The 70,143-nt window shown below is 43.4% G+C and overlaps 2 protein-coding genes and 1 long non-coding RNA gene across 6 annotated transcripts; 1 reads left to right on the top strand and 2 right to left on the bottom strand.

Annotated features, from left to right (window-relative positions):
- Nucleotides 1–13,108: 13,108 nt before the first annotated feature.
- Nucleotides 13,109–31,530, bottom strand: LOC113876271 (bile salt sulfotransferase-like). 2 transcript variants are annotated; one of them, XM_027515312.1, is made up of 7 exons: nt 31,281–31,530; nt 30,021–30,098; nt 21,862–22,070; nt 20,683–20,809; nt 17,445–17,539; nt 15,124–15,301; nt 13,109–13,541 (listed from the first exon to the last, which is right to left on the bottom strand). In XM_027515312.1, exons 1-7 carry the CDS (start codon nt 31,414–31,416, stop codon nt 13,429–13,431), a joined length of 936 nt encoding a protein of 311 aa, XP_027371113.1. In that variant the 5' UTR covers nt 31,417–31,530; the 3' UTR covers nt 13,109–13,428. The 2 variants fall into 2 exon arrangements, with proteins under 2 accessions (XP_027371113.1, XP_027371114.1); XM_027515313.1 differs by lacking the exon at nt 30,021–30,098 and having other exon boundaries at nt 31,281–31,526.
- LOC113876274 lies at nt 27,813–39,898 on the top strand. 2 transcript variants are annotated; one of them, XR_003506449.1, is made up of 3 exons: nt 27,813–27,904; nt 35,078–35,253; nt 39,784–39,898. It is a non-coding gene; the product is annotated as an uncharacterized LOC113876274 (long non-coding RNA). The 2 variants fall into 2 exon arrangements; XR_003506450.1 differs by lacking the exon at nt 39,784–39,898 and adding an exon at nt 35,761–36,086.
- On the bottom strand, nt 34,866–63,340 carry LOC113876272 (bile salt sulfotransferase-like). Of its 2 annotated transcripts, none has more exons than XM_027515315.1 (6): nt 63,136–63,340; nt 48,986–49,194; nt 48,337–48,463; nt 45,702–45,796; nt 36,381–36,558; nt 34,866–35,178 (listed from the first exon to the last, which is right to left on the bottom strand). In XM_027515315.1, the coding sequence occupies exons 1-6, from the start codon at nt 63,224–63,226 to the stop codon at nt 35,063–35,065; spliced, it is 816 nt and encodes a 271-aa protein (XP_027371116.1). In that variant the 5' UTR covers nt 63,227–63,340; the 3' UTR covers nt 34,866–35,062. The 2 variants fall into 2 exon arrangements, with proteins under 2 accessions (XP_027371116.1, XP_027371115.1); XM_027515314.1 differs by lacking the exon at nt 63,136–63,340 and adding an exon at nt 52,208–52,868.
- Nucleotides 63,341–70,143: the final 6,803 nt, after the last annotated feature.

Below are 70,143 nucleotides of genomic sequence, written 5' to 3'. Positions count from 1 at the left end.
CCTCCCTCTTCCACCTTCCATCCTTGCCACCTTCCCTTCCATCCCTTCTCCCATTCTGGTCACTTTCAGTTTCCCACCATTTCTCTTCTGTCTCTTGTCTTTTCTCTCTCTTTTTTCCCCACTCCCCTTTTTCCTTCTTGACTGTCAAATCTCAGACTCCAAGGTCCACATTTGTTTTTGCTGGTTTTTAACTTGTTCTTTCTTTCCTCTTCTTCTCTTATCCTTAGCCTTTCTGTTTCTCCAACTCCAGGTCTTCAATCTCTGCTAATGCCCCTCTCATTCGCTGGATCCTGGGTTAAAATGTGTGTGTGTATTTAACAGAGAGCTAATGCGGTCAGACAGACTTGCTGTTTGAGCCTGGCTCAGCCACGTCTGGTCCTATGACCTTGGGCAATCCGTTCCTCCCAACTTCAGTTTCCCCCTCGGTAACGTGAGACGTTGAGGAGACCCACCTCGAGAGAATTAAATGATGTCATTTTGTTAAGTATTTGGCCCTGAGGTCTGGTCCACGGTAAGAGCCCAATAAGTGTTTATTTGTATAGTAAAATGAATATCACATAAAAGTGACCATTATTATCATTTTAAAGTGTGCAACTCAACGGTATTAAACACATTCACAGAAGAAACAAGACATAAAAGGCTCTATATCAAATGAATCCCTTTATGTGAAATATTCAGAAGAGGCAAATCCCTGGAAATGGAAAACAGATTTTTGTTTGCTGGGGGGAGGGGACATTGGGAAGGAACTGCTTAATGGGTAAGAGAGTTTCTCTCTGGGTTGATGGAAAAGTTCTGGAATTAGATAGGATACAGCAATTCCACTCCTTAGTCTATTGTGAAAGTCGCTCAGTCATGTCCGACTTTTTGTGACCCCATGGACTGTAGCCCGCCAGGCTCCTCTGTCCATGGGATTGTCCAGGCCAGAACACTGGAGTGGGTAGCAGTTCCCTTCTCCAGGGGATCTTTCTAACCCAGAGATCAAACTCAGGTCTCCTGCACTGCAGGTGGATTTTTTGCCATCTGAACCACTAGGGAAGCCCAAGAATCCTGGAGTGGGTAGCAGTTCCCTTCTCCAGGGGATATTCCCGATCCAGGAATCAAACTGGGGTCTCCTGCATGGCAGGCGGATTCTTTATGAGCTGAGCCAAGAATTGAAAACAGGTGTTCAAAAAGGTGTGCTCTTGTGTTCACAGCAGCGCTATTCACAATAACCAAAAAGATGGGAATAGTCTGGATGTCTACCTTGAAGACATTATGCTAAATGTATATCTTAACCTAGCATTTCCCCTGAAGTTGTACTTGTGCCCTTCATAGCAGCTTTATTCATAATGGCCTCCACCTGGAAACGGTCCAAATGTCCATCAATAGGTGAATGGCTTAAAAAAAGCTGGTGAATCTAGAGAATGTCTTTAGCAATAGAGCGGAATGAACTCCTGGTGTGCAGATCAACTGGATGAATAACACAATAATGAGTGGAAGAAACCAGGTTCCAAGCAGTGTATATAGTATGATTCCACTTTCATGAAATTCTAGACAAGATAAAACCAGTGGCAGAAGGTGATTAGTGATTAGCAGGAGCTGGGGAATCAATAGATCATATTCACCACAAAGGGACAGAAGGGCTTCCCCTTTAAAAAGATTAAAATTTTTTTTGGCCACACCACTTGGCATGTGGGATCTTAGTTCCCCGACCAGGGATCGAACTGGTATCACCTGCTTCGGAAGCATGGAGTCTTAACCACTGGATCACCAAGGAACCCTCCCAAAGGGGCTCTTTTTTGAGGTGCTAGAAATATCCTCTCGGAGAAGGCAATGGCACCCCACTCCAGTACTCTTGCCTGGAAAATCCCATGGATGGAGGAGCCTGGAAGGCTGCAGTCCATGGGGTCCCTGAGGGTCGGACGTGACTGAAGTGACTTAGCAGCAGCAGAAACATCCTCTATCTTGACTATGGGGGTATTTCCGTGACTGTATATGATTGCCCAAACTCATCAAACTGCATGGTTAAAATGGGTGGAATTTATAGTATATGAATTATACCTCAATAAATTGGAAGGGAAAGAAAAGAAAAACTTACTCAGCAGGTACTATTTGCCAGCACTGGAGAAAGTTAGTCCTAACTCTTCACATTCTCAAAGCAATCTACCAGAGAGATGCTATTATTATCAGATAGATGCTATGATCATCTTCACTTCACAAATGAGCAAACCGAGGCAGAGGCAGGTCAGGTGACCTGCCCATGGTCCCACGACCAGGAAGAGATAAGAACTGAGATGTGCACGCCTCGTGCTGGAAGGCAGACCCTCCGGACCCTCCTGGCATTTCCCCCCTCTTCCCCAGTTTTGACCCTGCCTCTCCTTGCTTCTCTCCCACCTGTCTCTTTCTTCTTTGGTCTCAAGCTCAAGTGTTATTTCTCTCTTCCTCTCTCTCCTCACCCCCATATGTCTCCGAACGACCTCCTGCTTCTCCTGATCTCTGAGCCCCTCCCGGGCTGTTTCCTCTGTCCCTGAACAGGACTAATTTAGCAAATGCTCCAATCCTCTTATGATGGCCCAGCCTCAGCAGAATGGCAGGGGAATTAGCGGGGATTAGGTTCAGACCCATGACCCATTGGGGGAAGGGGACTTCGTGGAGACAAGTGAGTTTTAACTAAGGCAGGGCATCATCCACCCTTGTCCCTTCCATGTGAAACCATGCCTGGGACACACAATAGTAATAAAATCACAGCTGAATTCTTTTCTGGTTGTGCCAGCTGTTCATTGCCGCCAGAGGGGGCTACCCTCTCATTGCGGTGCCCAGGCTTCTCACTGCAGTGACTTCTCTCCTTGCAGAGCATGGGTTGTAGGTGTGCCATCTCAGTAGTTGTGGCCCACGGGCTTAGTTGCCCCACGGCAAGTGGGATCTTCCTGGACCAGGGATCGAAGCCGTGTCCCCTGCACTGGCAGGAGGATTCTTATCCACTGTACCACCAAGAAAGTCCACAGCTAAATTCATTATGAAGGGCTTACAGTGTGGCAGGCACTCCTGTATTTCTCCCTTATTAAATCTTCATTACAACCTCAGGAGGTAGGGGCCACCCCCATCTCCCCTATTTGATGGATCAAGAGGGGTTAAGCAACTTTCCTAAAGTGATTGGGGTTCTGTCCCAGCCATCCTGGTGGTTTCAAGTTATAGATGAAAAAACAGAGTCTGGGAGATAATGGAACGGCTCTGGGGTTGCAGAGTGTGCAAACACATTCTCTGTTTGGTGACTTCAAAGGTGACCCTTTCAGCCCTCCACAGTTTGGAGGAGGTGAAGGAGAGGGAAAGAGGTCAAGAGAGGGTGGAAACCGAGCAGAAAATGCAGAACAGAAAGCAGAGCGGAGGAGGAGATTAGGTAGGGAAAGAAGACAGATGTCAGGAGGGGAGTTCGTGCAAGGTCTTATTTCTTCTTCAAGTATGTGATAATTCAACAGTGAAGCATATGGGCCTGGAGGAGGCTTTTTTTTTTTTCTTTTAAGGAAGGTTAATTTTGTATTTCATTTAGTTAACATATATGTAATTGTATCCTGTGGACCCAACTGGGAGGAGAGAAGATACAAGATAGAGTTTGTCATGGCAGAGGAAGGGATAAAGAGAGCTGAGACCCCGGTTAATAATTACAAGCCATTGAGACTTCCCTGGTGGTCCAGTGGTCATGACTCCTCTCTCCCAATGCAGATCCCTCATGCCACACAGCGCAGCCAAATATAAAACATTTAGAATAGTGCGTAAGTGCCACAAATAAGAAAAATGTGGTTGGATTTCCCTGATCTCTCTCTTCTTCCCTTTTACTCTTTTTAAAGCAAAATTATTTGTATTATTTTTTGGCTGGGCTGGATCTTCACTGCTGCAAGCAGACTTTCTCTACTTGGGGTGGGTGAGTGGGAGCTGCTCTCTAGGTATGGTGCGCTGGCCTCTCATTGCAGGGGCTTCTCCTGTTGCAGGGCCCGGGCTCTAGGTCGTGTGGGCTCAGTAGTCGTCACGCACGGGCTTTAGCTGCATGTGGAATTTTCCCAGACCAGCGATCAAACCCGTGTCCCCTGCAGGTGGATTCTTAACCATCAGAGAAGTCCCTCCCTCTTTCTTATACATATTAATATTTTTGCATTTGTCTCTGCTCCTCATATCAGTTTGTCTTTCTAGCTCTATAACTCTCACTTTCCCTTTCTCTGTTTTCTGGGAACAATTTCAGGGCTTCTCCAAGGCTGGCACAATCTGGTGCTGGCTTACCCCTCCACCCTCCTCTTTCTGCCTTGCTGGCCCCTTCTTGCCACTAAAACAAACCAAGCTCTGGGACTGAGGCCAGGGGTAGGGACCAGGGTGGGCCAGATGGGCTGTCTCTTACAGTGTGTGCGTACTAAGCTGCTTCAGTCGTGTCCAGCTCTGTGGGACACAGTGGACTGTAGCCTGCCAGATTCCTCTGTCCGTGGGATTCTCCAGGCAAGAATACAGGAGTGGGTTGCCATTCCCTTCTCAAGGGGATCTTCCAGACCCAGGGACTGAACCTGGGTCTCCCACATGCAGGCAGATTCTTTACCATCTGCACCACCAGGGAAGTCCCTGATAGGTCCTTTCAAACAGCCTCTTACTGAGATGCCCCTAAGGTTCCCATGATGTGTTCTCCCTCATTGCAATGAGACAATTGTTTGGTTGTTTAGTCACTAAGTCCTGTCCGACTTTTTTGTGACCCCGCGGACTGTAGTCCACTAGGCTCCTCTGTCCGTGGGATTCTCCAGGCAGGAATGCTGGAGTGGGTTTCCATGCCCTCCTCCAGGGAATCTTCCCGACCCAAGGATTGAATCTGTATCTCCTGCTTGGCAGGCAGATTCTTTACCACTGAGCCACCCGAGAAGCCCAATGAGACAATCGATTTGCACAAGCAGTGGGGCTTTCTGACGGTCTTTGGCTGAGGGTGTTGACAGCAATCATCAAGTCTGTCTCAATAACCAACCTACTCTCCCCAAACATGGGAAAGCCAGATTCCCCATCCCCTCAGCTGTCTGTCCCCAGCATGAAGCTTCTTCTCAGTCTTTGCTCATCTGAACATCACAAAGTTCCATTTAATTTCCTTTCACAGGGAGAGAGCCCATGATGGGGGAGGGTGGGTGAGGGAAGGATTGGGAGTTTGAGATTAACAAATGCAAACCATTATAGATAGAATGCAAAAACAGCAAAGTCTTACTGTATAGCACAGGGAACTATATACAGAATCCTGTGATAAGCCAGAATGGAAAATGATATGAAAAATAATGTCTATATATGTATAACTGTTTTGAGTAATGGTTTTGAGTAAACTCCGGGAGTTGGTGATGGACAGGGAGGCCTGGCGTGCTGCAGTCCATGGGGTCGCAAAGAGTTGGACATGACTGAGCTACTGAACTGAACTGATGTTTAACTGAATCACTGCGCTGTATAGAAAAAATTAACGTGGCATTTTGAATCAACTACACTTCAATAAAATTTTTTAAAAACTAGGGAGAAGGCAGCCTAGAGTCATATAGACTAAGGACGTTACTAGGTTCTCTCTTGTCGACAGCAGTGCCATCAACTGTCTTGGTGACCAAGGGTTCCCAGCTGCTCCAGAAGCAGAAAAGATGTCCGGTTATGGCAGAAGGTTGCCCAACACGGAGCATAGTAAATGTTACTATGGCAGGTTGCCCCATGAGCATCAGAGAGTGATGTAAATCGAATAACAAGATCTCTTTGCTTTGTTTCATGTCATACTTGATCACTTAATTAGTTGTCATCTTGCACTGATGATAATAAAAGTCCCAGGGGATGAGCATTGTGAGCTGTGTTCTCCTCTGCCCCCAGGCCCAGGAGACCCCTGCCCCAAGTTCAGTATGATGCTTAGACCCCAGGTCTATGCAGCCTGGAAAAGCACAAAGCTAGGCTCCTAAGACCCAAGCTCCAACAGACGAACCAGATCCAGTTCATTCATCCACAGAGGGCAGGAGCCAAGCTGTATTTTTTTAAAAAATATATTTACTTATTTGGCTGCCCCAGGTCCTAGTTGTAGCATAGGGGATCTTCTATCTTTCTTGTGGCATGTGGGCCTAGTTCCCTGACCAGGGATCGAACCCGGGCCCCCTGCACTGGAAGCACAGAGTCTTAGCACCAGACCACCAGGGAAGCTCCCCCAGGGTGTCTTAATACGGAGGGTTCTTGACGGCTTCCAGGACAGGACCCACTAATTGTTTGGTCCCTAAGTCGTGTCTGACTCTTTGTGACTCCATGGGCTGCAGCACACCACACTTCTTGGTCCTTCACTATCTCCTGGAGTTTGGTCAAACTCACGTCCATTGATTCAATGATGCCATCCAACCATCTCATCCTCTGTTGCCCTCTTTTCCTCCTGCCTTCAATCTTTCCCAGCATCAGGGTCTTTTCCAGTGAGTCAGCTCTTTGCATCCACCAAAGTAGTGGAGCTTCAGCTTCAGCATCAGTCCTTCCAATGACCATTCAGGGCTAATTTCCTAAAGATTGACTGGTTTGATCTCTTTGCTGTTCCAAGGGACTCTCAAGTGTCTTCTCCAGAACAACTTGAAAGCATCAGTTCTTCCGTGCTCAGCCTTCCTTATGGTCCAACTCTCACATCTGTATACATGACTACTGGAAAAACCATGGCTTTGACTAGATGGACCTTTGTTGGCAAGGTGATGTCTCTGCTTTTTAATATGCTGTCTAGGTTTGTCATAGCTTTCTTTCCAAGGAGCAAGGGTCTTTTAATTTCGTGGCTGTAGTTACTGTCCGCAGTGATTCTGAAGCCCAAGAAGATAAAGTCTGTCACTGTTTCCACTTTTTCCTCATCTGTTTGCCAAGAAGTGATGAGACTGGATGTCACGATCCTAGTTTTATGAATGTTGAGTTTTAAGCTGGCTTTTATTATTGTGCCCACTAGTAGTTGCTCAACAATAAAAGGATTAACCAATTATTAATCACTCTCTTGCCAGGCAGGAAGGCTGAGGGTGGGGCAAGAGAGGGTGGGTTTCAGGACCCTTAGGGTGTGCCTAAGGTGGGCACAGCATAAAACCGGGATGTCTGTCCCAGGCCTGTGAGCAGAGCATCAAACTCCGACAGCAGAACAGCAGGAGGATGCAAGAACCCGAGTCCGTCATGAGTGAGTCTGGCCTCCTGGGACTTAGTGGAGTTTGGGGGTGGAATCACATTACTAGAGGAGAGGAGCAGAGAGCCTGGTCCTCGGGGGTCCCCTGTCAGGGTGGCTCCCCACTTGGTAGGGGGTGATGATAGGGGATTGGGGAGAGCACCAAGGGTCACCAAGGAGTTTGTCCTGCCTGCCTTCCCAGGGCAGGGCCCTGCATAAATACTCCACAGGCTGAGATCAAGCCCATTTCCAAGCTGTGCTCACTGAGGCCCAGAGAGGTGTAGGGATTAGGGCTGGAGGGCAGACAGCCAGGGTCTGACCAACAACCTCACTCCGGATGCCGCTGGCTTCTCCTCCCGCCCTCGGGCCTGAGTCCCACCGGCTCACCAGGGTCTGGTCCAGGGAGGGGGAGGGCGCCAGGCAGGCTGGGGGCTATTCCTGGGCTCATGGGACCCTGTTTCCCCCTTGGTCAGGCCTCACGGGGAGACCAGCGCCCCCAAACAGGCAGCGGCAGGAGCGCACGGTGTACAGCAAAGAGCAGTTGGAGGCGCTCAAAGAAGCCTTCCTGAAGAACGAGTACCCGAGTTACCAGGACCGCCTGCGCCTGGCGGCCAGGCTCCACCTGGACGAACACAGAGTGCAGGTCTGAGCCCGCCCGCCCCGGGGCCACCCCTCCGCCCTCCCAGAGCCACCGCTGGGGACCGCTAGGCCAGAGGGGCCAGGGCTGCCCCGGGTCCCGCAGCAAGCAAGGGGTCTCCCCGCTGTGAACCCAGGGCTGGACCCCTTCCGCCTCAACCCTGTGCTGTATCACCCCGCCCACCGCATGCGGCCTGCCTGACACCCCCCATCGCCCCGGGGTGTCCCGGTGCCCAGCCCTTAGGGCCTCTGACCCCGCGGACCCTCTCGGGCAGACCCCTTCCTGCCCCGTGGGCGCCCAAGCCCTGCCCCCTGCCCTCTGCACCCCTTCCCGCTGCCTCCTGAACCCCAGGAGCCTCTACTTGGGTCTGGGGGGCGGAGGGAGAGGGGAGGCGGGATTCTCAGCTGGACAGCCTCACCCCCGGAGCAGAGGCGATAGCGCGGGGCCCCTCGCCTCTCACACCCCCTTCTCCCGGTCCCCTCTGCCCACCCAGGTGTGGTTCAAGAACCGCCGGGCCCAGCGCTCCCGTCTGGAGCGACGACAGGCCCAGGGAGGATGCTGGAGGGCCGGCGATGCGCCCACGGACCCTGGAGTCCCCTGGACCCCTGCCCCCGCCCCGGAATCTGCTGCAGCAGCTGCGAACCCCAGTTACTCAGGCTGCCCGGGATTCTACAGCCGCCCTCCTCCCCCCAGCCCCGCGGGTGTGCTCCCAGCTCCCGAGCCCGGCGTCTCCAGTCATCACCCGGCCACGTGGGGCCCGGCACAGGGCGTCCACGTGTATGGCCCGGCTGCTCCAACCCCGGCCCCGGCCCCGGGCTGGCCTCAGGACCCCTACGTGCCAATCGACCGCCCAGATCCTCTTCCGCTTCCTGACTGTGCTCTGATGTTTTCATCCCAAGAGCTCTCCTCCACGACGTCTGGGTACCAAACGAGAGATAGCTTTGAGGATGAGAATGACACAGGCCCCCGGCAGTTCACGAATTTGTAGGGTCGTGGTCATCTGTCCCCACAAAGTCCTGCAGACCCCGAGGGGCCAGAGGGGATGAGGGCCTTGTGAGTCTGCACGTGGTGCCCATGGGGACGCGGGAAGGTGTGATGGCTTGGTCTTCACAGCTGGTTTACTGTCCGCAAAGGGACTGCACCTCCCTCGATCCAGCCTGGAGAGGGGGCGTTTTTGCGTGTGTCACTATGAGGCCATCTCAGGTCTCAAAGCTCTTAATGTCCCTGCCCTCGTTAGTATTTGAGGCGCACGTGGGCATTTCTGTGAATTTCCAAGTCCGAGGTGGAACTGTTGTTCACAGTGTCTGTTTCACTGTTGTGGGAACTTGTAGGACTTTCACCAGCCTCATAGGGAATTTAATTAAAATTGCCTTAAATCTTTACCTTCCCTTGATGTCTAGAGATTTTTGTTTTTGCTTGTCTCTATCCTTACCTGTAGTTTCAAATAAATGTTTGCAAAATTAAAAAAGGGAGCATTAAATCCACAAATAGTTTTGGAGCTAATTGGCATCTTTACAATACTGAGCCTTCCAATCTAGGTATATTACTTATTAATCATTCACTTGGTTGTTTACAAAAATTCTCCGCTAAGTGTTATTATTTGTGTAGGTTTGTTTCCAGTGCTTTGTCTTGTGATTACCTGATATTTTAGATGAATTAAAATTTTTATTTTAAAATCTGTGTTCTGCCTAGATGTCCATTGGCTGACGAATGGATAAGAAAGCTGTGGTACATATACACAATGGAATGAATATTACTCAGCTATTAAAAAGAATGCATTTGAATCAGTTCAAATGAGGTGGATGAAACTGGAGCCTATTATACAGAGTGAAGTAAAACAGAAACAAAAACACCAGTACAGCATATTAATGCATATATATGGAATTTAGAAAGATGGTAATGATGACCCTATATGCGAGACAGCAAAAGAGACACAGATGTAAAGAACAGACTGTTGGACTCTGTGGGAGAAGACCAGGGTGGGATGATTTGAGAGAATAGCATTGAAACATGTATATTAACATATGTGAAATAGATTGCCAGTCCAGGTTTGATGCATGAGGCAGGGTGCTCAAGGCTGGTGCACTGGGATGACCCTGAGGGATGGGATGGGGAGGGAGGTGGGAGGGAGGGTCAGGATGGGGAACACATGTACACCCATGGCTGATTCATGTGAATGTATGGCAAAACCACCACAATATTGTAAAGTAATTAGCCTCCAATTCAAATTAAAAAACTAAAAAAGTTAAAAAAAATCTGTGTTCTGTATATAAGATTCTGTGGATAGATTTATTTTGTATTTAGGGACCTAGCTCAATTGAAAAAAAAATTCGTAACAACTTATCTGGATGTTGTTTTGGGCTTGATAATTTGAAAATTCATTAAGTTCAAGGTCATTTTGTAAGCACTGTTTCCTACAGAGCTAGGGAGTGTTTGTTATCCCTTCTTTGATTTTACCAAACGCTGTAGGAATATCTCATCTCTTCTCTCTAGTCGTCTTGTCTCCATCAACCTCTTCCTTTACCGCCTCCCTGCGGCAGCCCTCCTCCTGAGTTCCCCCCACAGTCGGTCCTCTGACCCTGGCCTGGTCCCATTTAGCAAATGTTCCAATCCTCTTAAGGCCAGGCCGGCCTCAGCAGAGCAGAGAGAGAATTAGATCAGATTTGGGAGGGAGACGCTCATGTGACAGGCTCTAGGGGGAAGTGCTGGGGGACAGGGGAGGGGAAGACAGAATGCCAGGGTGTAACGAGAACCCTCTTGATTGTCCAACAGACCCTGGTGGGGATGTACACACACAACTCCCTGGAACCCCACCCCACTCAATCCCTGACATTGTAGGGGAGGGCAGGGAGGAGTCTAATCTTCTGTTTATTCCAGGAGAAGGAGCCCAGGTGGAGGAAGTCCCTGTGAGCATTCAGGGACAGAAGAAGTGGGAGATAAGATTCAGACTCACTCTGGGCATGGGGGAGGGAGGGTGGTGCTCCGAGGGATCCCCCCACCCACTTCTGAATCCAGGAATCTTTGCCACCCCCTAGCAAGCTCTCCCGGGCTCTATTCCACCTCCCTCCACAATCTCAGGCTGTGTCCTCACCATCCACGACGATGGAAGCATCTGGAATTCCCATTCAGCTCAGGAAGAAGGGAGGTGGTAACTTCCGGTTGGCAGGTCTTGAAAATTTCCCACATGACTGAGCAACTGAACTACAACAAGAGCCTCTAGCACAGCTCCACCCACCAGGGGGGCAGGCAGGAGCAAAGAGACTGCAGGCCCGCAGTCTGCAGACCAGGCCCACCCACTAGCAGGCCACATCTTTCTCCGGGGACTGCTGGGCCCAGGTCCTATCTGCTAGCAGGTCAACACAACATCGAGACACCCCAGGCCCTTCAGCTAACTGTGACAGAACTGGCCCCACCCACCACTGGCCCTACACCTGCTCTGCAACCCCTGGGCTGCCACCAGGCCCCAGGACCCAGCTCTGCCTGCCCGTAGGCTAACCCAAGTCCCAGGACCTGGCTTCACCCACAGTGAAATAGTGGAAGTGCCAGTCACTCAGTCGTGTCTGGCTCTTTCCCACTCCGTGGACTGTAGCCCACCAGGCTCCTCTGTCCATGGAATTCTCTAGGCAAGCATACCGAAGCGGGTTGCCATGTCCTTCTCCAGGGGGTCTCCCCTACCCAGGGATTGAACCCAGGTCTCCTAATTGCAGGCAGACTCTTTACCATCTGAGCCACTGGGGAAGCCCCACAGTGAAATGAAAGGAATCTAAATGGAAAGGAAGAAGTAAAACTGTCAGTGTTAGCAGAGGACATGATTCTGTACAAAGAAAATCTTAAAGGTGCCAACAAAAACCCACTAGAACTCATGAATGAATGTGGTGAAGCTGAACGATACAAAATTAACATACAGAAATCTGTTGTATTTCTATACACTAACACCAAACTATCAGAAAGAGAAATCAAGCCAACAATCCATTTACAATTGTAGCAAAAGAATAAAATATTTGGGAATAAACCTACTCAAGGAGGTAAAAAGATCTGTACTGGAGGACTTCCCTGGCTGTCTAGTGGTTGGGACTTGGTGCTTTCACTGCAGGTTTGATCCCAGTGGGGGGATCCTGCATGCTGCACAGTAAGGCCAAAAATCTAATAAAATAAAATAAAAAACTGCTGGTTCTCAAACATTAGAAGAAAAGGATATATATTGAATTTTATTAAATGATTTTTCTGCATCAGTTGATACACTTATGTGATTTTCTTACTTTAGTTTGTGGGTATGGTGAAGTATACTGATTGATTAAAAAGTTTTTTTAACTAATTTTATCTATTTTTTTTTTTGGCTGTGCGGGGTCTTTGTTGCTGCGTGGGCACTTCTCTAGTTGCCGTGTATGGGGTTCTCATTACGGTGGCTTCTCTTGCTGTGGAGCATGGCCTCTAGGGCCTGAGGGCTTCAGTAGTTGTGGCTCCCGGGCTCCGGAGCACAGGCTCAGTAGTTGCGGAGCATGGGCTTAGCTGCCCTGCGGCATGTGGGATCTTAGTTCCCAGACCAGGAATTGAACCTGTGTCCCCTGTGTCGGCAGGCGGATTTTTAACCACTGGACCACCAGGGACGTCCTCTAACAAAGTGTTAAATGCACAACCCAGTATTGTTAACTATAGGCACAACACTGTAGAGTAAGTCTCTAGACTTACTTGTGTCTTGTATGACTGAGACAGTACCTGATGAGTACAGCTGCCCATGTCCCCTCCCCCAGCCCTTGGCAACCACCATTCTGCTTTCTTTTTCTGAGTCTGACTCTTCTATGTTCCTTATGTAAGTGGAATCACGCACTATTTGTTCCTCTGTCTGACTTATTTCACTAATATGAATGCCCTTCGAGTTCATCCGTATTTCACAGACCGTCTTTCTTCTTTAAGACTCAGTAATAATATCCCTCTGTTTGTATATATCACATTTTAAAAAACCATTTATCTAACATTCTCCAAGGTTAGGCTGTACGTGAGGCTAAAGCCATGTTTTAAATCGGGAGAAATCGGCAGGGAAGATATCCAAATTAATCTGAGGGAAGATAGGTGACTAAATTATAAATCTCAGTACCTAATAATGAATGAGTTATACACTCAACACGCAGTGACCCCCAAACAGAAAATACTGAGTTGAAAGGCAAGTTGATGAATGCATTATGCAGGACGCCATTTTTCTAGGTTTAAAAAGCCTCCATAAATTCAATATATTGTTTATGGTCAAACACCACATACTAAGATAATAATGCCTGGTTGGAAATTATATACTTCAAGGTCATCATAATAGTAAATTGTAGAGATACAGGCAATGGAAAGAGAAGGCGCCTTATCTGCTTTGTAACTTTATTTCTCAGTTTTATTTAAAAATTGACATAATTGGGGGGTAATCATTATATTATTTCTTTACCACTCTATAGGAATGAAATGAAACACGATAAACATTTTTAAAAAGTCGGATGCCACAAAGGGAATTAGGGGGTACCTTGATGAATTTTAACAGTCAAGTTGTCAAATGCAGAGATTTGATCATTCAAAACACCACGATGAAATAATAGGTTTTATGCAATTACCCTCAGTCACTCACATGTATAAGGGCAGAAGAACAACTATCAATATCCATATAAGATCCGGAAGATTTAGAGCATTATTCCCACGCGAACAGCTCTTGAGGAAGGTCTGCCATCTTCTCCTGGAATAGTTTATCAAAGATTTCAGCTTGGGCCACCGTGAAGTAATTTTTCCAGTCCCCAGTCACACCTGATAAACATAAAAATAGAGACTCCGATCAGATCTAGGGTTTGGTCTCAAGACGCCACTACCCGTCTTCCTGGATCCATTGCTTTTCTTTTTAAAAGTGTATTGCTATTAAGTAGTACACGATACATTCTTACACCTTTTATTTTAAAAATTATTTATCTATTTATTTATGGCTGCGCTGGGTCACTGTGGCTCTTACTGGCTTTCTCTAGTTGCGGCAGCTGGGGGCTACTCTCCAGGTGTGCTAGGACTTCTCACTGCAGTGGCTTCTCTTGTGGATCAGGAGCTCAGAGTGCATGGACTCAGTTGTCCAAGGCATGTGGGATTGTACCCTCTGTCCCCCGCGCTAGAGGCTGATTCTTAACGCCTGAACCACCAAGGAAGCCCTGGATCTATTTCTTCTGTCTGCTTGACATGGAAATCATAGCTAATAAAGCAGAATGACCAATGGTTTGTTGCTTTTTACTGCCTGGCAGTCATACCCATTTAGACTTCTGCCTGCTTGAAACAATTTCCCTTGTTCTCTTCTCTCCCAGTGTATAATTTGTCTGCAATAATGCAATTCTATTTTCTGATATAACCGGTATTTAGCCACTTTTCGCAACCTCTATTTCTACCACCTACATCCAAGTTAACATCATTTCTCACCTGGATTATTGTATTAGAAATCTAACTGGTCTTTCTGGTTTTTAAAAAATTGTTTATTTGTGTTTATTTATTTGACTGTGCCATGTCTTAGTTGTGGCACTCGAGATCTTTGATCTTTGTTGTCACATGCAGGGTTTTTAGCTGTGGCGTTTGAAGTCTTGGTTGCAGCATGTGGGATCTAGTTGCCTGACCAGGGAAGGAACCCTGGCACCCTGCATTGGGAGATAGAGTATTGGCCACTGGACCACCACGGAAGTCCATTTCATTTCTTCCTTGCATGAATCATATCCTCGATCTATTGGAACTCTAGGATTCTGGGAAAACAGGCTCCTCCCCTCTATGCTGTATATTCTGTTCATTCATCTTGAGTTCAAGGATATGGACATGATTAATTTCTCATCACAGCAGGCTTTATAGTGTCTGATAACAAGACAGGTTCTCAGCTACGTGAAAAGTCTTTCCTCTTTCCTTTCTCCAATTGAGCTATTCTTCATACGTTTGTGTTGTTGTTGAGGATATTTCTCTATGTTCAATCACCAGCAGTAACACAAACATGAACTTTCCCAATCCTGTCCTTATTTTCTGGGTCAGTCACAGCTAGCGAGTTAGCAAGAATAGTGGATTAACCTGGTTACTGTTTGCAGAAGAGATATCTTCCGTGTTAAATTCTGAGAGAGAGAGAGTTTGAACGGCCTTGCATATAGGACTGATCACCATGCTATACCTGAAAACCTTTCTCCAAGCGCCTGCAGCCCACCTTAGTACTATAAAAAGAGACGCCCTCATAAGGGCTCACAAGAGACGTTTTCAAGTGATGAGCAATATAAGTTGATAAATTCAAACAGTCCCTACTCCCAACGGTTAGTGCCCTGTTGTAAGCATAAGAATAACTTCTACATTTTTTGATCCATTTTAAAGGCATGTTTTCTTTTACCTTTCCTCAAAAGAAGTCCATTTTCCTCTAAATACTGACCCTTCAGGAGGGAAAAATTGGACATATTGTTTTCTTTCATGACTTGGAAAGAATTGTTTTTGAGGACTGAGTTCAGTTCTTCTGGTTCTAGCTTCTTGCCCAGGAATTGGCAGATCTTCTCCACAGTGCTCCTCGTGTCCTAGAAGAAGAGAAAATCTGAGAGATTATGTGAAAGAGCAAGAACATAGAGAAGGAGATGAGGGGGAGGAGACAGCAGAAAGAGGAGAGGGAGAGGGGAGAGGAAAAGAGGAAAGAAATGTAGAGATGTGAGTAGGGATAGAGTTGGGGGTGTCCAGAGAGACTGAGAGATTGACATTGACACATAGACACTGTCGATACCAAGTAAAGACTAGGTAACCTATGAGAACCTACTGTAGGGTACAGAGGACTCCAGCCAATGCTCTGTGGTGACCTAAATGGGAAGAAAATCCCCAAAGGGGACATATGTAAACGCTTAGCTGATTCACTTTGCTGTACAGCGAGCATTGTAAAGCGAGTGTGCATGTGTGCTCAGGTGTGTCCGATTCTCTGTGACCCCATGGACTGTAGCCCGCCAGACTCCTCTGTCCACAGGATTTTCCAGGCAAGAGCCTTGCAGTGGGTTACCATTTCCTCCTCTAGGGCATCTTCCCAACTCAGGGATTGAATGTGTGTCTCCTGGGGCTTCTGCACTGGCAGGCAAATTCTTTACCACTGAGCTAAAAATTTTAAGAAATAAAGTAAACAAACAAAAAATGACTTAGAGAACAATTGGGAAAAAAAAGATGGAAGGACCATGATGGATTTCCCAGTATAGTTGAATTCAGGACACCTTAATGGTTTTCCAAAGGGACTCTTTTCCAAAGAGACTTTAGAAGGGCTTCTAGACAATTATGAGCAGGATTAGGCAGGAGAGTTTCTGGGAGAATTTGACAAAAATTTAAGGAATTGATTTCAAGCGTTGGCTATGTGCCCAAATAATGCTGTTTTTCACAACTAACATTTGAATAACACAAGAGAGCTTTACCATGTCTTCTTATTTATTATCTCAATAATTAGTTCCTGGCCCATGATGCTGGGAGGTTATAAGAAAATGGGTTTTATAACCAGAAAGTCTTTGCTTTGAATCAGAGACTTTTCTCTTAGAGCTAAAATGCTTTGATTTTTTTTCTTTATTCCGTGAGCCTTCACTATGATCTAACAAGAGAACACACAGCAGCAAAACATAAAAGAACAAAAGAACATCAAAAAAAGAAGGAAAAAGGAAAAAAGCAACACCGAACAAGCAAACAAAAATCACCCCCTCCCCCAGGAAAAAAAAAAAGAGAGAGAGAGAGAGAAAAGAAAACAATTTACTGGGGTAAATTGTTATTTACAAAAGACTCCTTGGTAAAAAGGAAATTCGTGTGGACGCCATAGAGGATTGAATAGAAGTAGCTGGAAGATGATGGAAAGTAATGTTTCTCAGATAGAAGCAAAAGCCAGTGTTTGTGTTATTTTTCTTTTCTCCAAGATACCACTAAGGGTTAAAGTTCTTCTCTCTGTGATTTCATCACCTTTATCGGTTTTGAGTTTCATATGCCCGCTTTTCCTGCCTATCACTGCTCAGTTCAGTACTTGGCCTTAGAGTAATCATACTGATTGATTTTACGACTTAAGTTTTCCCCTACCATCTGGGGTACATACTGGGATGTCATCTGGGATGTCAGACAGCTGAACACGTCTCTGGAACCCAGCTTGCTTCTACGCGTTCCCATCTTCTTTCTCAGACCCCTCTCACTACTAGGTTATCAGCAGCACCAAGGGATATACCTCTAGAAATGATAGAACCAGTGACCAGTGTGAGCACAAACCACTATACTCTGCCTCAGTAGATGGAAAAAGCCCTTTAGATATTGTTCAGTTCAGTTCAGTCACTCAATCATGTCCAACTCTTTTCGACCCCATGGACTGCAGCATGCCAGGCTTCCCTGTCCATCACCAACTCCCGGAGCTTGCTCAGACTCATGTCCATCGAGTCGGTGATGCCATCCAACCATCTCATCCTCTGTCATCCCCTTCTCCTCCTGCCTTCAATCTTTCCCAGCATCAGGGTCTTTTCCAATGAGTCAGTTCTTGAATGTTGTAAGGTGAGATGAAGAAGACGTGATGAAAGAGAGCATGGCGTTTGACCATAAGCAGGGCAATGAGGACCAGATGGCTAAGTTCTCAAGTCTAATGACCATGCACAGGCTAAAGAAGGGAGGGAAGTTAGAGGGCGTGAAGATGAGAAAGAGTCTGCTGATTATAAGAGCAATTTTTACCCATTTCATCTCTTCATAACTCAGTACCAGGAAGTTCTCCTTGTCTCTCATGGACATCCAGCCCCGAATGTGGTCGAACCACGATCCAAATGGCACTGCATACAGAAGAGGTAGGAAGAGTGAGTAGATGACACACGGAATGAAAACAGGATCCATATATATGTTCCCTCTGTGGACATAATTGCTAGCACAATGTAGGGCACATTTATGCTTGTTGTAACTAGTATCCAGTATCAGGCATTAGCCCTTTAAAAAGCCTAGGACTTCCCTGGTGGCGCAGTGGATAAGAATCGGCCTGCCAGTGCAGGGGATGAGGGTTTGATCCCTGGACCAGGAAGATTCCCCATGACCTGGAGCAACTGAGGCCACGCGCCATGACTACCAAAGCCCACACACCTAGATACCATGCTCCACAACAAAGACAAGCCACCGCAATGAGAAGCTCACACACTGCAACTAGAGAGCAGCCCCTCTCACCACAACTAAAGCCCGAGCAAAGCAATGAAGATCAAGCATAGCAAAAAATAAATAAACAAAAAATTTAGAAACCAAATAAAATAAGACAAGGCTAGTTCACTTGGTTTGTCCTGTGGTCATGTATGGATGTGAGAGTTGGACTGTGAAGTAGGCTGAGCGCCCAAGAATTGACGCTTTTGAACTGTGGTGTTGGAGAAGACTCTTGAGAGTCCCTTGGACTGCAAGGAGATCCAACCAATCCATTCTGAAGGAGATCAGCCCTGGGATTTCTTTGGAAGGAATGATGCTAAAGCTGAAACTCCAGTACTTTGGCCACCTCATGCGAAGAGTTGACTCATTGGAAAAGACTCTGATGCTGGGAAGGATTGGGGGCAGGAGGAGAAGGGGACAACAGAGGATGAGATGGCTGGATGGTATCACTGACTCGATGGACGTGAGTCTCAGTGAACTCTAGGAGTTGGTGATGGACAGGGAGGCCTGGTGTGCTGCGATTCATGGGGTTGCAAAGAGTCGGACACGACTGAGTGACTGATCTGATCTGATGTATATGAAAGCTTTTCTACTATGCTTGATAAAGGCTTGGGAAAGAACATCAAAAAAAAGGAAGAGATGGAAAAATTGGAAAACATAAACTAAATGAAATGGGATCACCGAATATGAAATAGAAAAAGTGAAACAAGCTAGATAAAAGATCAGCATAAAATCCAGTTGTTTTTAAACATGGTTGCTTATTAGAAACATATCTGGAGCTTTGGACAAAAAAGGCAAAACTTGGGCATTTGTATTTTTCAGAAAATTTCAAGATAATTCTAATATGTATCTTGATTTTAAAAAGTGATGACAGGTTTTTCTATTAAATGGTAGTTTTGGTGATATAGAATTCTATTATTTTGTTAATCAATCATGATGCAATGGTGTTAAGTGACTAATAGTTACATAATCACAATAATAAAAGATATTTATTAGTTTTTCACAATCAATAGCCAGACAAAAAGTAAAAGACAATTAAAATTGCAACCCATAATGGAAATGTGATTAACTCAACCATATAAAATAATTATGTACAATTGGGGTGGTTAAGTAGAGTGATGTGGTAAGTGGAAGTGCATATATGCACGTTTTCCTCCGATCAGTCAGTCTATATCTTTTGGTTGGTGCATTTAATCCATTTACATGTAAGTTAATTATTGATATGTATGATCCTATTACCATTTTCTTAATTGTTTCAGGTGTATTTGGTTTAGGTCTTTCCCTTCTCTTGTGTTTCCTGCCTAGAAAAGTTCCTTTAGCATTTGTTGTAAAGTTGGTTTGGTGGTGCTGAATTCTCTTAACTTTTGCTTGTCTGGAAAGCTTTTGATTTCTCCATCAAATCTGAATGAGAGTCACGTTGGGTAGAGTGTTCTTGGTAGTCAGTTCTTCCCTTTCATCACTTTAAATATATCATGCCATTCCCTTCTGGCTTGTAGAGTTTCTGTTGAGAGATCAGCTGATAAACCTGATGGGCTCTCCCTTATATGTCATTTGTCATTTTCCCTTGTTGCTTTTAATATTTGATCTTTGTCCTTAATTTTTGTCAGCTTGATTACTCTGTGTCTCAGTGGGTTCCTCTTTGGGTTTATCCTGCTGGAACTCTCTGAGCTTCCTGGACTTGGTTGACTATTTATGAAGTTTTCAGCTATTATCTCTTTAACTATTTTCTTGGGTCCTTTCTCTCTTTTTCTTCTGGGACCCCTATAATGCAAATGTTGGTGCCTTTAATGTTGTCCCAGAGGCTTCTTCGGCTGTCTTCATTTTCTTTTTTTCATTCTTTTTTCTATAGTCTGTTCCGTGGCAGTGATTTCCACCATTCTGTCCTCCAGGTCACTTATTCATTCTTCTGCCTCAGTTATTCTGCTACTGATTCCTTCCAGTGTATTGTTCCTCTCTGTTTGTGTCTTGCTCTGGTGGACAGAGCCTCTCTCAGTAAAGCTTTAATCCAATCGTCAGCTAATGGGTGGAGTTGCTGTTAGCTGCTTGGCAACCCACTCCAGTTTTCTTGCCTGGAGAATTCTATGGCCAGAGGAGCCCAGCAGGCTACAGTCCATGGGGTCGCAAAGAGTTGGACACGGCTGAGCGACTAACACTACCATGTCTGAGCCTTTCTTTCTTTTTTAAAAAAATATTTATTTGCTTGTCTGGGCTGGGTCTGGGATGTTTGATCTTCATCTTGGGAGTTGCAATTACTCAGCCCACGTGCCACAACTACTGAAGTTCGAGCACCCTAGAGCCCCAGCTCCACAACGGGAGAAGCCACTGCAATGAGAAGCCCGTGTGCTGCAATGAAGAGTAGCCCTTACTCTCAGCAACCAGAGAAAAGCCCGTGCAGCAATGAAGGCCCAATGTGGCCAAAAATACATAAAGGAATAAAGAAGATGAATCTGAAAAATGGTGAAAAGTCAGGATTATATTGTCCAGAAAGCCAATGAAAGCTGACTTTCAGAAAGTCATAGATTAGGAGAGTAGAGGAAAGAATATGAGTGCTCGGTGCTAATATTAGATCCTGAAGACTCAGAAAATAGCTAGGATAGTTTCTGATGGGGCAAAAAGGCTGGTTGAGGTTCTGCTGCTCTACAAGTCAGTATGTGGATTTAGAAAATCTGGCTTCCAGTGGTGATGGACATACTCATGGCTTGGGAAGATGTAGAGATGTCAGGTTGTGTTTAAAAGAGGTCTGATGAAAGACTCTGGCAACCCCTAGCTTTCATATTTTACATTCACTCACTGTTTCCTTGGATGAACCATTCAAAGTATTGTTCCAGTGACTGTGGTCTCTTAACAAATTTTGCACTCTTCCAGAAAAAATAACCAGACACAAACACATCTCTGGGATTTCGGACAAGGTAGATCACCTGAAAGAGAAAAATAGGATAATGAAAAATCAAGTCATTTTCTAACCTTTTTTCCCCCAACCTTCTTGATTTTCATAAAAATGGAGAAAAAGCCAAAGAATTCCCTGGTGGTCCAGTGGTTAAGATTCTGTGCTTCCACTGCAGGGGGTGTGGGTTTGATCCCTAGTCAGTGAAATAGGATCCCACCTGCTGTGTGATACAGCCAAACAAACAAACCAAAGTACCAGCTGGATATAGGAACACAGAGGGGTGAGAAAAACCACTCATGAAGGCAGAGTAACCACCCTGAATTTAGGCATTGATGTAAGCATGCTGCTTCTCAAATGAGCAACTTTCTGGTGCTTCTACATAAATGGCAGGAGGTATTTATTTAATTAAGACTGGCTAATTATTATTATTATTTTTTAGAGCAACAAAGGAGGATTATTCAGGGTATGATACAGTTATAAATCCTAGTTCGACTTTAAATGTGGTTTTCTAAGATTTTGGCATTACTGTTTCCCCTGGTCTCTGGCTTACACCTGGCTAGCATACCTACAGAATGGTCTACACATTTGTATTCCAGTATGGTTGTGTTACCATCAAATATAGACTCCCAGGTCCTACCCCATACCTACTGAATACAACTGCATTTCAATCAGATCTCCAAGAGATTCCTAGGCAAATTAAAGTTTAACAAGCATTGCTCAAGCCTATCTTTATTTTATATTTTTGTTTTTTGGCTGCACCCCATGGCATGCAGAGCTTCCCCGACCAGGGACTGAACTTGTGTCCCCTGCATTGGGGCTTTCCTGCTGGCTCAACAGTAAATAATCCATTTGCAATGTAGGAGACACAGGAGATGCAGCTTCGATCCCTGGCTTTGGAAGATCCCCCGGAGGAGGGCATGGCAACCCACTCCAGTATTCTTGCCTGGAGAATCTCAGGGACGAGGAGCCTGGTGGGTTACAGTCCATGGGGTTGAAAAGAGTTGGACATGACTTAAACAACAGAGCACCACTGGCCCACCGGGGAAGCCCTGATGAAGACTGTCTTGACCTCTGTACACTGACCTTGGCCTTGGATTTGAAGAAAGACTTGGGGAAGAGTTGGATGGGGAGGTGAGAACTGATGAGACGTGGGCCTTCCTTCTCCTTTAGTAATTCATACCCATGCTTAGTCTCTACCCAGGGGGAGCGGTCCCAAATGGGCTCAGATTGGACCCACTTGGGATCCCCCTTGGAGTAAATCAGGCAGACAGTTTCAATCAACCAGTTCGTTCCTAGATAAAGAAAGGAAAAATATGATCAATCATTTTAATCTGACTTATAAAGATTTTTATAATGTATACAGATCATAAAAGGTGCCATCTTAACCATCTTTAAATTACAGTTCAGTTGTTGTTTAGCCACTCAGTTATATCCAACTCCTTTTGCAACCCCATGGACTGTAGCACTCCAGGCTCCTCTGTCCATGGGATTTTCCAGGCAAGAATACTGGAGTGGCAGCTATTAAATAGAATGCATTTGAATCAGTTCTAGTGAGGTGGATGAAACTGGAGTCTATTATACAGAGTGAAGTAAGTTAGAAAGAAAAACACCAATACAGTATATTAACGCATATATATGGAATTTAGAAAGATGATAACGATGACCCTATATACCAGATAGCAAAAGAGACACAGATGTAAAGAACAGACTTTTGGACTCTGTGGGAGAAGGCAAGGGTGGAATGATTTGAGAGAATAGCATTGAAACATGTATATTAACATATGTGAAATAGATTGACAGTCCAGGGTTGATGCATGAGACAGGGTGCTCAGGGCTGGTGCACTGGGATGACCTAGAGGGATGGGACTGGGAGGGAGGTGGAAAGGGGGGTGCTCAGGATGGGGAACACATGTACACCCATGGCTGATTCATATGAATGCATGGCAAAACCACCACAATATTGTAAAATAATCAGCCTCCAATTAAACTAAATAAATTAATTTTAAACAATAAAGAAAAAAAAGAATACTGGAGTGGGTTGCCATTTCCTTCTCCAGGGGATCTTCTCGACCCAGGGATCATACCCACGTCTCCTGCATAGGCAGGCGGACTCTTTACCACTGAGCCACCAGGCACCCCTGTACAGCTCTGTAGGGTTAGATATATTTACATGGTTATGCAAACAATCTGCAGAACTTTTCCATCTTGCACAGCTGAACCTCTTGCCCATTAAGCAACAACTTCCTATTTTCTTCTCCTTCCTGGCAACCATTCCACTTTTTGTTTCTGATACCTCATTTAAGTGGAGTCATACATACCATGCAGAGCTTGGTGGCTCAGATGATAAAATATCTGCCTGCAATGCAGAAGACCCGGGTTTGATCCCTGGGTCGGGAAGATCCGCTGGAGAAGGGAATGGCTACAAACTACAGCATTCTTGCCTGGAGAATTCCATGGACAGAGGAGCCTGAAGGGCTAGAGTCTATGGGATCACGAAGAATCAGACACAACTGGGTGACTAAAACTTTCACTTCACTCCATACATACTATGTCTTCATAGTTTATCCGTGTTGTAGCAAGTGTCAGAGCTCCATTCCTTTCTAAGGCTGAATAATATTCTCAATATGTGGATAGTAATTTATGTTTACCCATTCATCTGTCAATGGACCTTTGGGTTGCTTCTATGCTTTGGCTATTTGCTTAAATCCTTTGAACATGTTCCCATTGCTCTTGGCCTTTGAACAGATTCCCATTGCCCTTGGCTCATCATTACCACAGCACTTCTGATGACTTCAGCCTTGCTTCTTGCCCAATCACAGTCCCTCTATGACCCCACCCCTCATAGATATATGATCCACATCCTTTCAGTTCAGTAAATTTATCAAGTTCTTTTCCAGTTCCTGATCACTATCCATGCTGATACCTTTACTGGAAAATCTCTCCTTTTTGAAAAGTTATATTTATTTATGCATTTATTTTTGGCTGGGTCTTGCTGTACTTGGGCTTTCTCCAGCTGGGGTGAGCAGGGGGCGACTCTCTAGTTGTGATGCTCGGGCTTCTCATTGCAGTGACTTCTCCTGTTGCAGAGCATGGGCTCTAGCCCAGCAGGCTATGGTGGTTGTGGCACACGGGCATAATTGCTCCACAGCATGGAGGATCTTCCTGGACCAGGGTTTGAACCCATGTCCCCTGCATTGGCAGGCAGATTGTTAACCACTGGACCATCAGGGAAGTCCTGGAAAATATCTCTTTTCATGAAATAATTTCACATTCACTCTTTTTTGAAGAAAGAAAAACATTTTATTTTCCTCCTGCTAATTCGTTCCTTTTTCTAAAAAAAAGTGATTTATTTATTGTATTATTTAAGGCTGTGCTGAGTCTTCATTGCTGCACATGGGCTTTCTTGCAGTGAGCAGGGGCTACTGAGAAGCCTTCTCATTGCAGTGGCTTCTTTTCTTGTGAAGCACAGGCTCTGGGCACATGGGCTTCAGCAGTTGTGGCTTGTGGGCCCTACAGCATGGCTCAGTAGCTGCGGTGTACAGGCTGAGTTGCACCACAGGATGTGGAATCTTCCCTGACCAGGGATCAAACAGCGAAGCCCTGCGTTCACTCTTTTTGATCTCAATTTAGATGTCATTTCTTCTACTTTGCTTTTTGGCTGAGGTAGTTATATTTTATTCCCCACCCAAGGCCTCCCACTTTATTTTATTGACTTATTGCTAACAAATTAAAGACGTATATATTTAACACCCTCAGTTCAAAAATAGTAGGGGCAACCTGGCAAGACTAAACTCTCCATTGCTCCATTATATTGTACAAATAATGCTTGTTTCTGCTAGCAGGGAGCTTATTGTCTCTTTCATATAAAGCAGAAATAGGGCATCCCTGGGGCTCAGTGGTAAAGAATCCGCCTGCCAATGCAGGAGAAATGGGTTCGATCCCTGACCCGGGAAGATCCCACAGGCAGTGGGGCAACTGCCCGTGCGCTGTAACTACTGAGCTATGAGTCACAACTACTGAAACCCTAGAACCCAGGCTCCACAACAAGAGAAGTTACCTCTAGAGAAGCCCTCACACTGCAACTAGAGAAGGCCCACAGAGCAATGAAAACGTAACACAGTCCAAAATAAACCAATAGTTGCTGAGAGCCACCATGGGAGATCCCACCCATGACAAAGGTCATGCAGAAGAGACCTGACAGGCAAAGGCGGATCAGGCCTCAAGGGACCCCCTAAATCTGCTCGAACATCTACCCCAAAACCAAAATCTGTCTACTGTTTATTATATTATGTTTTTCACCAACTCTTCTGACATTAACAGGGGGCTATCCCTGACCACCTTTCTCTGAAAAAAATCAACTTAGGACTTTAGTTAATAGACATGATAAAAATATTTCAATTCAAACCCCTCTGTTGACATTCTAGCTTGCCTGACAGGTTTATCCATATTCTTGCAATTAACACACATGATTGTTCACAACTCCCCAACCTTAAAAGACATGAGAAGCCAAAACATTCTAATAGTCCTAATAAACATAGAGTCCTTTAAGAGATAAAAAATTATTAAAATAGATAGTACTGGTAAAGGGTTTCATTGTTGAGCCAATGCTTGCTGCCAAGTTCCCATATCCCTTATCCATTGTACACCTGGGAGTACATTAGTTAACATAGTTGAAATGTAACCTTAGAATTAACCACATCAGACCTTTGAGCTAATTGGTTCTTTCTTTGTTATGACCCATTGGACCTTTGCTCTGTGAAAATGTAACTCTGTTTAACACTTTCTGAGGCTGACATAGATTACAAATATAAAAAAAAAAACCACTTCAAAAAAAATAAGTTTTCTGGTTGAACAGGCTTTATCAAAAAAAGGTCATAAAATGTCCACAGGCCTCCAAGGCCAAAAGATATTGTACACAACACTGTTTATAAAAAAGATATACAAAAAAATCCTGGTTTTGACAAAGACAAAACAGATGTAATGTTTGGGCTGACTCGGTATGACTTTGCATCTTTCATTTCCCTCTATGTACAAGTCAAGATATAAAAGTTCCTTTTAAAAATAAAGTTATGGGCCTCGCTCACCGAAGCTTGGTCTCCTGGTGTCATTCTTTTTTTCCTTTTGCCTCCTTTTCTCTCTCTGTTCTTCTTTCAGGATGACTCCTTGGAACACAGAAGCTTTATTGGCTTTCTGTGTTAATCAAAGAAGATCAAGTGTCTTTCTCTTCTCTTTATTCTTTCTCCTTTATTCTCTTATCGTTTGACCCCGGACTATCAGGTTTCAATCCATTATAAGGCCCGTGTCATCTCTCTCTCACCGACGCCATCTTTCCTGAGGGTACCCTAGGATCCTGCCGGGGCTGGACCCCGACAAGTGGTGCCCAACGAGGGGCCCCGAAGATAAGTCTCCCCATTGTTCAGTTTTTTGGGACGGCTAGGACCCCACTCAGGGTGCTGCAGACCCCTCTACATAAGATAGGTAGGGTGAGAAGGAGTGGGTAGTGGAATCTTTTCGCACTAACAGAAGTAAACAAGATAATAAATTTTCTGACATAGGTAACTCTAAAACTAAAAAACAAAAACTCTTTATACAAGTAATCTTAAAACTGTTAGACAAAAGAGGAATTAAGGTTAAGAAAACTAATGTTCAATCCTTTTTTACATTTAAACAAAAACAGTGTCCGCTGCGCCTGAGCACCCTGGCGAGCTCCCTCTGCCTCTACCCAAACCTTTAAAAATTTATTACACTTTATATGGCCCCCAAAAAAAGTCCCCACTGATACGTTTTCTTTATAAAACATGATTAGAGACGCTTTAAATCCTGCTCATAAATCTAAAGGGTAAATAATTTGAGATTATAATGCAGGACGGTTAAGATTGTACCTGTGAGTGGCCAACAAGTTTACAAAAAAAAACACAAAACCCAAAAAAGAAAAAAACAACAGTCGTAGAGGGCCACACACACACACACAAAAGAAAGAAAGAAAGAAAAGAAAGAAAGAAAAAGAAAAAAAAAGAAAAACGAAAAAGAGATTATAAGGGGGAGAGAGAGATGGGGTGAGACAGCAGGAAAAAAAAAAGAGAGAGAGAGATAGAGACTTAAAAAAAAAAAACTCTGTGAGTCCCAGAAAAAAACTAGAGAAAAACAGAAAAGACTGAAAAAAAAAGTGATATGCGGGGTGGGGGTGCTGCAAAAAAAAAAAAAAAGTGAGAGAGAGACTGAAAAAGACAAGAGATTCAAACGCCAGAGACACAGAGACAACAGGTGAGACTGGAAAAAAAGAGACAAGATAAAAAAAGATAAAAAGTTTTTTAAACAAAAAAACTTTTAAAACAGATGCGTACACAATATATAAAATGTGCTCCTTAAAAAAAAAACCCTCAGGGGTGCCTCACCCAGACTAAAAAAAAAGCAAAACGGTAACGAGACTTGACACCAATATTAACCCCTGACGTGCCAGCTACTCCAATTCCAACGGGAGTGGCTGGCCCCCTACCTGAGGACATTGTAAAATTTGTGCTGAAGCGTAGCTCGCTTTCTTTTCAAAAAATTTCGGTGGTGCCTGGTATAATAAGTTCTAATTATATTGAAAAAATTAAAGTTTTGATCTCACCGCCTACCAAAACTGTACAAATTAATAAAGGCCAAAAATTCTCACAAAATTCTCCATCAAAATACAGCTGGTTTAAGGTATAAATTTCATACCCCGGCCAGATGTGTTTGTTGCTAACTTGTGAGAGAAGATATGTTTGTATTTTTCCTCAAGACACAGATTCGCCAATTTAGATCCCGGAGCGCCGCCAGCCGCGCCCCACACCCTCCTCGCTACACCCAGCGACCTGGAGCCAAAAAAGTTTGTGCCTCGAGTGAAAACCAAAAAAAAAAAAAGCCACGCCCACAGAGTGCAGTCCAGACCAACGCGGCTCCGTCCGGCGAGAGGAGAGCGCCCCGAGCCCAGGTGGCGGCTAGCCCGAGTCCCCGACCCCTGCTCCTCCGCCCGCCATAGACGCCGCGGCCCACAGCCTGCTGCTCGCGTTCTGCCTCCGGCTGCTGGGGACACTGCTCCCCCGGGTCGACGCCTGCGGCTGCTCCCCGGTACACCCACAACAGGCGTTTTACAATACAGGTACAGTGATCAGGGCCAAAGCGGTCAATAAAAAAGAGGTAGACCTAACATAATATCTTGTAAACAATGTATCGGAGAAGGCAATGGCAACCCACTCCAGTACTCTTGCCTGGAAAATCCCATGGACGGAGGGGCCTGGTGGGCTGCAGTCCATGGGGTCGCTAGGAGTCGGACACGACTGACTGACTTCACTTTATTTTTCCACTTTCATGCATTGGAGAAGGACATGGCAACCCACTCCACTGTTCTTGCCTGGAGAATCCCAGGGACCGGGGAGCCTGTTGGGCTGCCGTCTATGGGGTCGCACAGAGTCGGACACGACTGAAGCGACTTAGCAGCAGCAGCAGCAAACAATGTATGCTCTCATCTTGTTTGACCTCTCAACATAATGTTTGCTCCTTTATAATATCACAATGTCCACCCTGTCTCATGGTGCCTGTGACTGTGATTTATTGGTATAACTATGGTCTTGCTGTGTTACAACAACTACAAGATTTAATACGATAACCAAGGTTTGTGGGCTTACTTATCTTAAAAATATCAGCTTTAATAACTACAATTACTTCTGTTACTGTGGCGACAATATCATTGACTCAACAAGTACATACTGCTCAATATGTTAATACTGTGTCTAAAAATGTCTCTTTAACACTGACAACACAAAAAATTATAAATAAAAAATTAAAAATAGAGGTAGATGCCTTAAAAAAACAATAATACATATTAATATTAAATTACAGGCTTTAAAGGTGAGATAGACACTGTCCTGTCATGCTGACTACCGGTAGATTTGTATAACACCCCTAAAAATAAACGAGACAGATTATAACTAAAAAAAAAATTAAAAACCACATTTCAGAAATATAAAATAGTTCCAATATTAGTTTAGATTTAAAAAAACTTCACAATCAGATAAAGACCATGAAACACTCCCGATTAGACTTTACTGCCACAAAAACAACAAATGGCTTTTTCCATACATTTTCTAACTTTATTAAAAAAAAAAAAATTCTGTCTACTATTTTTAGCTATGCTGCTGTGGCCATTCTAATTCTGCTTCTCATAATTATTCTTCCTTATATTGTCAAAACTCTTAAACAAAACACTCAAAAACTCACGACTAAATTACATCTGGCTGCCTTAAAAAATAAAAAAGGGGGACATGCTGAGAGCCACCACGGGAGATCCCACCCATGACAAAGGTCATGCAGAAGAGACCTGACAGGCAAAGGCGGATCAGGCCTCAAGGGACCCCCTAAATCTGCTCGAACATCTACCCCCAAACCAAAATCTATCTACTGTTTATTATATTATGCTTTTCACCACCTCTTCTGACATTAACAGGGGGCTATCCCCGACCACCTTCCTCTGAAAAAAATCAACTTAGGACTTTAGTTAATAGACATGATAAAAATATTTCAATTCAAACCCCTCTGTTGACATTCTAGCTTGCCTGACAGGTTTATCCATACTCTTGCAATTAACACACATGATTGTTCACAACTCCCCAACCTTAAAAGACATGAGAAGCCAAAACATTCTAAAAGTCCCAATAAACATAGAGTCCTTTAAGAGATAAAAAATTATTAAAATAGATAGTACTGGTAAAGGGTTTCATTGTTGAGCCAATGCTTGCTGCCAAGTTCCCATATCCCTTATCCATTGTACACCTGGGAGTACATTAGTTAACATAGTTGAAACGTAAAAAAAACAAACAACAGCCTTAGAATTAACCACATCAGACCTTTGAGCTAATTGGTTCTTTCTTTGTTATGACCTTTGCTCTGTGAAAATGTAACTCTGTTTAACACTTTCTGAGGCTGACATAGGTTACAAATACAAAAAAAACCACTTCAAAAAAAATAAGTTTTCTGGTTGAACAGGCTTTATCAAAAAAGGGTCATAAAATGTCCACAGGCCTCCAAGGCCAAAAGATATTGTACATAACACTGTTTATAAAAAAGATATACAAAAAAAAAAATCCTGGTTTTGACAAAGACAAAACAGAGGTAATGTTTGGGTTGACTCGGTATGACTTTGCATCTTTCATTTCCCTCTATGTACAAGTCAAGACATAAAAGTTCCTTTTAAAAATAAAGTTATGGGCCTCGCTCACCGAAGCTTGGTCTCCCGGTGTCATTCTTTTTTTCCTCTTCCCTCCTTTTCTCTCTCTGTTCTTCTTTCAGGATGACTCCTTGGAACACAGGAGCTTTATTGGCTTTCTGTGTTAATCAAAGATCAAGCCTCTTTCTCTTCTCTTTATTCTTTCTCCTTTATTCTCTTATCATTCGACCCCAGACTATCAGGTTTCAATCCATTATAAGACCCGTGTCATTTCTCTCTTGCTGACACCGTCTTTCCTGAGGGTACCCTAGGATCCTGCTGGGGCTGGACCCCAACATATAGTAATAATAAAAGCAAGAAGCTAAATTCTATTTTAAAAAGAATGTGAATATTTAAGGTGTTCGTGTTCATTTGTTACATGTCACATTGTGAAAAGACTACCACTATCGAGCTAATTAACTATTACATCATCTCACAGAATTACCTCCCTCCCCTACTTATTCTGGAGAAGGCAATGGCACCCCACTTCAGTACTCTTGCTTGGAAAATCCCATGGACGGAGGAGCCTGGTAGGCTGCAGTCCATGGGGTTGTGAAGAGTTGGTCGGACGCAACTGAGCGACTTCACTTTCACTTTTCACTTTCACGCATTGGAGAAGAAAATGGCAAGCCATTTCAGTGTTCTTGCCTGGAGAATCCCAGGGATGGGGGAGCCTGGTGGGCTGCTGTCTATGGGGTCGCACAGAGTTGGACATGACTGAAGCGACTTAGCAGCAGCAGCCTCCTACTTCTTCTAGGGCTTCCCTGATGGCTCAGTGGTAAAGAATCCACCTGCCAACGCAGGAGACAGAAGAGATTAGGATTCAGTCCCTGGGTCAGGAAGATCCCCTGGAGAAGGAGATGGCAGCCCTCTCCAGTATTTTTACTTGAAGAATCCCATGGACAGAGGAGCCTGGTGGGCTACAGTTCATGAGGTTCCACAATGAGGCGGACAGGACTGGGCGACTAAACAACAGCAGCCCATTTCCTCCACAGACTTCACTGTTCATCTTCTTCCACTCCTCTCTACAAACAGCTGAATCTGCCTTATGCTTCATTCCCATGGTTTCCTCCAATGCCTTTGATTACCCGCTCTGAGCACTCAGCTGACTGTGTAACTGCCTGGCTCGACCCTTTTCTCTGGGCATCAGTGGTATCAGTGCACATTTCTATTCCCCTAATGCATTGTCAGCATACAGAAAGCATTCCACCTGTCTACTGAATGAATGAGGGCCACAGTCACAGCCTGTCAGTATCTGATCCTGCTTCCTTACCTGATTTGGGGAAAGTCAGCAGTAAGACATCTTCATCTTTAATAAGAAAACTCTCCTGTACCTCTCTCAGGAGTTCAGGTGAGTAATCCACACTTGGGAAGGGTATCCCTTCAAACCACAGAAACTTTCCTGTCATGACGATGAGCTCTTTCTACCTCTCGTGAGCCTTTTAGCCGTAGTCACTATTGGACTGGGAGATCCGTTGTATAGTCAGCATGGAACAATCATTAATCTCTCCCAGGTCGTTGATGAGTGTTCCTGTCCATAAAAAGAGAGGGTCACAAGATTGATAATATTGGGCAACCGTGAAGTCATTCAGAGAACATTCTGGTGTGACCTGAGTTTGACTTCATGGGAGGGAACCAGGAGTTTGGTAACAAGATGGAGGGTGTAGACATGTGGTGGATTAAAGATGAATATTTTTAAGAATTATTTATATATTGGCTGGATTAGGTCTTCATTGCTGTGTGTGGGCTTTTTCTAGCTGCAGCAAACAGGGGTTACTCTCTTTTTGCCAAGCTGGGGGTCTAGGCAGCTGGGCTGAATATGTGGCACAGGGGTTAAGTTGTGCCATGGCATGTGGAAACTTCCCGGACCAGGTATTGAACCTGTGTCCCTTGCATTGGCAGGCAGAATCCTAACCACTGGACCACCAGGGAAGTCCTAAAAATATATATATTAAATAAGCTTTGTTATTTTTTCAACACTTTTAGATACATAGGAAAATTTTAAAGAATTCTCACAGTCCATACTTTATTCAGACTTCTTTAGTGTTTACCTAATATCCTTTCTCTGGCCCAAGATCCCACCCCAGATGCTACATTATGTTGGGTCTTCATGTCTCCTTAGGTCTCTCTTAGCTGTGACGGTTTCTCAGACTTTCCTTGTCTTTGATGACTTTGACAGTTTTGAGGATTACTGGTCAGGTATTTTGGAGAAGGTCCCTCTCTTGGGGTGCGCCCAGTGTTTTTCTCCTAATTAGACTGCGTTTCTGGGTTTTGGAGAGAAGATCATGGAGGTAAAATACTAGTACAGTCACAACATTTGAAGGGTATTTACTGTCAACATGACATCTCATTGTTGATGTTGACTTTGATCACCTGGCAGAAGTAATGTTTGTTAGATTTCCCCATGGTAAATGTACTCACCCCGTCTTTTTTTTTTTTTTTTTCTAATTTTTTTGGCCATGCGCGACTGAAGCGATTCAGCAGCAGCAGCATGGCATGTGGGATCTTAGTTCTCTGATCAGAGATTGAACCCATATCCCTTGCTTTGGAAACTCAGAGTCTTAACCACTGGACTGCCAGGGAAGTCCTTACCTTCCTTCCTTTTTATGTCAGCATATTTAAAACATGAAGTCTAGATGTGAAGGTATTAATGAGAACATATTGTGTAAACTCTTATTGAGGATCTTCTCTAAAACTATTGTCTGGCACCATTTAAATTATCAAAATGTTATTAAAAAAAAAAAAAGCTGAGGATATGTTCCAGATAGAGGAGAATGTAAACTAAATCCTGGATTGACTTCTAGACCACAGAAAATGCTATTATTTTATTATTGGGACAGTTGACCACATTTGAATACACACTGTGGATTAGATAATAGCATTGCATCAATACAAACCTCTCTGATTTCTATCATTTTTGTGTGATTATAAGTGAAATATTTTTGATCTTAGAAAATATAAAGCTTTTAAAAAATAATTGTATTTATTTATTTTTAACTCTGCTGGGTCTTAGTTGCTGCCCAGGCTTTTTCTCTAGTTGCAGTGAGCAGGTTTCTCCTTGCTGTGGCTTCTCTTGTTGCGGAGCACGGGCTCTAGGGCCCGAGGGCTTCAGTTGTTGTGGCTCCCGGGCTCTGGAGCACAGGCTCAATAGTCGTGATGCACGGGCTTAGCTGCTCTGTGACATGTGGGATCTTCCCAGACCAGAGAGGAACCCATGTCTCCTGCATTGACAGCTGGATTCTTAACCACTGAGCAACCAGAGAAGCCCCATACACTGAAGTTTTGAAGGATAAAAGGAAAGGATTTCTGTAACTTACTCTCAAATGGCTAAAAAAGTTTACATTGTATATTAGAGTGAAAGAAATGAGAGCATAACCTAGTAAATGTTATAAAAGGTTAGTGTTGGTAAATCTGTGTGAATTATACACAAGAATTTTGTGTGTATTGCTTGCAAGATTCCCCTAAGTTTGAAGATAATTAAAAATAAAAAAGTTGCTCAGTCGTGTCCAGCTCTTTGCAACCCCATGGGCTACAAAGTCCTTGGAATTCTCTAGGCCAGAATAGGAGTGGGTGGCCTGTTCCTTTTCCAGGGGATCTTCCTGACCCAGGAATTGAACAGGGTTCTCCTGCATTACAGGGCAGTTCTTTACCAACTGAGATTTCAGGGAAGCCCTTAAAAAATCAAAATAAAAACTAAGTACATAGGTGTAGTGACAATAAGCTAGAGGGAAATTGGGATACCATGGATTTAAATCTCTCACACTTTTTTTTTAATAGCAACCTACTTTTTTAAGAAATCTATTTTTTTTTTTTTTTGGCCACTCTGTGTAGCCTGTGGGATCTTAGTTCCCTGTGTAGGGATCAAACCCACACACCCTGCATTGGAAGCACAGAGTTTTAACCACTGGACCACTAGGGAAGTCCCTGAAATCTCTCTTTCTAAGCATAAGAGTCAAGAACTTGCTTTAGACTCACAGGTATGGGGGTGAATTTAAATACTTAACTACACAGCAGGATCCAGTTCTTATTTGACATTTCATCATTAACATACTGAGAATTTATGAAACGCTTCCAGGTTTTCGTGGTTGGTCTGAGAGACTTCTCTTTTTGGCCACATTGAAAATCTATAATAGCAATTGTTATTTTATGGGTCCCACCTTCTATTACCCAGTGGAGGACTCTAGGATTCAAGGCTTCCCACAGTCACACAACAAGCAAAAGGAAGAATGCCCGCTTCTGAAATACTGACTCCAGAAGTAATTAAAGAAACATCTAGGTTTCTGTCATTTCCTGGTGGGCTTCAGTCAGTAAAATTAAGACCATCCAGGGCTTCTCTACCATATCCATATAGGACTACTAGAAACACTATAGTTTTGACTCTATGGATGTCAGAGTTGGACCATAAAGAAGGCTGAGCCCCAAAGAATTGATATTTTCAAATTGTGGTGCTTCTGTGCTGCAGAAGACTCTTGAGAGTCCCTTGAACAGAAGGAGATCAATCCAGTCAATCCTAAGGAAATCAGCCCTGAATACTCATTGGAAGGACTGAAGTTGAAGCTCCAATACTTTGACCACCTGATGTGAAGAGCCGATTGTTGGAAAACACTCTGCTGCTGGGAAAGATTGAGGGCAAAAGGAGAAAGGGGCATCAGAGGATGAGATGGTTAGATTGCATCACAGACTCAATGGACATGCATTTGAGCCAACTCGCAGAAAGTCGTTAACAGAGGACCCTGGCATGCTGTAGTTCATGGGGTCACAAAGTGTCGGACACAGTTCAGTGACTGAACAACAATAACAATGATTCTTATGTTATTTCTTGACCACTCTGTGTGAATGAAATGAAACACTAGAAACATTTTTTGAAAGCTGGGATACCAAGAAGCGAAATAGGGGTACCCTGATAATTTTAATAGTCAGGTCCTCAAAGATGCAGAAATTGGATCAATTGAAGCACCAGGATGAAATAACAGGTTTTATGCAATTACTCCCATTCACATATATGAGGACAGGACAGCAATTATCATTGTCCATATAAGATCCAGAAGTTTTACATCATTGTTTCCACAGGAACAGATCTTGAGGAAGGTCTGCCATCTTCTCCTGGAATAGTTTATCAAAGGTTTCAGCTTGGGCCACCGTGAAGTAATTTCTCCAGTCCCCAGTCACGCCTGAGAAACATAAAATAGAGACTCACGCCAGATCTAGGACTTAGTCTCAAGTCTCAAGACTCTAGAAGACTACAGGTATTCTAGATCTATTTCTTTTAATTTATTGCTATTAAGTAGTACACAACACATTCTTATCTGTTTTATTTTATATATTTTAAACAATTTATTTATTTGTGGCTGTGCTGAGTCTTTGTTGCTGTGCATCGGCTTTCTCCAGTTGCAGTGAGCACGCGCTACTCTCTAGTCTCAGCACACGGGCTCCTCTTATTGCCAGGCATGTGCTCTAGAGCTTGGCCTCAGCAGCTGTGGTGCATGGGCAACTAATTGAACCTGTGTCCCCTGCTTTGGCAGGCAGATTCTTAACCACTAAACCATCAGGGAAGCCCTCAATTTATTTCCTTCTGTCTGCTTGACATAGAAATTCCAGTTAATATAGCAGAATGACTAATGGTTTGTTGTTCTCATATGCCTAATGGTCATACTCATTTACACATTGGCCTGCTTGGAACAATTTCCTGCCTTCTCTTCTCTCATCCTGAATGAAATTCATCACCAATAACACTGCTATATTTTCTATAACAGATCTTCCCTGTGGCTCAAACAGTCAAGAATCTGCCTGCAATGCAGGAGACCCAGGTTCAGTCCCTGGGTTGGGAAGATCCCCTGGAGGAGGCACGGCAACCCACTCCAGTATTCTTGCCTGGAGAATCTCCTGGACAGATGTCCATGGGGTCTGTAATAACCAGTGTCTAGTTACTTTTCACAACTTCTATTTCTACCACCTCCATCCAAGCCAACATCATTTCTCACCTGCATTATTGTATTAGATGTCTAATTACTCTTTTCTGTTTTTTTTAAATTGTTTATTATTTATTTGGTCATGCCATTATTTATTTTGGAGCCAAATAACCAAGACATAAAACAGAAACAATATTGTAACAAGTTCAATAAACACTTCAAAATGGTCCACACCAAAACAAATTAATCTTAAAATAAATAACTTTCTCAAGCACCTGCAGCCCACATCAGTACGCTAAAAAGAGATGCCCTGATGAGGGCTCACAAGAGATAATCTCAACTGATGAGCAATTTAAATTGATAAATTCAAACATTCTCTACTCCCAATGGTTAGTGCCCTATTATAAGCCAAGAATAATCTCTACATAGTCTGATCCATTTTGAAGGCAGAATGTTTTCTTTACCTTTTCTCAAAAGTTGTCCATTCTCCTCAAAATACTGACCCTTCAGGAGGGAATAATTGGACATACTGTTTTCTTTCATGGCCTGGAAAGAACTGTTCTTGAGGACTGAGTTCAGTTCTTCTGGTTCTAGCTTCTTGCCCAGGAATTGGCAGATCTTCTCCACAGTGCTCCTCATGTCCTAGAAGAAGAGAAAATCTGAGAGATTATGTGAAAGAACAAGAACATAGAAAAGAAGATGAGGGGGAGGAGACAGCAGAAAGAGGAGGGGGCAAGGGGAGAGGAAAAGAGGAAAGAAATGTAGAGATGTGAGTAGGGATAGAGTTGGAGGAGTCCAGAGTGGATGATCTGGGAGATTGACATTGACACATAGACACTTTCATTACTAAGCAAAGAATAGGTAACCTATGAGAACCTACTGTATGCACAGAGAACTCTAGTCAATGCTCTGTGGTGACTTAAATGGGAAGTAAATACAAAAAAAAAAAAAAAAAAAGAGGGGATCTATGCATAGGTATAGCTGATTCACTTTACACTAGAAGCTATGCACACTGTAAAGCAACTATATGTCAATAAAACTTTTGAAAAATTTAAAAATGACTTAGAGAAAGGTTGAAAAAAAAATAGATCGAAAGACCATGATGGATTTCCCAGTATAGTTGAATTCAGGACACATTGAAACACTAAAGTGCTGGGTTTGTTAAAGAGACTTAAGAAGGGCTCCTAGAGTTATAATCAGGGTTAGGGAAGAGATTTTCAGGGAGAAACTGACAAAAATGTAAGGAGTTGATTTCAGGCCTTGGCTATGTGCCCAAATAATGCTGTTTTTCACAACTAACATTTGAATAAAACAAGAGAGATTTACCATATCTTCTTATTTATTATCTCAATACTTGGCATATGATCTTGGGAGATTATGATAAGAAAAAAGATTTTATAACCAGAACGGCTTTGCTTTAAATCAGACTTTCCTCTTAGAGGTATAATGCTTTAAAGGTTTTCTTTATTCCATGAGCCTTCAGTATGGTCTAACAAGTAATCACACACCTGGGGCGGTCCTAAGATGGTAGAGGAGTAGGATGGGGAGACCACTTTCTCCCCCATAAATTCATCAAAAAATCATTTGAATGCTGAGCAACTTCTACAAAACAACTTCTGAACTCTGGCAGAGGACTCCAGGCACCCAGAAAGGCAGCCCATTCTCTTCAAAAGGAGGTAGGACAAAATATAAAAGACAAAAAGAGAGACAAAATTGTTAGGGATGGAGACCTGTCCCAGGTTGGGAGTCGTGAAGGAGGAGAAGTTTCCAAACACCAGGAAACCCTCTCACCAGCGGGTCTGTGGGTAGTTCTGGAATCTCAGAGGGCAACATAACCGGGAGGGGGAAAAAAAAAAGCCCACAGAATATGTGCCTTAAGCACAACTCCCAGCAGAGAAATAGCCTAGATGCTCGTGTCTGCCACCAGCAAGTGGGGGAGGCGCAGGTTGCATGCTTAGGGTAAGGACCGGGCCTGAATGCCCAGGGGACAATCTGAAGGAGCTAACATGAGATAGCAATGCAAACTGTGGGATAGCCAGAGAGAGAGGAAAAAAAAAAGAGAGAGAGAACTTTTCCGGCAAAAAGCTCTAACCTAAGGCTCAGCCCGGCCGGCTCCCAGAACAAAGGATTGAGTGAATACAATAGGAGAGCTAGCTAGCTGCAGACTGGCCCATCTCCGTGCCAGAGGCAGAGAGACAGGTAGGCAACAGCCAGAGCTGGAAGGCAGGGAGCAATCTTGGCCCCAGAGACAGCATCCTATACCAAACTGTGAGCAGGCTCCCAGTTGCTAACTAAGTCTTCCTGGGATCCTGGATGGTTGACATCTGCCAGGAGGGTCGCAGCCTGAGATCAGCCCCCCAGAGGAGACACAGGGCACACCTGAGATGGTGCTTTTGCGACACACCCAGGAAACTGAGCGGCTGGGACCGGGGAGGTGATAAGACACACTGCAAACCTGGGATAGTGGGCTCAAAAAGCACCTGGTCGTCTGAGCTCCTTGGACCTGGGAAGGTCACAAAACGCAGGCCCAACCGAGTCTCTGCCTTTGTGGAGTATCCGAGAACCTGAACCTGAGCAGCTTAGACATGGGAAGTGCACACAACCCAGGGCCTGCTTTGGACAGTTCCCCTTCAGAGCAACCCGGAGCCTGAGCAGTGTAGAGTGGAAAAGCATAGGGGCCATAAAAGTGAAAGTGAAAATAGCTCAGTTGTGTCCGACTCTTTGTGACCCGATGGATTTTACAGTTCATGTAATTCTCCAGGCCAGAATACTGGATTGGGTAGTCTTTCCCTTCTCTAGGGGATCTTCCCAAACCAGGGATTGAACCCAGGTCTCCCACATTGCAGGCAGATTCTTTACCAGCTGAGCCACAAGGGATGCAGGAGCAACAAGGGACTGAGCTGAGGCAAACCCAGTGTGGTCCATACACTGCGAGCACTCCCCACACTTGCCAGTGAAAATTGCTTGCAGTATTCCTCCTACTCTACAGCACAACTGAACAAGTGAGCCTAAATAAGTGACCACCTTTGCCCCCTTGTGTCAGGGTGGAAATTAGACACTGAAGAAACTTGCAAACAGAGGAAGCAAAAATAAGCAAAGAGGGAACTGCTCTGGAAGTGACAGGTGCAGATTAAAACCCTGTAGTTAGCATTGACTAAGCATTGGAAGGGGCCTATAGACCTTGAGAAGAAGTATAAGCTGGAACAAGGAACTATCTGAAACTGAACTGACCCCACACTGTCCTCAACAGCTCCAGAGAAATTCCTAGATATATTTTTACTATTATCGTTATTTAGTTTTTTTATTTTTAATTTCTTTATTACTTCTTTAATTTTCATTTTTATAACATACCATTACCTTGCAAAAAAGACCCTATTTTTAAAGCAAATTTCACACATATATTTTTAAAATAATTTTTGTGATTAATATTGTTTTGTATTTTTGAGAGTTTAACCTTTACTCTAGATTTTTCATCTTTGCTTATTGGTATTTGTTATCAATTTTGTACCATTAAGAATCTAATATTCAGTACTTATTTTTACTTAGGGATGTGATTACTAGCTTGATTGCTCTCTCCCCTTTAGACTCTCCCTTTTCTCCCCCAGGTCACCTATATCTCCTCCCTCCCCCTTCTCTTCTCTACTTAACTCTGTGAATCTCTCTGGGTGTTCCAGGCTGTAGAGAACACTTAGGGAACTGATTACTGGCTAGATTGGTCTCCCCCCTTTTGACTGTCCCTCTTCTCCTCTTGGTTACCTCTATCTCCCTCCTCCCTCTTCTCTTCTTTATGTTAACTCTGTGACTTTATCTGGCTGTCCCTCACTGTAGAGAATCTTTTCACCATTAACCTATATGCTTTATCATCAGTGCTATATGGATGGAGAAATCTTGAGGCTACTCAAAGAATGAGACTGAAAACCAGAGGCAGGAGGCTTAAATCCCAAACTTGACAACACCAGAGAACTCCTAACTCCAGGGAATATTAATCGACAAGAGCTCATCCAAAAGCCTCCATACTTACACTGAAACCAAGCTCCACCCAACAGCCAACAAGTTCCAGAGCAAGACATACCACGCTAATTCTCCAGCAACTCAGGAACATAGCCTTGAGCATTAAAGTACAGACTGCCCAAAGTCACATCAAACCTATCATAGACACCTCAAAACTCACTACTGGATGCTTCATTGCACTCCAGAGAGAAGACATCCAGCTCTACCCACCAGAACAGTGATGCAAGCTTCCCTAACCAGGAAACCTTGACAAGCCACTAGTCTAACCCCACCCACAGGGAGCAACCTCCACAATAAAGAGGAACCACAAACTTCCAGAATACAGAAGGTCCACCCCAAACAGAACAATCTAAACAAAATGAAAAGGCAGAGAAATATTCAGCAGGTAAAGAACATGATAAATGCCCACTAAACCAAACAAAAGAGGAGGAGATAGGGAGTCTACCTGAAAAAGAATTCAGAATAATGATAGTAAAGATGATCCAAAATCTTGAAAACAAAATGCAGTTACAGATAAATAGAATAGAGACAAGGATTGAGAAGATGCAAGAAATGTTTAACAAGGACCTAGAAGAAATAAAAAAGAGTCAGTCAATAATGAATAATGCAATAACTGAGATCAAAAGCACTCTGGAGGGAACCAACAGTAGAGTAACTGAAGCAGAAGATAGGATAAGTGAGGTGGAAGATAGAATGGTGGAAATAAATGAAGCAGAGAGGAAAAAAGAACAAAGAATTAAAAGAAATGAGGACAACCTCAGAGACCTCTGGGACAATGTTAAACACCCCAACATTCAAATCATAGGAGTCCCAGAAGAAGAAGACAAAAAGAAAGGCCATGAGAAAATACTTGAGGAGATAATAGTTGAAAACTTCTCTAAAATGGGGAAGGAAATAGCCACCCAAGTCCAAGAAACCCAGAGGGTCCCAAACAGGATAAAATCAAGGCGAAACACCCCAAGACACATATTAATCAAATTAACAAATATCAAACACAAAGAGCAAATATTAAAAGCAGCAAGGGTAAAGCAACAAATAGCACCCAAGGGGATTTCTATAAGGATAATAGCTCATCTTTCAATAGAAACCCTTCAGGCCAGAAGGGACTGGCAGGACATGCTTAAAGTGATGAAAGAGAAAAACCTACAACCCAGATTACTATACCTAGCAAGGATCTCATTCAAATATGAAGGAGAAATCAAAAGCTTTACAGACAAGCAAAAGCTGAGAGAATTCAGCACCACCAAACCAGCTCTTCAATAAATACTAAAGGATCTTCTCTAGACAGCAAACACAGAAAAGGTTTATAAACACAAACTTTAAATGATACAATAGACCAGTTAGACCTAATTGAAATCTAGGACGTCTCACCCCAAAATAATGAATTTTTACCTTTACCTCAAGTGCACATGGAACATTCTTGAGGATAGATCACATCCTGGCCATAAATATAGCCTTGGTAAAGTCAAAAAAATTGAAATCATTTCAAGCATCTTTTCTGATCCCGATGCTGTAAGATTAGACATCAATTACAGGAAAGAAACTACTGAAAATACAAACATATGGAGGCTAAACAACATGCTTCTGAATAACCAACAAATCACAGAAGAAATCAAAAAAGAAATCAAAATATGCATATAAATGAATGAAACTGAAAACATGACAACCCAAAACCTATGGTACACTGTAAAAACAGTGCTAAGGTGAAGGTTCATAGCAATACAAGCTTACCTCAAGAAACAAGAGAAAAATCAAATAAATAACCTAACTTTACACCTAAAGCAACTAGATAAAGAAGAAATAAAGAAGCCCAGGGTTAGTAGAAGGAGAAAAATCCTAAAAATGAGAGCAGAAATAAGTGAAAAAGAAACAAAGGGGACTATAGCAAAAATCAACAAAACTAAAAGCTGGTTCTTTGAGAAGATAAATATAGTAGACAAACTATTAGCCAGACTCATCAAGAAAAAAAAGGGAGAAGAATAAAATCAACAAAATTAGAAATGAAAATGGAGAAATCACAACAGACAACAAAGAAATACAAAGGATCATAAGAGACTACTGTTAGCAACTATATGTCAATAAAATGGACAACTTGGAAGAAATGGACAAATTCCTTCCGAAACTGAACCAGGAAAAAATAGAAAATCTTAACAGACCCATTACAAGCATGGAAATTGAAACTGTAATCAAAAATCTTTCAATAAACAAAGCCTAGGGCCAGATGGCTCCACAGGTGAATTCTACCAAAAATTTAGAGAAGAGCTAACACCTATCGTAGTCAATCTCTTCCAGAAAATTGCAAAGGAAGGTAAACTGCCAAACTCTTTCTATGAGGGCACCATCACCCTAGTACCAAAACCAGACAAAGACGCCACAAAAAAAGAAAACTACAGGCCAATACCACCGATGAACATAGATGCAAAAATCCTTAACAAAATTGTAGCAAACAGAATCCAACAACATGTTAAAAAGATCATACATCATGACCAAGTGGGCTTTACCCCAGGGATGCAAGGATTCCTCAATATTCACAAATCAATCAATGTGATACACCACATTAACAAGTTGAAAGATAAAAACTACGTGATTATCTCAATAGATGCAGAGAAAGCCTTTGACAAAATTCAATATCCATTTATGATAAAACCCTCCAGGAAGCAGGCATAGAGGGAACATACTTCAACATAATAAAAGCCATATATGATAAACCCACAGCAAACATTATCCTCAATGGTGAAAAACTGAAAGCATTTCCCCTAAGTCAGGAACAAGATAAGGGTGCCCACTCTCACCACTACTATTCAACATAGTTTTGGAAGTTTTAGCCACAGCAATCAGAAAAGAAAAATAAATAAAAGGAATCCAGATTGGAAAAGAAGAAGTAAAACTCTCACTGTTTGCAGATGACATGATCCTCTACATAGAAAACCCCAAAGATACCACCAGAAACTTACTGCTGCTGCTGCTGCTAAGTCTCTTCAGTCGTATCTGACTCTGTGTGACCCCATAGATGGCAGCTCACCAGGCTCCCCCGTCCCTGGGATTCTCCAGGCAAGAACACTGGAGTGGGTTGCCATTTCCTTCTCCAATGCATGAAGGTGAAAAGTGAAAGTGAAGTCGCTCAGTCATGTCTGACTCTTAGCGACCCCATGGACTGCAGCCTACCAGGCTCCTCTGTCCATGGGATTTTCCAGGCAAGAGAAAATTACTAGAGCTAATCAATGAGTATAGTAAAGTTGCAGGATATAAAATTCACACACAGAAATCCCTTGCATTCCTATACACTAACAATGAGAAAACAGAAAGAGAAATTAAGGAAACAATTCCATTCACCATTGTGATGAAAAGAATAAAATACTTAGGAATAAAGCTACCTAAAGAAACAAAAGACCTATATATAGAAAACTATAAGACACTGATGAAAGAAATCAAAGATGACACAAATAGATGGAGAAATATACCATGTCCATGGATTGGAAGAATCAATACAGTGAAAATGAGTATACTACCCAAAGCAATCTATAGATTCAATGCAATCCCTATGAAGCTACCAATGGTATTTTTCAGAGAACTAGAACAAATAATTTCACGATTTGTATGGAAATACAAAAAACCTCGAATAGCCAAAGCAATCTTGAGAAAGAAGAATGGAACTGGAGGAATCAACCTGCCTGACTTCAGACTATACTTACAAAGCTACCATCATCAAGACAGTATGGTACTGGCACAAAGACAGAAATATAGATCGATGGAACAAAATAGAAAGCCCAAAGATAAATCCACATACCTATGGACACCTTATCTTTGACAAAGGAGTCAAGAATATACAATAGAGAAAAGACAATCTCTTTAACAACTGATGCTGGGACAACTGGTCAACCACTTGTAAAAGAATGAAACTAGAACTCTTTTTAATACCATACACAAAAATAAACTAAGAATGGATCAAAGATCTAAATGGAAGGCCAGAAACTATAAAACTGCTAGAGGAAAACATAGGCAAAGCACTCTCTGACATAAATCACAGCAGGATCCTCTATGACCCACCTCCCAGAGTAATGGAAATAAAAGCAAAAATAAACAAATGGGACCTAATTAAACTTAAAAGCTTTTGCACAATGAAGGAAACTATAAGCAAGGTGAAAAGACAGCCTTCAGAATGAGAGAAAATAATACCAAATGAAGCAACTGACAAAGAATTAATCTCAAAAATATACAAGCAGCTCATGCAGCTCAATTCCAGAAAAATAAATGACCCAATCAAAAACGGGCCAAAGAACTAAACAGACATTTCTCCAAAGAAGACATACAGATGGCTAACAAACACCTAAAAAGATGCTCAATATCACTCATTATCAGAGAAATGCAAATTAAAGCTACATTAAGTACCATCTCACGCTGGTCAGAAGGCTGATATAAAAAAGTCTACAAACAATAAATGCTGGAGAGGGTGTGGAGAAAAGGGAACAGTCTTACACTGTTGGTGGGAATGCAAACTAGTATAGCCACTATGGCGATTCTTTAAAAAACTGGAAATAGAACTTGCACATGACCCAGCAATCCCACTGCTGGGCGTACACACCGAGGAAACCAGAATTGAAAGAGACACATGTACCCTAATGTTAAGCAACCTAGACGTCGATCGGCAGGTGAATGGATATGAAAGCTGTGGTACATATACACAATGGAATATTACTCAGCTATTAAAAAGAATGCATTTGAATCAGTTCTAATGAGGTGGATTAAACTGGAGTCTATTATACAGAGTGAAATAAGTCAGAAGGAAAAACACCAATACAGTATATTAATGCATATATATGGAATTTAGAAAGATGGTAACGATGACCCTATATGCGAGACAGCAAAAGAGACACAGATGTAAAGAACAGACTTTTGGACTCTGTGGGAGAAGACCAGGGTGGGATGATTTGAGAGAATAGCATTGAAACATATATTACATTTGTGAAATAGGTCACCAGTCCAGGTTCAATGCATGAAACAGGGTGCTCAGGGCAGGTGCACTGGGATGACCCTGAGGGATGGGATGGGGAGGGAGGTGGGAGGGGGGTTCAAGATGGGGAACACGTGTACACCCATGGCTGATTCATGTTAATGTATGGCAAAAACCACTACACTATTGTAAGATAATTAGCTTCCAATTAAAATAAACAAATTAAATAAAAGAAGCCACACACCTGTAAAAATAACAACAACAACAACAAGAACAACACGGACAGAACAGAACAAAAATCCTAACAAAAAGAGAACAAAAATCCTAACAAAAAGAAAACAAAGGGGCTCCCCTGGTGGCTCAGTGTTAAAGATTCTGCCTGTCAGTTTAGGAAACATGGGTTCGATCCCTGGTCTGGGAAGATCCCACCTGCCTTGGAGCAACTCAGCCCGTGTGGCATCACTTTTGAGCCTGTGCTCTAGAATCCGGGCACTGCAACAAGAGTATCCTTGGCTCATCACAGCTAGAGAAAGCCTGAGGACAGCCGTGAAGACCCAGCACAGCCAATACATAAATAAAATCCTTTTGTAAAAAAGCCCTTCCGCTTATGGTGAAACAAAGAAAAACACGTGAAGAAATAGAGCTCGGAGCTTTGAAGTGTCAACCAGAAATAAGGCAATGAAGACCGGGTTGCTATTCTCACTCCTATTGACTACAGGCTAAACTTTGAGAAGGTGAAAGGGAGACATGGGAATGGAGGGAAGGTGGGGGGAGTGCAGATGGTGGTGAGAGAGAGTGTGTTGACTCTAAGAGCAATAGTTACCCATTTCATCTCTTCATAGCTCAGTATCAGGAAGTTCTCCTTGTCTCTCATGGACATCCAGCCCCGAGCGTGGTCAAACCACGATCCAAATACCACTGCATGGAGGGGAGGCAGAAAGAGTGAGTGGATGACGCACGGAATGAAAGCAGGGATCCATACACTATGTTCACTCTGTGGGCACAGTGACTAGCACAGTGCCAGGCACATCTACATTTGCTATAACTGGTATCCAACACCACGCATTTGCCCTTTAACAAGCCTAATGCCTTTGCAGCAGGTTTTGTATACAGTTTTCAAGGGTCTGTAAGGAGATCGTGTCCAGTGAACCATGTGGTCTGAGACAAGGCATTTTTTTCCCCTCTTATCTGTTCAGCATTTAGATATTTTTGCTTGTTAGGTACATTCTCACAACACTTGTTTTTCCTCCCTCTCCCTGTCATCTTCCCTTCATTGTTGCTGTTGGAATTATGATTCCCTGGGAGACCAAATCAGGAAGGGAATACTGGCTTCAGTAGTTCCAGTGCACCCACCTAGTTGGCCCATGGCATGTGGGATTTTCCCAGACCATGGATCAAACCCATGTCACCCGCCTTGGCAGGCAGATTCTGAACCACTGGACCACCAGGGAAGTCTTGTTGCTCTTTTACTGAAAGAGTAGCCTGAAGCAAATCAGGAGATTTGCTTCAGGAGTTCACTCAGGATCAGCTCAATAAAAACTATGACTTCCAGTGTTTGAAGATTGGACTTTAGTGTTGAGGGCAAAAAAAAAAAGTGAGGGAACCTGAACTATTCAATATAGAAGTGATGATTGTGTCATAGCCTGGAAGGGCTGAAGAGCATGCAGATGAGGACAATAAAGAGTCTGTGGCATTACTCCCATAGACCAAGGACATCACTGGATTCTCCTGTGTCGACAGCAGCACCATCAACTGTCTTGGTGACCAGTGTGTCCCCAGCTGCCCAAGAAGCAGAAAAGATGTTGAGTTATGGCAGAATGTTGGCAGACAGGGAGCAGAGTGCATGTCCACTGATGGCAGGATGCCCTCTGTGAGCATCAAAGAGTGACATTAATAGATCTCTGAATGACATTACTACGATCTCTTTGCTTTATTTCATGTTGTATTTGATTGTTTATTTGTCATCTCACACTGATGATAATGGGGCTTCCCAGGTGGCAGTAGTGGTAAAGAATCTGCCTGCCAATGCAAGAGGGCTAGAGATGTGCGTTCCATCCCTGGGTCAGGAAAACCCCCTGGAGGAGGGAATAGTAACCCACTCCGATATTCTTGGACAATTCCATGGACAGAGGAGTCTGGTGGGCTACAGTCCAGGGAGTTGCAATGAGTCAGAGATGATTGATTGACTGAGCACTCACACACAAGTGGCAAGCACCACCCTAGGGCCTGGAGTCAACAAGGAAAAACTCAAAGATATTGCATTTTAGTGGAGATACATGTGGCAGAAACAAACAAATAGAATACATATTCACTGGTGATGACTGCAAAGGTGGGGGAAAGATGAAACTATAGAGATGGGAGAGACGCTATTTTGTATAGTTTATGAAAAGGATCAGACACAACTGAACGACTAAACAACAATGGCCCTCTCCAGTGAAGATGTCCATGGGCTACTAAAGAAACAGTTCTGAAACCGGGAGATGTATCATAGGTGAGATACTAGATTCATCACATAGTTTTGAGAAAAACTGCAACATTTCAAGTATCTGAGAATGCTTAGATGTTTTGCATAATTAAAAGTATAGAGAGGTTTCCCTGGTGGTCCAGTGGTTAAGACTCTGTGCTCCAGTTCAGGGGGCCAGGGTTCTACCCCTGGTCAGGGAACTAGATCCCACATGCTGCAATGAAAGAACCCCCAAGCCACAACTAAGATGGAAGAATTCACCTTCCACATCTAAGACCTGATGCAGCCAGATAAATGAATAATTAAAAAAAATAGAGGTCCTGAGTGAATGCGTGCTAAGTCACTACAGTTGTGTCTGACTCTCTGCGATCCCAGTGACTGGAGCGTTCCAGGCTCCTCTCTATGGGATTTTCCTGGCAAGAATACTGGAGTGGGTTGTCATGCCCTCCTCCGGGAGATCTTCCCGACCCAGGGACAGAACCTGTATCTCCTGCATCTCCTGTACTACAGCCAGATTCTTTACCCACTGAGCACCCTGGGAAGCCCATAAAGGTCCTGGCGTAATGCATACAGTTTTTAGACACAGAGGACAAGAGAATGAAGGGACTTTTCGAGAGATGCACCCATAAATGGTGGAAAGTCAGGATTGTATTGTCCGGGAAGCCAATGAAAGCTGTCTTTCAGAAAGTCTCCTGACTTTCACAAATTTAGGAGAGTACAGGAGAAGAATGTGAATGCTTTCTGTTAGTATTAGGTCATGGAGATTTAGAAGATAGCTAGGATAGTTTCTGATGGGGCAAACAAAAGGGCTGGTTGAAGTTCTTCTGCTTTACAAGATAGTATATGGATTTAGAAAATTTGGGTTCCAGTGGTGATGGAACCCTATACTCATGCATTGGTTAGATGTAGAGACATCAAGTTGGGTAAAAAAATAAAAAGAGGTCTGATGAAGGACTCTGACAACTCCAAGCTTTCATATTTTACATTCACTCACCATTTCCTTCGACGAACCATTCAAAGTATTGTTCCAGTGACTGTGGTCTCTTAACAAATTTTGCACTCCTCCAGAAAAAATAACCAGACACTAAAACATCTCTGGGATTTCTGATGAGGTAGATCATCTTAAAGAGAAAAATTGGATCATAAAAAATCAATAGTCATTTTCTAACCTTCTTAATCATCATAAAAATGGGGAAAAAAAAAACAGTTCCTAGAAAGTGCCCTTTAAATATCATGGATTGTTTTAATAAACTAGTTATTATATTCATTAATCAAATATGTATTTTAAAGTTCCTGTGAACTAGTCACTGGACCAATAGTAAGGCCCTAACTAAGGAAGAGGAAAGCATTGTTCTTTCCCTTTGGGATACTATAGACTAAAGAATCTGCCTGTCAATGCAAGAGAAGCCAGAGATGTGGGTTTAATCCCTGGGTTGGGAAGATCCCCTGGAGTAGGGCATGGCAACCCACTCCAGTATTCTTGCCTAGAAAATCTCATGGAAAGCAGAGCCTGGTGGGTTACAGTCCATGGGGTCAAAAAGAGTCATGAACATGACTTAAGAACATGACTTAAGCAACAGAGCACCACCACTGGCCCATCAGGGAAGCCCTGATGAAGACTGTCTTGACCGCTGTACACTGACCTTGGCCTTGGATTTGAAGAAAGACTTGGGGAAGAGTTGGATGGGAAGGTGAGAACTGATGAGACGTGGGCCTTCCTTCTCCTTTAGTAATTCATACCCATGCTTAGTCTCTACCCAGGGGGAGCGGTCCCAAATGGGCTCAGATTGGACCCACTTGGGATCCCCCTTGGAGTAAATTAGGCAGACAGTTTCAATCAACCAGTTCGTTCCTAGATAAAGAAAGGAAAACTATGATCAATCATTTTAATCTGACTTATAAAGATTTTTATAATGTATACAGATCATAAAAGGTGCCATCTTAACCATCTTTAAATGTACAGTTGAGTTGTTGTTTAGTCACTCAGTCATGTCCAACTCTTTTTGCAACCCCATGGACTGTAGCCCTCCAGGCTCCTCTGTCCATGGGATTTCCCAGGCAAGAATACCGGAGTGGGTTGCCATTTCCCTCTCCAGGGGATCTTCCCGACCCAGGGATGGTACGCATGTCTCCTGCATAGGCAGGCGGACTCTTTACCACTGAGCCACCAGGCACGCCTGTACAGCTCTGTAGGGTTAAGTATATTTACATGGTTATGCAAACAATCTGCAGAACTTTTCCATCTTGCACAGCTGAACCTCTTGCCCATGAAGTAACAACTTCTCATTTTCTTCTCCTCCCAGTCCCTGGCAACCATTCTACTTTCTCTTTCTGATACCTCATTTAAGTAGAGTCATACATACCATGCAGAGCTTGGTGGCTCAGATGATAAAAAATCTGCCTGCAATGCGGAAGACCCGGGTTTGATCCCTGGGTCAGAAGATCCCCTGGAGAAGGAAATGGCTACAGACTCCAGTGTTCTTGCTTGGAGAAACCCATGGACAGGGAAGCCTGGAGGGCTACAGTTTCTGGGATCATGAAGAGTCAGACACAACTGAACAACTAACTCTTTCACTTCACTCCATACATACTATGTCTTCATAGTTTATCCATGTTGTAGCAAGTGTCAGAGCTCCATTCCTTTCTAAGGCTGAATAATATTCTCAATATGTGGATAATAAATTTTGTTTACCCATTCATCTGTCAATGGACCTTTGGGTTGCTTCTATGCTTTGGCTATTTGCTTAAACCCCTTGAACTTGTTCCTGTTGCTCTTGGTCTTTGAACAGCTTCCTAGTGCCCTTGGCTCATCATGACCACAGCACTTCCAATGACTTCAGCCTTGCTTCTTGCCCAATCACAGTCCATCTATGACCCTGCCACTCTTAGATATATGATCCACATCCTTTCAGTTCAGTGGATTTGTCAAGTTCTTTTCCAATTCCTGATTACTATCCATGCTGATATGCTGATACCTTTACTGGAAAATCTCTCCTTTCTGAAAAGTTATATTTATTTATGCATTTATTTTTGGCTGGGTCTTGCTGTACTTGGGCTTTCTCCAGCTGGAGTGAGCAGGGGGCAACTCTCTAGTTGTGATGCTCAGGCTTCTCATTGCAGTGACTTCTCCTGTTGCAGAGCACGGGCTCTAGAGCCGGCAGGCTACGGTGGTTGTCACACATGGGCATAATTGCTCCACAGCATGGAGGATCTTCCTGGACCAGGGGTTGAACCCATGTCCCCTGCATTGGCAGGCAGATTGTTACCCACTGGACCATCAGGGAAGTCCTGGAAAATATCTCTTTTCATGAAATAATTTCACATTCACTCTGTAAAAAAAAAAACATTTTATTTTCCTGCTGCTAATTCTTTCCTTTTTCTAAAAAAAGATTCATTTATTTTATCATTAACACCTGTGCTGTTTTCATTGTTGCACTCGGACTTCCTCTAGTTGCAGTGAGCAGGGGCTACTGAGAAGCCTTCTCATTGCAGTGGCTTCTTTTCTTGTGAAGCACAGGCTCTGGGCACATGGGCTTCAGCAGTTGTGGCTTGTGGGTCCTAGAGCACGGCTCAGTAGCTGCGGTGTACAGGCTGAGTTGCACCACAGGATGTGGAATCTTCCCTGACCAGGGATCAAACAGCGAAGCCCTGCGTTCACTCTTTCTGATCTCAATTTAGTGTCATTTCTTCTACCTTGCTGTTTGGCTGTGGTAGTTATGTTTTATTCCCCACCCCAGCCCTCCCACCTTGTTTTATTGACTTAACTAACAAGTTAAGGATGTATATGTTTAACACCCTCAGTTCAAAAACAGTGGGGTCAACATGGCAAGACTAAACTCTCCATTGCTCCATTATATTATACAAGTAACTGGATAAGACTTGTTTCTGCTAGCAGGGAGCTTATTGTCTCTTTCATATAAAGCAGAAATAGGGCATCTCTGGGGTCTCAGTGGTAAAGAATCTGCCCGCCAATGCAGGAGACATGGGTTCAATCTCTGACCCGGGAAGATCCCACAGGCAGTGGGGCAACTAAACCCATGTACCATAACTACTGAGCCATGAGTCACTGAACTACTGAAGCCCTAGAACCCCGGCTCCACAACAAGAGAAGTTACCTCTAGAGAAGCCCTTACACTGCAACTGGAGAAGGCCCACGCACGCAGTGAAGACCTAACACAGTCCAAAATAAATCATAATGATAAAAGCAAAAAGCAAAATTCTATTAAAAAAAGAATGTGTGTATTTAAGGTGTACATGTTCATTTGTTACATGTCACATTGTGAAAAGACTACCCCTGTCAAGCTAATTAACATATACATCTCACAGAATTACCTCCTTCCACTACTTTTAGGGCTTCCCCGGTGGCTCAGTGGTAAAGAATCCACCTGCCAACGCAGGAGAGAGAAGAGATTAGGATTCAATCCCTGGGTCAGGAAGATCCCCTGGAGAAGGAGATGGCAGCCTCTCCAGTATTCTTACCTGGAGAATCCCATGGACAGAGGAGCCTGGTGGGCTATGGTTCATGAGGTTTCACAAAAGTCGGACAGGACTGAGTGACTAAACAACAGCAGCCCGTTTCCTCTACAGACTTCACTCTCCATCTTCTTCCATTCCTCTCTACAAACAGCTGAATCTGCCTTGGGCTTCATTCCCATGGTTTCCTCCGATGCCTTTGATTACCCTCTCTGAGCACTCAGCTGACTGTGTGACTGCCTGGCTCAACCCTTTTCTCTGGACATCAGCGGTATCAGTGCACATTTCTATTCCCCTAATGCATTGTCGGCATACAGAAAGCATTCCACCTGTCTACTGAATGAATGAGGGCCACAGCCACAGCCTGTCAGTATCTGATCCTGCTTCCTTACCTGATTTGGGGAAAGTCAGCAGTAAGACATCTTTGTCTTTAACAAGGAAACTCTCCTGCACCTCTCTCAGGAGTTCAGGTGAGTAATCCAGGCTTGGGAAGGGTATCCCTTCAAACCACACACACTTTCCTGTCATAATGATGAGCTCTTTCTACCTCTTGTGAGCCTTTTAGCCATAGTCACTGTTGGATTGGGAGATCCATTTTATAGTCAACATCGAACAATCATTAATCTCTCCCAGGTCGTTGATGAGTGTTCCTGTCCATAAAAAGAGAGGGTCACAAGATTGATAATATTGGGCAATCGTGAAGTCATTCAGAGAACATTCTGGTGTGACCTGAGTTTGACTTCATGGGAGGGAACCGGGAGTTTAGTAACAAGATGGAGGATGTAGACATGTGGTGGATTAAAAATGTATATCTTTAAGTTTATTATTTATTAGCTGCACCAGGTCTTCATTGGTGTGTGTGGGCTTTTCCTAGCTGCAGCAAGCAGAGGTTACTCTCTTTTTGCCAAGGTGGGGATCTAGGCAGCTGGGCTGAATATATAGCACAGGGGCTGAGTTGTGCATTGGCACGTGGAAACTTTCCGGACTGGGTATCGAACCTGAGTCCCTTGCATTGGCAGGCAGAATCCTAACCACTGGACCACCAGGGGAATCCTAAAAAAATATTTTAAATAAGGTTTGTTATATTTTTTCAACACTTTTAGATGTATAGGAAAATTGTAAAGATAGTGTAAAGACTTCTCATAGTCCATACATTATTAGGACTTCCTTAGTTTTTACATAATATCCTTTCTCTGGTCCAAGATCCCATCCCAGATGCTACATTACATTGGGTCTTCATGTCTCCTTAGGTCTCTCTTGGCTGCGACAGTTTCTCAGACTTTCCTTGTCTTTGATGACTTTGACAGTTTTGAGGATTACTGGTCAGGGATTTTGGGGAAGGTTGCTCTCTTTGGGTGTGCCCGATGTTTTTCTCCAAATAGACTGGGTTTCTGGGTTTTGGAGAGAAGATCATGGAGGTAAAATACTAGTACAGTCACAACATTTAGAGGGTATTTACTATCAACCTGACATCTCAGTCATATTCGACTCTTTGGGATCCCATAGAATTCTCTAGACCAGAATACTGGAGTGGGTAGCTTTCCCCTTCTCCAGGGGATCTTCCCAACCCAGGGACCAAACCCAGGTCCCCACGTTGCAGGTTGAGCTTTACCAGCTGAGCCACATGGGGCTTTCCCTCATAGCTCAGTTGATAAAGAATCCACCTGCAATGCAGGAGACCTTGGTTTGATCCCTGGGTTGGGAAGATCCGCTGAAAAAGTGAATGGCTACCCACTCCAGTATTCTGGCCTGGAGAATTCCATGGACTCTATACTCCATGGGGTCAAAAGAGTCAGCCAGGGCTGAGTGACTTTCACTTTCACTGACATCTCATTTTAGATGTTGATTTTGATGACCTGGCAGAAGTAATGTTTGTTAGCTTTATGATTATACAGTGGAAGTGAGAAATAGATTTAATGGGCTAGATCTGATAGATAGAGTGCCTGATGAACTATGGACGGAGGTTCGTGACATTGTACAGGAGACAGGGATCAAGACCATCCCCATGGAAAAGAAATGCAAAAAAGAAAAATGGCTGTCTGAGGAGGCCTTACAAGTAGCTGTGAAAAGAAGAGAAGGCAAAAGCAAAGGAGAAAAGAAAAGATATAAGCATCTGAATGCAGAGTTCCAAAGAATAGCAAGGAGAGATAAGAAAGCCTTCCTCAGCGATCAATGCAAAGAAATAGAGGAAAACAACAGAATGGGAAGGACTAGAGATCTCTTCAAGGAAATTAAAGATACCAAGGGAAGATTTCATGCAAAGATATGCTCGATAAAGGACAGAAATGGTATGGACCTAACAGAAGCAGAAGATATTAAGAAGAGGTGGCAAGAATACACAGAAGAACTGTACAAAAAAGATCTTCACGACCAAGATAATCACAATGGTGTGATCACTCACCTAGAGCCAGACATCCTGGAATATGAAGTCAAGTGGGCCTTAGAAAGCATCACTACGAACAAAGCTAGTGGAGGTGATAGAATTCCAGTTGAGCTATTTCAAATCCTGAAAGACGATGCTGTGAAAGTGCTGCACTCAATATGCCAGCAAATTTGGAAAACTCAGCAGTGGCCACAGAACTGGAAAAGGTCAGTTTTCATTCCAATCCCAAAGAAAGGCAATGCCAAAGAATGCTCAAATTACCACACAATTGCACTCCTCTCACACGCTAGTAAAGTAATGTCCAAAATTCTCCAAGCCAGGCTTCAGCAGTACGTGAACCGTGAACTTCCAGATGTTCAAGCTGGTTTTAGAAAAGGCAGAGGAACCAGAGATCAAATTGCCAACATCCGCTGGATCATCGAAAAAGCAAGAGAGTTCCAGAAAAACATCTATTTCTGCTTTATTGACTATGCCAAAACCTTCGACTGTGTGGATCACGATAAACTGTGGAAAATTCTGAAAGAGAGGGGAATACCAGACCACCTGACCTGCCTCTTGAGAAACCTATATGCAGGTCAGAAGCAACAATTAGAACTGGACATGGAGCAACAGACTGGTTCCAAATAGGAAAAGGAGTATGTCAAGGCTGTATATTGTCACCCTGCTTATTTAACTTCTATGCAGAGTACATCATGAGAAACGCTGGGCTGGAAGAAGCACAAGCTGGAATTAAGATTGCCAGAAGAAATATCAATAACCTCAGATATGCAGATGACACCACCCTATGGCAGAAAGTGAAGAGGAACTAAACCGCCTCTTGATGAAAGTGAAAGAGGAGAGTGAAAAAGTTGGCTTAAAGCTCAACATTCAGAAAACGAAGATCATGGCATCTGGTCCCATCACTTCATGGGAAATAGATGGGGAAACAGTGGAAACAGTGTCAGACTTTATTTTTCTGGGCTCCCAAATCACTGCAGATGGTGACTGCAGCCATGAAATTAAAAGACGCTTACTCCTTGGAAGGAAAGTTATGACCAATGTAGATAGCATATTGAAAAGCAGAGACATTACTTTGCCAACAAAGGTCCATCTAGTCAAGGCTATGGTTTTTCCAGTGGTCATGTATGGATGTGAGAGTTGAACTGTGAAGAAAGCTGAGTGCCAAAGAATTGATGCCTTTGAACTGTAGTGTTGGAGAAGACTCTTGAGAGTCCCTTGGACTGCAAGGAGATCCAACCAGTCCATTCTAAAGGAGACCCAACCAGTCCATTCTAAAGGAGATCAGTCCTGGGTATTCTTTGGAAGGAATGATGCTAAAGCTGAAACTCCAGTACTTTGGCCACCTCATGCGAAGAGTTGACTCATTGGAAAAGACTCTGATGCTGGGAGGGATAAGGGGCAGGAGGAGAAGGAGATGATAGAGGATGAGATGGCTGGATGGCATCACCGACTCGATGGATGTGAGTTTGAGTGAATTCTGGGAGTTGGTGATGGACAGGGAGGCCTGGCATGCTGCAATTCATGGGGTCACAAAGTGTCCGACATGACTGAGCGACTGAAATGAACTGAACTGAACTGAGATTTCCCCATGGTAAATTTACTCTCACCTTCTTCCTTTTTTTTTTTTTTTTAATTTTTTTCTGGCCAGGCCTAATGGCATGTGGGAGCTTAGTTCTCTGATCAGAGATTGAACCCATACCCCTTGCTTTGGAAGCTCAGAGTCTTAACCACTGGACTGCCAAGGAAGTCCTTACCTTCCTTCCTTTTATGTGGGCATATTTAAAAGATGAAGTCTAGACCTGAAGATATTAATGAGAACATCTCCTGTAAACTCTAATTGAGGAATCTTTAAAAAATAATTGTCTGCTGCTGCTAAATCGCTTCAGTCGTGTCCAACTCTGCGACCCCATAGACGGCAGCCCACCAGGCTCCCTCGTCCCCGGGATTCTCCAGGCAAGAATACTGGATTGGGTTGCCATTTCCTTCTCCAATGCATTTAAGTAAAAAGCCAAAGTGAAGTCTCTCAGTGGTGTCCCACTCTTAGCGACCTCATGGACTGCAGCCTACCAGGCTCCTCCACCCATGGGATTTTCCAGGCAAGAGTACTGGAGTGGGGTGCTATTGCCTTCTCCGAATGATTGTCTGGTACCATTCAAATTGGGGGTGGAGGAGAAGGGGACGTCAGAGGATGGGATGGCTGGATGGCATCACTGACTCGATGGATGTGAGTCTGAGTGAACTCCGGGAGTTGGTGATGGACAGGGAGGCATGGTGTGCTGCGATTCATGGGGTCGCAAAGAGTTGGACACGACTGAGTGACTGAACTGAACTGAACCATTCAAATTATCAAATTGTTATTTTAAAACAACCATAATAAAAGAAAAACTAAAATATGGTCCAAAGAAATTAGAAGGGAGAATGTAAACTAAATCCTGGATTGATTCCTAAACCACAGAAAATGCTATTATTTTATTATTGGGACAGTTGACCACATTTGAATGCACACTGTGGATTAGATAATAACATTGCATCAGTACTAATTTCCCTGATTTCTGTCATTTTTGTGTTTATAAAGGAAATATTCTTGATCTTAGAAAATATAAAATTTTTTAAAAATAATTGTATTTGTTTATTTTTAACTCTGCTGGGTCTTAGTTGCTGCCCAGGCTTTTTCTCTAGTTGTGGTGAGCAGGTTTCTCCTTGCTGTGGCTTCTCTTGTTGCGGAGCACGGGCTCTAGGGCCCGAGGGCTTCAGTAGTTGTGGCTCTCGGGCTCTGGAGCGCTGGCTCAATAGTCGTGGCGCACGGGCTTAGTTGCTCTGGGACATATGGGATCTTCCCAGACCAGGGAGGAACCCTGTCTCCTGCATTGACAGGTGGATTCTTAACCACTGAGCCACCAGACAAATCTCATACACTGAAGTTTTGAGGGATAAAAGCAAAGGATTTCTGTAACTTACTGTCAAATGGCTGAAAAAGTTTATATTGTATATTAGAGTGAAAGAAATGAAAGCGTAATCTAGCAAATGTTGCAAAACATTCAGTGTCAGAGTCTTTGCAACCCCATGAATCGCAGCACGCCAGGCCTCGCTGTCCATCATCAACTCCCAGAGTTTACCCAAACTCATGTCCATCAAGTCGGTGATGCCGTCCAGCCATCTCATCCTCTGTTGTCCCCTTCTCCTCCTGCCCCTGATCCCTCCCAGCATCAGGGTCTTTTCCAATGAGTCAACTCTTCGCACGAGGTGGCCAAAGTACTGGAGTTTCAGCTTCAACATCAGTCCCTCCAGTGAACACCCAGGACTGATCTCCTTTAGGATGGACTGGTTGGATCTCCTTGCAGTCCAAGGGGCTCTCAAGAGTCTTCTCCAGCACCACAGTTCAAAAGCATTAGTGATGGTAAATCTGTGTGAAGTTTGTATAAGAATTTTGTGTGTATTTCTTGCAAAATTTCCCTAAGTTTGAAGATAATTAAAAATGAAAATAAAAACTACGTAAATAGATGTAGTGATAATAAGCTGGAGGGAAATTGAGATACCATGGACTGAAATCTCTCACACTTTTTTTTTATACTGACCTAATTTTTAAAGAAATCTTTTTTTGTGTGTGTGGCCACTTTGTGTAGCCTGTGGGATCTTAGTTCCCTGCTCAAGGATCTAACCCACAACTCCTGCATTGGAAGCACAGAGTTTTAACCACTGGACCACCAGGGAAGTCCCTGAAATCTCTCTTTCTAAGCATAAGGGTCAAGAACTTGCTTTAGACTCACAGGTATGGGGGTGAATTTAAATACCTAACTGCTCGGGAAGATCCAGTCCTTATTTGCCATTTCATCATTAACATACTGAGAATTTATGAAATGCTTCCAGGTTTTAAGGACTGGGCTGAGAGAATTCTCATATTGGCCACATTGAAAATGTATAATAGCAATTGTATTTTAAGGGTTCAGTTCAGTCAGTTGAGTCGCTCAGTCATGTGCGACTCTTTGTGACCCCATGGACTGTAGCATGCCAGGCCTCCCTGTCCCTCACCAATTCCTGGAGTTTACCCAAACTCATGTCCATTGATTCGATGATACCATCCGACCATCTCATCCTCTGTCATCCCCTTCTCATTCCCCCTTCAATCTTTCCCAGCATCAGGGTCTTTTCAGATGAGTCAGTTCTCCTCAGGTGGCCACAGTATTGGAGTTTCAGCTTCAGCATCAGTCCTGAAAAGGACCTTAACACTTTCTAGCAAAAAAAAAAAACTGTAGCTATTTACTCTTTTACAGCTTGAGTCTATTTTTTTTACAACTTCCTACCAAGTCCACATGTGATTTACTAATACCATAAAGTATCACTGTGCATAGCTGACATACCTGGGTGGTTTTCCTGTTTCCAGTAAAACCTAAAATCTGGTTTATCATGGCTTTTTGTTTTTTCCCCAGAGAAGTAAACTCAATAGTGCTTGGTGATTGATTAGTGATGAGGAGTAACTATGGGAAGTGATGAAGAAACTGAGGTTTTCTACTTGACTGGGAAGAGGGTGTGTCTCTTAGAAATTGCATTTGACTGCAAGTAGTAATGACTTTAAAAAGTAGAGACTTAGTTATCTCATGTGAGAGGAAACCTAGAGGTGGGCAGCCCAGACTAGTTCAGCATACTGAGAGATCATCTGTGACCCAGAATCCTTCTCTGTTTATGCTTTTCCATCCTTGGTGTATGACTCTGGTCCTAATACTGATAAGATTACTATTACTAATACTAATACTGCAACAGCTCCAAGCATCACTTCATTTCAGTCATTCACTTGCTCAGTCATGTCCAACTCTTTGTGACCCCATGGACCGCAGCACGCCAGGCCTCCCTGTCCATCAACAATTCCCGGAGTCCACCCAAACTCATGTCCATTGAGTCGGTGATGCCATCCAACTATCTCATCCTCTGTCATCCCCTTCTCCTCCTACCCTAAATCTTTCCCAGCATCAGGGTCTTTTCCAATGAGTCAGTTCTCCTCAGGTGGCCAAAGTATTGGAGTTTCAGCTTCAGCATCAGTCCTTCCGATGAACACCCAGGACTGATCTCCTTTAGGACGGACTGTTTGAATTTCTTTGCAGTCCAAGGGACTCTCAAGAGTCTTCTCCAACAACACATTTCAAAAGCATCAATTCTTTGGCACTCAGCTTTCTTTATAGTCCAACTCTCACATCTGTACATGACTACTGGAAAAATCAGAGCCTTGACTAGGCAGAACTCTGTTGGCAAAGTAATGTCTCTGGTTTTTAATATGCTGTCTAGATTGGTCATAACTTTCCTTCCAAGGAGTAAGCGTCTTTTAATTTCATGGCTGCAGTCACCATCTGCAGTGATTTTGGAGCCCCCTAAAAGAAAGTCAGCCACTGTTTCTACTGTTTCCCCATCTATTTGCCAGTACGTGATGGGATCAAATGCCATGATCTTAGTTTTCTGAATGTTGAGCTTTAAGCCAACTGTTTCACTCTCCTCTTTCACTTTCATCAAGAGGCTCTTTAGAACTTCACAGTTTGTTGTATCCACACAGTCAAAGGCTTTAGTGTAGTCCATGAGGCAGAAGTAGATGTGTTCCTGGAATTCTCTTGGTTTTCCTATGATCCAATCGATGTTGGTACTTTGATCTCTGGTTTATCTGCCTTTTCTAAATCCAGCTCGAACATTGGGAAGTCCTCGGTTCACATACTGTTGACCCCTGGCTTGGAGAACTTTGAGCATTACTTTACTAGCATGTGAAATGAGTGCAATTGTGCGGTCGATTGAACAGTCTTTCTCAAAGGAGTGTTATGTAGGGTATAATACAGTTATGAATTCTAGTTAGGCTTTAACGTGGTTTTCTAAGGTTTGGGCATTATGGTTTCTCTTTGTCTCTGGTTTACATTTGGTTAATAGAACCCCTGGAATGATCTGTAGCTTTGTACTTAGTATGGCTATGGTGTGTACAAGCAGAATCTCAGGACTAGCACATACCTACTGAATACAATTGCATTTCAATCAGATCTTCAACTGGTTGCTGCTGCTGCTGCTAAGTCACTTCAGTCATGTCTGACTCTGTGTGACCCCAGAGACGGCAGCCACCAGGCTCCCCCATCCCTGGGATTCTCCAGGCAAGAACACTGGAGTGGGTTGCCATTTCCTTCTCCAATGCAGGAAAGTGAAAAGTGAAAGTGAAGTCGCTCAGTCGTGTCCAACTCTTCACGACCCCATGGACTGCAGCCCACCAGGCTCCTCCGTCCATGGGATTTTCCAGGCAAGAGTACTGGAGTGGGGTGCCATTGGTAAGTTAAAGTTTAATGAGTATTGATCAAGGCTATCTTGACTACGTGCACTGACCTTGGCCTTGGACTTGAAGAAAGACCTGGGGAAGAGTTGGATAAAGAGGTGAGAAGTGATGAAACGTGGGCCTTCCTTATCTTTTAGTAGATTATACCCACTGCAAGCTCTACCCAAGGGGAGCACTCCCAAATGGGCACAGATTGGATTCACTTGGGATCCCCCTTAGAATGAATCAGGCAGACAGTTTCCATCAACCAGTTCGTTCCTAGATAAAGAAAGGAAAATCATGGTCAGTCATTCTGTGCTTAGTCGCTCAGTCATGTCCAACTCTTTGCCACCTCATGGACTGTACCCACCAGACACCTCTGTCCATGGAGATTCTCCAGGCAAGAAGACTGGAGTGGGTTGCCATTTCCTTCTCTGGTCAGCCATTTCAATCTGACTCTTAAAAATTCTCATAAAGTATACAGATCATCCAAGGCACCATCTTAACCATTTTCAGGAGTACATTTCAGCTGGGCTAAGTGTATTTACACTGTTGTGTAACCAACCTCCAGAACTTTCTCATCTGGCAAAACCGAAACTTTGGACCCATTTGTAACAACTTTCCATTTGCTCCTCTTTCCAGTCCCTGCCAGTCTCTACCAACTATTCTACTCTTGGTTTCTGATAACCTCATTTATGTGGAATCATACAGTGTGGAATCTCATTTATGTGGAAATAAGTGTGGAATCTCACCTATTTCACTCAGGGTAATGTCTTCATAGTTTATCCATGTTGTCGCCTGAGTCAGAACTCATTCCTTTTTAAGTTGAATAGTGTTCTATTATATGTAGCTACTACATTTTGTTTCATCTGTCAGCGCACATTTGGGTTACTTCCACCGTTTGGTTATTTATTAAATCCTGTGATACGTTATGTTCCCATTGCCCTTGATTTTTCCCTACCACACCACTTCTAAGGTCATCAGCCTTCCTTCTTGCCTAATCACAGTCCCTCAACGACCCCACCCCTCACAGACATATGATTCACATCCTTGTTGTCCCTTGGATTTGTCAGGCTTTTTCCAATTCCCGACCACAATCCACGCTGATACCTTTATCAGAAACTATCCCTTTTCACAAAACAATTTCACATTCATTTCTTTCATCTCAATATAGATGTCATTTCTTCCACTTTTTTGTTTTTCGCTGAGATAATTGTGTTTTACTCCCTGCCCTCCCCCATTGATTATAACTAACAAATGAAAATGTATATATTTAACATTGTCAGTTCAAAAGCAGTAGGGTCAACCTGGCAATACTAAACTCTCCATTGCCCCATTATATTATACAAGTAACTTGATAAGCCTTGTTCTTGCTAGCAGGGAGCTTATGGTTTCTTTAATACAGAGCAGAAATATTAAGAGAAAAAGAATAAAGATATACTTTACACAGATGCATATGATGTATTTTTAAAGTATGATATATATAAATATCAAGGAAAATAAATATGGTTTAAAGAGAAAAGAAAAAGAATGTAGGCCTGCCCTGGTGGCTAAGAATCTGCCTGCCAATGCAGGGGACACGGGTCCCATCCTTGGTCCAGGAGGATTCCACCTGCTAAGGGCAACTAAGCACGTGCACCACAGTGACTGAGCTGCACGCTCCACCCACTGCAGCTCTGCAGTCTGTGCACCACAACAGGAGAAGCTGCCCGCCGCAGCTAGAGAGCAGCCCACTCAGCCATGGAGATCCAGCATGGCCGAAAATAAGTGATAATAATCAAAAGGTAAAAATCAAATTTCTTGGGAAAAAATGTATATCTTTAAGGTATACACGTTAATTTTTTTTTTACATGTTAATTTGATGTATGTACACATTGTGAGGGATTCACGGTGGCTCAGTGGTGAAGAATCCACCTGCCAATGTAGGAGGTTCGATCCCTGGGTGGGGAAGATCCGCTGGAGAAGGAAATGACAACCCATTCCAGTATTCTTGCCTGGGGAATCCCAAAGACAGAGGAGCCTGGTGAGCTGCAGTCCATGGGGTCCCAAAAGAATTGGATATGACTTATCGACTAAACAATAACACCACATTGTGAAATGACCACCACAATCAAACTAATTAACATAGACATCACCTCAAATAATTACCTCCCTCCCCCATTTCTTCTATAGACTTCCCTGGCCAGCCATCTCCTTCCACTCCTCTCTGCAAACACCTGAATTTGCCTTGTGATTCACTCCCGTGGGTTCCCCTGATGCCTTAGGTTATCCCTCTGAGCTCTCAGCTTATTGTGTAACTGCCTGTCTAGATCCTTTTCTCTGAAAGCCAGTGGCTGTTGCTGTTCAGTTGTTCCATCATGTCTGACTCTTTGTGACCCTATGTACTGCAGCACGCCAGGCTTCCCTGTCCTCAACTATACCCCAGAGTTTGCTCAAACTCATGTCCATTGGGTCAGTGAAACCATCCAACCATCTCATCCTCTGTTGCCCCCTTCTCCTCCTGCCCTCAATCTTTCCCAACATCAGGGTCATTTCCAATGAGTCAGCTCTTCAGCGGTATCAGTGCGCATTTCTATTCCCCCAACGCATTGTCGGCATACAGAAGTTCCGCCTGTCTGCTGAATGAATGAGGAAGCCTTTCTCAGCATCTGGTCCTGCTTCCTTACCTGATTGGGGGTAAGTCAGCAGTAAGACATCCTCATCTTTAATAATAAAATCCTCCTGCACCTCTCTCAGGTGTTCAGATGGGAATTCCATGCTCGGGAAGGGTATCCTTTCAAACCACACACACTCTCCTGTCACGACAATGAGATCTTTGTATCTCTTGTGGGTGTTTCAGCCTCAGCGTAGTCACTGTTGGACTGGGAGATCCATTTTATAATCAACATCAAACAATCATTAATCTTTCCCAGTTCACTGAGGACTGTGCCTACTGATGAAAAGAAAGGGTCACAAGACTGACAATATTGGGCAATCGTGAAGTCATTCAGGGAACATTCTGGATTAACCTGAGTTTGACATCATGGGAGGAAACCAGGAGTTTAGTAACAAGATGGAGGGTGCAGACATATGGTGAATTAAGAAAATATATTTTAGTTTATTATTTTTTTTAATGAATCACTTTGATAAGTGTTGTTTTTAAAATTTTATGTATTTATTTTTTTGGCTGCTGTGAGTCTTCATTGCCGTGTGCGGGCTTTCTCTAGTCGCAGCCAGCAGGGGTTACGCTCTTGTTGCGGAGCACTGGCTCTAGGCAGCTGGGCTGAATATGTGGCACAGGGGCTCAGTTGGCCCATGGCATGTGGAAACTTCCTGTGTCCCTGCATTGGCAGGCAGGATCCTAATAACTGGACCACAAGCATAGCCTGAAAAAGTATTTTAAATAAGCTTTATTATTATTTATTTGCAACATTTTTACATGTATAGGAAAATTGTAAAGATAATATAAAGAATTCTGATAGTCCATATTTTATTCAGATTTCATTAGTTTTTACCTAATATCCTTTCTCTGGTCCAAGATCCCATCCCAGACACGACATTACATTGGGTCTTCATGTCTCCTTAGGTCTCTCTTGGCTGTGACAATTTCTCAGACTTTCCTTGTCTTTGATGACTTTGACAATTTCGAGGATGACTGGTCAGATATTTTGGAGAAGGTCCCTCTCTTGGGGTGTACTCCATGTTCGTCTGATAATTTGACTGGGTTTCTGGGTTTTCGAGACGATGATCATGGAGGTGAAATACTATTATAGTCCCAACATTTCAAGGGCTTTCACTATCAACCTGAAAACTCACCATTGACCTTGATCACTTGGCCGAGCTAATGTTTGTTAGATTTCCCCACAGTAAATTTACTCTCTCTCCTTTTTTCTTTTTTGTTTGTTTTTGGCCATGCCAGGAGGTATGTGGCATCTTAGTTCCCTGATTAGGGATTGAATTCTGTGCACCTTGATTTGGAAGGTTGGCGTCTTAACCACTGGACTTTCAGAGAAGTCTCTTGCCTGCTTCCTTCCTTTTTTGGGGGGCATATTTAAAACGTGAAGTCTAGACCTGAAGGTATTAATTAGAACATATTGTGTAAACTCTAATTGAGGAAGCTGTACAAAATAATTATCTGGTACCATTCAAATTATCAAATTGTTATTTAAAAAAAACAACCCTAAGAAAAGAAAAGCTGAGGATATGGTCCACAGAAAGGAAAAGGGAGGGTGTAAACTAAATCCTATATTGAATCCTGGGCCACAGAAGATGCTGTCATTTTATTATTGAGACAGCTGGCCACATTTGAAGGCACAATGTCGATTAGATAGTAACATTGCATCAATACTAAATTCCTCGATTTCTATCATTTTTCTAAGATTATAAAGGAAATATCTGTGGCCTTAGAAAATATTCTCTGAAGTGTAGAGGGATAAAAGGAAATGATATCAGTAACTTTTTCTCAAGTGGTTAAAAAAGTTAATATTATCCATGAGAGTGAAAGAAATGAGAACATAGTCTAGCAAATGTTGGAAAACGTTACCACTGGTGAATCTGTGTGAATCATGTACAAGAATTGTTTTGTGTATTTCTGGTAAGATTTCTCTTAGTTTGAAGATAATTAAAAATAAAATTGAAAACTAGATAAAAAGGCATAGTGACAAGAAGCTGGAGGGAAATTGAGAAACCATGGACTGAGATCTCTCTCTTTTCTTTTTCCCCTAAATTTTTTATTTTGCATTGGGGTCGGGAAGATCCCCTGGAGAAAGGAATGGCAACCCACTCCAGTAGTCTTGCCTGGAGACATGGACAGAGGAGCCTGGCAGGCTACAGTCCACAGGGTTGCAAAGAGTCAGACAGACACGACTGAGTGACTAACACCACACAATAGCTGGTTAAGAAACGATGTGCTAGTTTCGGGTGAACAGCGATCTCTCTCTCTCTCTTTTTTATAGCAATCTAATTAAACATTTTTAGAAAATCTCTGGCTGCACTGTGTAGCCCATGGGATATTAATTCTCTGAGCAGGGATTGAACCTACATCTCCTGCTTCAGAAGCTCAGAGTTTTAACCACGGGACCACCAGGGCAGTCCCTGAAATCTCTCTCTTTGAACATAGGAGTCAAGAACTTGCTTTAGACGCACAGGTTGTGGGGTTGAATTTATATTATACCTACATGGACTACAGGAGGCAGTTCTTGTTTGCCATTTAATCATAAACATTTTGCTGTTGTTGCTTAGTCAGTAAGTTGTGTCTGACTCTTTTTGTGACCCCATCAACTGTGACCCCGTGGCATGTAGCCTGCTAGGCTCCTCTGTTTGTGGGATTCTCCAGGTAAGAATACTGGAGTGGGTTGCCATTTCCTTCTCTAGGGCATCTTCCTGACACAGGTATCGAACCGGTCTCCTGCTTTGGAAAGGGGGTATTCTCTGCCACTGAGCCCCCCGGAGGTCCAATCATTAACATAATGAACATGTATTAAGTGATTTCACATTTCAGGGACTGGGCTAAGAGAATTTTCATGTCTGCCACATTGAAAATTCATAATAGCAATTGTTACTTCATTGTACCCGCCTTCTATCTCTCTGAGGACCAAAGCCTTCACATGTTCACATACTCAACAATAGGGAGTGAAAATTATACTTTCATTCCTTGTAATTGCTAAATAATTGTTAAATAATTCTAGTTAGTGACAATAATCATAATGATACTGTGAGTGACCAATAATTATTGAGAGTGAACACGTGTCAGCAATACTCAGATCATTTCACATGTTACTCCCCTTTAGTTTTAACACTGAATATACAGATTATATGAAGAAATTGTATTCTTCTCCCACTTCATAGGTCATGGAACACTAATAAAACTGTTAATCTTACTGGAATGTTTAATCTTATTGGAATGACAATAGCTAATTCATGATTGGGGACTTCCCTGATAGCTCAGTTGGTAAAGAATCTGCCTGCAATGCAGGAGACCCTGGTTCAATTCCTGAGTCAGGAAGATATGCTGGAGAACGGATAGACTACCCACTCCAGTATTCTTGGGCTTCCCTGTGGCTCAGCTGGTAAAGAATCCGCCTGAGTGTGGGAGACCTAGGCTTGATCCCTGGGTTGGGAAGATTCCCCTGGAGAAGGGAACGGCTATGCTCTCCAGTATTCTGGCCTGGAGAATTCCATGGGCTGTATAGTCTGTGGGGTCACAAAGAGTCGGACACGACTTTCACTTTCAATCAATTATTGGGTGAGGCATATGCAGCCACTTAGTCTCCAGACTATGATCTGTACTGGGTTACAATTATTCCTAGGTGACACCTGAGCCCACACACTGAACTGACGGTTATCACTGAGGGACACCCAAAGATATGGAGAGCTGAAACTCACTTACAAAAAACTCAATCAAAAAGATACACACATCCAAATGTTCATTGCAGCACTGTTCATAATAGCCAGGACACGGAAGCAACCTAAATGTCCATCAGCAGAGGAACAGGTAAAGAAGATGTGGTGTGTGCATACATACTGGAGTATTACTGAGCCATAAAAAGAAATGAAATGGCTGAACTATTTGCTTTTCCTCTGTTTCTGCATTCCCTTACTTCCCTAACTAGTAGCTGTTTCTCTTTGGAATTTGGGAAGAGCTAGGAGACTATGCCAAAGCCTTTGACTGTGTGGATCACAATAAACTGTGGAAAATTCTGAAAGAGATGGGAATACCAGACCACCTGACCTGCCTCTTGAGAAACCTATATACAGGTCAGGAAGCAACAGTTGGAACTGGACATGGAGCAACAGACTGGTTCCAAATAGGAAAAGGAGTACGTCGAGGCTGTATATTGTCACCCTGCTTATTTAATGTATATGCAGAGTACATCATGAGAAATGCTGGGCTGGAAGAAGCACAAGCTGGAATCAAGATTGCTGGGAGAAATATCAATAACCTCAGATATGTAGATGACACCACCCTTATGGCAGAAAGTGAAGAGGAACTAAAAAGCCTCTTGATGAAAGTGAAAGAGGAGAGTGAAAAAGTTGGCTTAAAGCTCAACATTCAGAAAACGAAGATCATGGCATCTGGTCCCATCACTTCATGGGAAATAGATGGGGAAACAGTGGAAATGGTGTCAGACTTTTTTTTTTTTTGGCTCCAAAATCACTGCAGATGGTGATTACAGCCATGAAATTAAAAGACGCTTACTCCTTGGAAGGAAAGTTATGACCAACCTAGATAGCATATTGAAAAGCAGAGACATTACTTCGCCAACAAAGGTCTGTCTGTCAAGGCTATAGTTCTTCCAGTGGTCATGTATGGATGTGAGAGTTGGACTGTGAAGAAAGCTGAGCGCCGAAGAATTGATGCTTTTGAACTGTGGTGTTGGAGAAGACTCTTGAGAGTCCCTTGGACTGCAGGGAGATACAATCAGTCCATTCTAAAGGAGATGAGCCCTGGGATTTCTTTGGAAGGAATGATGCTAAAGCTGAAACTCCAGTACTTTGGCCACCTCATGCGAAGAGTTGACTCACTGGAAAAGACTCTGATGCTGGGAGGGATTGGGGGCAGGAGGAGAAGGGGACGACAGAGGATGAGATGGCTGGATGGCATCACTGACTCGATGGATGTGAGTCTGAGTGAACTCTGGGAGTTGGTGATGGACAGGGAGGCCTGGTGTGCTGTGATTCATGGGGTCACAAAGAGTCGGACACGACTGAGTGACTGAACTGAACTGAACTGATCCCAGTTCTACAAGGATCAAGTCTTCAGCCACGAGGACTGTGCACCGACAGTGCGTCTCCAGGGGAATTCAGGGTGGAGAAAAGCAGGAAAAATTCTCTGCTTTGGACACTGACCCTCAGTAGTTAAGACTGCACATCTGAGGAATAATTTCAATGAATCCAGATTCTTGCATCTTCTCATACATGAAAAAGACCTAAAATTAATAACTTGTGAAATCTGCTCTTTGTAATTCACAGTACTCTCTTGATGTTCAACTACATTTTTTTTTTACAAACGCAAGTATACAAACAAAATAAAAACACCCTGCTGTATATCCTGGTTCCTCCCTTACCTCTTGAGAGCAGTTCCTCAAAGCCATCTGAAATGCTGTCTCCCAGGCTATAGTCCTCAGTAAGCTCCCCAAACAAATCAACACACAACCTTGCAGGCGTTTTTCTTCAGTCGAGAGTTTCCATGGATAGTGCTGAAAGTATGTGACATGCAAGTAAAAGCCAATTTTTTCTTTTATTCTATAAAGGAAATTGTGCAAGTCAATGCCACACATGTGCTTCAGGGATATGAAATAGATATGTTCCTGTTCTCCCTCAACTCCTAGGGGCAAAAGTGAGAATGTAGGCAGTTTCAAAGTAGCAGATCAGAACATCGAAGGGCCTGAGGAAGTCCCCAGGGGGCTCCATCACCCAAGCCCTGTGAGAGAGATGCTAGAGCTGGACCAAGCCTTAGACCTCAGTCTGGGCATAGTGGACATCCCCTGGATTGCAAGGAGATCAAACCAGTCCATCCTAAAGGAAATCAACCCTGAATATTCATTGGAAGGGCTGAAGCTGAAGCTCCAATACTTTGGCCACCTGATTCAGAACTGACTTATTGGAAAAGACCCTGATGCTGGGAAAGATTGAAGGCAGGAGGAGAAGGGGATGACAGAGGATGAGATGGTTGGATGGCATCACCGACTCAATGGACAGGAGTTTGAGCAGGCTCCAGGAGTTGGTGACGGACAGGGAAGCTTGATGTGCTGTGGTCCATGGGGTCGCAAAGAGCCGGACACGACTGAGCGACTGAACTGAACTGGGCCCCTATCATTTGTTGTCCTGTGCTTAGCAGCATCCCTGGCCTCTGCCCACTAGATGGCGGTAGCGCCTCTTGCTTCAGTTTTGACAACCAAACTGTTCTGGTTGAAAATCAAGTTTCTTTGCTGTTCACTAAGTCATGATTCTTTTACCACCCCATGGACTACAGCCTGTCCGGCTCCTCTGTTCACGGGATTTCCCAGGCAAGAATACTGGAGCAGGTTGCCTGCCATTTCCTTCTCCAGGGGAATATTCCGGACCCAGGGATCGAACCCTGGTCTCCTGCATTGGCAGGGGATTCTTTACCGCTGAGCCACCAGGGAAGCCTTCAGTTTCTTAGAGGAAGGGATGTGAAAGCTGATGTTCTCAAGAATGAGGACAAGTTATGCAGACTAAGAGGGTAAGCGCCAGTGTGATGGAGGCAGAGAGAAAGGACGAGACTATCGTTTGGAAGTATGTTTATAATAGATGCCATCTTCCAAAAGGACACTATTTCCACCTTTCACATTCGGCCCTGAAAATAGGGGTTGCCTATATCTTGAATTATGATTTTGTCCAGATGGAAGCCAAGGAGTGGAATTGCTGGATCATATGGTAGCTCCATTCTCATTTTTTTAAGCAACTTCCATACTCTTCACCATAGTGGCAGTACCAGTTTGCATTCCCACCAACAGTGTAGGAGGATTCCCTTTTCTCCACACCCTCTCCAGCATTTGGAAATGGCAACCCACTCCAGTACTCTTGCACGGAGAATCCCATGGACAGAGGAGCTTGGTGGGCTGCAATCCACTGGGTCGCAAAGAGTTAGACATGACTGAAGTGACTTAGCATGCATTCCGGCATTTATTGTTTGTAGATTTTTTTGATAATGGGCATTCTGACCAGTGTGA

The sequence above is a fragment of the Bos indicus x Bos taurus genome, chromosome 18, assembly GCF_003369695.1.
Source record: "Bos indicus x Bos taurus breed Angus x Brahman F1 hybrid chromosome 18, Bos_hybrid_MaternalHap_v2.0, whole genome shotgun sequence".
In the NCBI taxonomy this organism is placed as follows: domain Eukaryota; kingdom Metazoa; phylum Chordata; class Mammalia; order Artiodactyla; family Bovidae; genus Bos; species Bos indicus x Bos taurus.
The sequence above is the reverse complement of the archived record's forward strand: the minus strand, read 5'-3'. Positions and strand labels throughout refer to the sequence as shown.

What these genes read in the sequence shown, in the direction of transcription:
- LOC113876271 (XM_027515312.1), bottom strand. Translation starts at nt 31,416, where the DNA reads ATGACAGGAAAGTTTCTGTGGTTTGAAGGGATACCCTTCCCAAGTGTG. An exon ending in GCTGACTTTCCCCAAATCAG is followed by an intron (nt 30,099 to 31,280) that starts GTAAGGAAGCAG and finishes CTGTGTTCCAAG; the next exon opens with GAGTCATCCTGAAAGAAGAA. An exon ending in GTTATGAAGAGATGAAATGG is followed by an intron (nt 15,302 to 17,444) that starts GTAAAAATTGCT and finishes CTCTTCTTCTAG; the next exon opens with GACACGAGGAGCACTGTGGA.
- LOC113876272 (XM_027515314.1), bottom strand. Translation starts at nt 52,343, where the DNA reads ATGACAGGAAAGTGTGTGTGGTTTGAAGGGATACCCTTCCCAAGCCTG. An exon ending in GCTGACTTTCCCCAAATCAG is followed by an intron (nt 49,195 to 52,207) that starts GTAAGGAAGCAG and finishes TTCTTTATCTAG; the next exon opens with GAACGAACTGGTTGATTGAA. An exon ending in ATGGTTCGTCGAAGGAAATG is followed by an intron (nt 45,797 to 48,336) that starts GTGAGTGAATGT and finishes CCCTCCATGCAG; the next exon opens with TGGTATTTGGATCGTGGTTT.